At 41.8% G+C, this 71562-nt stretch overlaps 3 protein-coding genes and 5 non-coding genes across 15 annotated transcripts; 7 read left to right on the forward strand and 1 right to left on the reverse strand.

The window, feature by feature from the left end:
* Window positions 1-3745: 3745 nt before the first annotated feature.
* Window positions 3746-24224, forward strand: LOC111981615 (cytotoxic and regulatory T-cell molecule). Of its 6 annotated transcripts, none has more exons than XM_024012983.2 (10): window positions 3746-3833; window positions 15313-15450; window positions 15801-15953; window positions 16134-16253; window positions 19345-19506; window positions 20084-20278; window positions 22828-22902; window positions 23039-23191; window positions 23490-23591; window positions 23770-24224. In XM_024012983.2, the coding sequence occupies exons 2-10, from the start codon at window positions 15342-15344 to the stop codon at window positions 23931-23933; spliced, it is 1233 nt and encodes a 410-aa protein (XP_023868751.1). In that variant the 5' UTR covers window positions 3746-3833; window positions 15313-15341; the 3' UTR covers window positions 23934-24224. The 6 variants fall into 6 exon arrangements, with proteins under 6 accessions (XP_023868751.1, XP_070305450.1, XP_023868749.1 ...); XM_070449349.1 differs by lacking the exon at window positions 3746-3833 and adding an exon at window positions 11143-11345 and having other exon boundaries at window positions 15852-15953; XM_024012981.2 differs by lacking the exon at window positions 3746-3833 and adding an exon at window positions 11256-11345.
* A 3956-nt stretch (window positions 24225-28180) lies between these two features.
* Window positions 28181-33886, forward strand: hspa8 (heat shock protein 8). Its single transcript, XM_070449350.1, has 9 exons — window positions 28181-28288; window positions 30212-30421; window positions 30671-30876; window positions 30998-31150; window positions 31367-31922; window positions 32152-32354; window positions 32524-32722; window positions 32954-33186; window positions 33392-33886. The coding sequence occupies exons 2-9, from the start codon at window positions 30217-30219 to the stop codon at window positions 33590-33592; spliced, it is 1956 nt and encodes a 651-aa protein (XP_070305451.1). The 5' UTR covers window positions 28181-28288; window positions 30212-30216; the 3' UTR covers window positions 33593-33886.
* Window positions 30510-30603, forward strand: LOC111982175 (small nucleolar RNA SNORD14). The gene has a single exon (XR_002879686.1). It is a non-coding gene; the product is annotated as a small nucleolar RNA SNORD14 (small nucleolar RNA).
* On the forward strand, window positions 31197-31290 carry LOC111982180 (small nucleolar RNA SNORD14). Its single transcript, XR_002879691.1, has one exon. It is a non-coding gene; the product is annotated as a small nucleolar RNA SNORD14 (small nucleolar RNA).
* LOC111982177 (small nucleolar RNA SNORD14) lies at window positions 31994-32087 on the forward strand. Its single transcript, XR_002879688.1, has one exon. It is a non-coding gene; the product is annotated as a small nucleolar RNA SNORD14 (small nucleolar RNA).
* Window positions 32796-32889, forward strand: LOC111982178 (small nucleolar RNA SNORD14). The gene has a single exon (XR_002879689.1). It is a non-coding gene; the product is annotated as a small nucleolar RNA SNORD14 (small nucleolar RNA).
* On the forward strand, window positions 33228-33321 carry LOC111982179 (small nucleolar RNA SNORD14). The gene has a single exon (XR_002879690.1). It is a non-coding gene; the product is annotated as a small nucleolar RNA SNORD14 (small nucleolar RNA).
* On the reverse strand, window positions 33601-49046 carry LOC111980918 (sodium- and chloride-dependent GABA transporter 2). 3 transcript variants are annotated; one of them, XM_024011972.2, is made up of 14 exons: window positions 48768-49046; window positions 42060-42194; window positions 41694-41834; window positions 41489-41576; window positions 40142-40274; window positions 39836-39970; window positions 39594-39697; window positions 39320-39444; window positions 38770-38882; window positions 38403-38540; window positions 35906-35987; window positions 35204-35304; window positions 34780-34950; window positions 33601-34358 (listed from the first exon to the last, which is right to left on the reverse strand). In XM_024011972.2, exons 1-14 carry the CDS (start codon window positions 48901-48903, stop codon window positions 34266-34268), a joined length of 1695 nt encoding a protein of 564 aa, XP_023867740.1. In that variant the 5' UTR covers window positions 48904-49046; the 3' UTR covers window positions 33601-34265. The 3 variants fall into 3 exon arrangements, with proteins under 3 accessions (XP_023867740.1, XP_023867741.1, XP_023867739.1); XM_024011973.2 differs by having other exon boundaries at window positions 34780-34883; window positions 35906-36008; XM_024011971.2 differs by having other exon boundaries at window positions 35906-36008; window positions 48768-49045.
* Between the last annotated feature and the right edge of the window lie 22516 nt (window positions 49047-71562).

Here is a 71562-nt window from a genome sequence, read left to right on the forward strand (position 1 = left end):
CTGGTGCTCTCCCTTATCCTGGTGCTGCCTCTTAGTCCGGAGCTGCCCCTTAGTCCGGAGCTGCCCCTTAATTCAGTGGGGTTAATGTGGAGGGGGGTCATTTGGAGGAAGCTAAGGAGGCGGTTAGTGACTGTGGTGGGGTGGGGACCACGACCAGTGCCGGAGCCGCCACCGTGGAAGGAAGCCCACCCAGACCCTCCCCTAGACTGTGTGCTGGTGCGCCCGGAGTTCGCACCTTAAGGGGGGGGTTATGTCACGCCCTGGCCTTAGTATTCTTTGTTTTCTTTATTATTTTAGTTAGGTCAGGGTGTGACATGGGGAATGTTTGTGTTTTATCGGTTTTGGGTGGTTATATGGTAAAGGGGGTGTTGGGTGTAGTGTATGGGTTTGTGTTGAGTGTATGTGTCTAGCTGTGTCTATGTTGGGTGTTTCTGTTAAGGCTGTCAATGTCGTTCTCCTCCTCAGACGAGGAGGAGCATGGATCAGACCAAGATGCGGAGAGGTAAGTGTTCATGATTTAATGAAACAACAAGAAAACACTTAAACCTACAAAATAACAAACGTGACTAACCTTAAACAGTCCTGTGTGGTCCAAACACTGACACAGGAAACAAACACCCACAAAACACAGGTGAAACCCAGGCTGCCTAAGTATGACTCTCAATCAGGGACAACGATTGACAGCTGTCTCTGATTGAGAATCATACCAGGCCGAACACAAACTCCCAACATAGAAATACAAACATAGACAAACCCACCCAACTCACGCCCTGACCAACTAAAATGAATACAAAACAAAGGAAAACAGGTCAGGAACGTGACAGTTACAGAATCAAATAATTACTAATAGTTACGTTTGTCTAATTATTTATTCATTATATATGTTACATAATGTCATAATTACATTTCAGGGTGGAATTGTTTAGTCATTACCTTTAAACATATAAATTCCCTTATCAATCCACCCCATGACTAAATAATACACACTGATACATCAATTGCCATATGGAATCATAAATGTTATACAAAAGCAATACATGTATTTACATCAGATGCTCATCAATGACTGTTCTAGGCCTATATCCAATTATAACTCTTCTTATTACGATTTTTATTATAATCTTCATTAAAGGAACAGTCTGTCTAAACATTGAAGATAGTCTCATCCAACATTGGCACCTTGTGGTTGAAAGTAACGGAGCCATCTACTAGCCCTGGAGGCCTGTATTCGTCATCCCACTGGTCGAAGCTCGGAATCGGTCCATATCTCAAATCTGTTGCGTCATCGATCTCTCTAGAGTTCTGGTGATTAAACCTCTCACACATGGGATCAAACAGCATCCACACAACACCAACACAATCATACAGGTGAATGCAGCCCACAACACAGTACTTACAACATTTTTCCATTTCCCAAACATACTATCGAGCCACCCTGTCAGGGAGGTATCCACCCCAAAGTTCTCCGCTAACTCGTTAGCCAATGTGGTTAAACCAGCCAGGGCCTTGGTCACTGATCCATCTGGAGCTGTGTTATTAGAAATAAACGTACAACAATGAACCCCAATCATTCTACATACCCCACCCTTTTCTGCCAATAATATATCGAGAGCCAGCCTATTTTGCCAGGTCATGAGGGAGGTGGCGGATAATTGGTCAGAGAACCCCTTTACTGCATTCCCGGTTTCATTCATGAATCTCTGTTGATTATAATAGATGTAATTAATCCAATCCACATTTTTATTTATTGTCAACCACCAAAAGAAGGTAGTGGTGAAGCCTTCACCTAATTTGATTCATATCTTTGTATTCATCTGGACCTTCCCTGGGGATGCCAATAGCATCCATCTGGACAAAGCTACCCCCATCCTGGTCAAAACTCCTCCTGTGCCTACTTTAGCCTCCTATAACTGGCTTCTGATGACTAACTCGAACTGGTTGGACCAATAACACCGGGGCGCAAGTTCCTAACCACCCTTTTGGTAGTGTCTATCGTATGCGTCCTTTGCTGGTACAAGCCCACCATACATCAGTTATAGGTGCTGTGAGGTTAAGAATTTTCTCCTGTACTTCCAAACCTAAGTCAGTCACATTAACTATTGCCTTACAGCCATTAAAATCACCTAAGTTATCGGTGCCCTTCTTGTATCTATAACACTGGTACTCATCAGGAGTTAAAGTGAACCGAGGTGGGTTGGCCGAGTACTTCAATCTGGCCAACCCAATCCCTGTACAGTTGTCTGCTTCCCCAGGAAATTGTTTAATGTTTACCCTACATCTTGACTCCTATTCTGTAAGTCACTCATCCTTGATGGTCAGTGTATTTATATAGTTTATCTTTTACTTCTTATCAATGACAACAGTGTCGTATAATTAGTGTATCAGAAATATTACCAAGACTATGATGCAGCTCAGAGTCCGTAATCTTCCCAGCCTCGGGGGCCCCGATACCTGCAGATCTTTCAGACCATATCCTGCACCCACAGTATGTCTAGAGTTGTCTCCCTTCCTGGAAGGTCCAGTCTATCCTGCCCTCTGGTAGACTCTCAGATTCTGGCCGTACCCGGCCCTCAGGCTTAGACCCTAGTTACAGGTTCACATTGTTCCAACTTAGGTTCCCGGACTCCTACCACAGGGCTAGGCTGCCAGACCTGCGTCATTCTAGGTTTAAGTTTTCTATTCTGCCAGGCCCTAGGTATACTACCCAGGCCCCACAATCGCTTTGTTTGCAGGTATGCAGTCCCCTGCCCTGCTTGGATTGCAGCCCGCTGCTTTCGTGGGTATGCAATTGCCTAGCCTGACAGGTTAAGAGCCCCTTGCCCTGCTAAGCCCTAAGTTATCTGGCCTGTTTGCAGGTCTGCAGTCTCCTGCCCTGCTCGGATCGCAGCCCCCTGTCTTAATTGGTAGGTATGTTTCTTAACTCTCCAAGTTTAGAGCCTACTGCCATGCTAGGCCCCAAGTTAGCTTCCCCATGTGCAGGTCTGCTAGGTTCTCAGTCTTCAGCCCTCAGTCTCTAGCACTATGTCCTCATTCTCCAGTCGTATTAGGTCTGCTGTTTCCAGCACTAGTTGGCTCTCAGTCCCTAGCCCAGGTGGGTCATCAGGCTCCTGCCCAGCTAGGCTGAGAGTTACCAGTTTCTCCTGTAGGTTCAGCGCTCTACTGCTCTCCTAGCTCTCAGTTCCACTGTTAGGTCCGTCGCAGGTTCAGAGTCAGTTTCCCTGACAGGTTCAGAGTCACTTTCCATGTCAGGCCCAAAGTTATCAGCACTAGGTTCCCAGGCCTCAGCTGTTCTAGTTTTGCTGTCTTCGGCTCTAGTCGGCCCTCAGTTAGTCCGCAGCCTCATTCGGCAAGCAGTCAGCTCCCTCAGTGCTACATGCCAAACCTCCTGCCATAGTTCTAGGCCTTGGGTCCCACCATACCTGGCTTGCAGTCCTTAGTCATAAGCTGAAATCACACAGAGAGACGAACAGCGTCAATTTTCGCTCGAGAGTAGAGGGCCTCAATTCACATACACTGCGTAGCGTATGACAATTTAATTGGCATGATAATCAATAATAAACTGTTGTATTTGTTATGTTCGTTATGTAGCCCTAGTGAATTATTGTTCTGTGTTCCTTTTGACTCACCTTATATGTCCTATGGGAGCCACCGTACCTTCCTGCTAAACAGTTATGTTAGCTTACGAAAGTGAGTTGAGTTGTAGCTAGTACACCCGAGTAGTTTATAAAGAATTTAGCTTGTCTCGTCTACATAACAATATTCTCTCTTGAAATCCTTGAGCTCCCCAGCAGTAGCCTGCCTAGGCTATATGCCTATGATCTAAATCAACACAGGTAAGCTACAATTGTTTTAAAATATGTAGCCTTAACTTACAACCAAATACAAGTCTACTTAGCATAGGGAAGATCATAACAATTCCTCTAATTCATTTTCTACAAACGACCCATGCAATTGGCAGCATCTCCTTATTTTACCAGTATTGCTCCGCGTAGACGCAAGGAAAATAACTTGCATTCCAAATTGATGCGCCATGACGCCGTAGACTCCCTTGACGCTCGAGGCCCATCTGTTTTCTCGCCTTCACTCCTGTACAATCTAATTCAAGCATGTACAGTGCCTTCAGAACATATTTACATCCCTTGACTTTTCCCACATTTAGTTATTTCAGACTGAATTTAAAATGTATTAAATGTGAATGTTTTGTCACAACATTTGTCAATGTTTTGTCACTTTACACAATACCCCATAATGCCAAAGTGGAATTCTGTTTTTTGAAATTCTTACAAATGAATTAAAAATGAAAAGCTGAAATGTCTTGAGTCAATAAATATTCAACGCCTTTGCTATGGCAAGCCTAAATAAGTTAATGAGTGCAAATGTGCTAAACAAGTCACATAATAAGTTGCATAATAGTGTTTAACATGATTTTTGAATGACTACCTCATCTCTGTACCCCAACCATACAATGTCAACAACCAACTTGACAGAGCTTGAAGATTATTAAAAAGAATACAGGGCAAATATCAGAGATTCAGAGTGTTTAATAGTCACATTTGCAGGTGTGATTGCAGGGTAGAGTGAAAATAGTAGGCTTCAAGTTCCAACATGCAGGAATAAGTTAAATAAAATAATGGTAATAAAAAACAACAATAGAAATAGCATTATATACATAATAATTCACAATGGCAGTGATGAATAAATAAATGTCCATTGGTGTGGAGTGCAGAGTAAAGACTGTTGAGGTGGTGGGGTGGAATGACCATAGTGGAAGCAGCAGCAGGAAACATTGACAGAAATAAAAACAATACACTTTTTTTTTTTTTTTTAAGTAATAATATACATATTAACAACTACAACTGTGATGAATGTCGTTGGGGTGGGGGCAGAGTAAAAGTCTGTTGGGGGATGGGGGGTGGAAAGTCCATAGGGGGACGAGCATGGGGAGGGGGAAGCAGGTAGCTGACTAGTGGTGGCTATATCAGCAGCCTGATGATCTGAGGGTAGAAACTATTGGCCAGTCTTTCAGTTTTTGCCATGATGCTCCTGTACTGTCCGCGTCTGAGTGATTGAAGCAAGGAGAACAAGGCATGACTGGGGTCCCTGATGATTTTCTTGGCCTTCCTGCGACACCTGGTGTTGTAGTTGTCCTGTAGGGCAGGCAGTGTGCACCCAATGGTGCGTTCGGCTGCATGTATCACCCTCTGAAGAGCCTTGTGGTCGGCAGCGGTGGAGTTGCCGTACCAGGCTGTGATGCAGCCCAACAGTATGCTCTCGATACCCTGCTCCTTGTCGAACGCTGTGAGTGCCCTTGTGGACAGGCCAAATTTGACCATCTCCATGGCTCTCACATGCTGGTTTTCTATCTTGAAATATTGTGCGTCCATTGAACATAACATCTACATATGGAATCAGATGTGTCCATGTGTGTGTGTGTGTGGTGATGACAAAGTGTATAGTATTGGGCTTCAACATCAAGTTCTGACAGGACAACACTATAGCGGGCAGATCTTACTAGTGGGTAAGGCATATCCAGCCAATCGCTCAGACGAGCTCCAGGTAGCCGATTTTGCAGTCCGGATTAGCGTTACACTCCTCGAAAGCGGCAGCTCTAGCCTTTAGCTCAGTACAGATGTTGCCTGTAATCCATGGGATCCATGGGATATGTACGTAAGGTCACTGTGAAGACATCGTCGATGCACTTATTAATGAAGTCGGTGACTGATGTGGTAAACTCTTTGATAGCATCGGATGAAAAATGGAACATATTTCAGTCTGTGCTAGCGAAACAGTCCTGTAGCTTAGCAACTGCTTCAACATATCACTTTTGTGTTGAGCGCGTCAATGGCACTTCCTGTTTGAGTTTTTGCTTGTAAGCAAAACACCAGTCTCAACGTCAACAGTGAAGAGGCGACTCCATGATGCTGGCCTTCTAGGCAGAGTTGCAAAGAAAAAGCCATATCTCATACTGGCCAATAAAAATAAAAGATTAAGATGGGCAAAAGAACACAGACACTAGACAGAGGAACTCTGCCTAGAAAACCAGCATCCCGGAGTCGCCTCTTCACTGTTGACATTGAGACTGGTGTTTTGCGGTTATTATTAGGATGTATGAGGCGTCTGTTTCTCAAACTAGACTTGTCAAATGTACTTGTCCTCTTGCTCAGTTGTGCACCGGGGCCTCCCACTCCTCTTTCTATTCTGGTTAGAGCCAGTTTGCGCTGTTCTGTGAAGGGAGTAGTACACAGCGTTGTACGAGATCTTCAGTTTCTTGACAATTTCTCGCATGGAAAAGCCTTCATTTCTCAGAACAAGAATAGACTGACGAGTTTCATTTTGAGCCTGTAATCGAACCCACAATTGCTAACGCTCTAGATACTCAACTAGTCTAAAGAAGGCCAGTTTTATTGCTTCTTTAATAAGCACAACAGTTTTCAGCTGTGCTAACATAATTGCAAAAGGGTTTTCCAATGATCAATTAGCCTTTTAAAATGATAAACGTGGATTCGTGTAAGGGGTGCGTACTGGCGACAGAGAAGTCAGGCGCAGGAGAGCAAAAACTGTGTTACAACGGCGCAGTTTAATAATAAATATCACCGTAAACAGAACAATCAATACAATGGGTACAAAACCCGTCGCATACCAGAATAACGTGCACAAGCACTTACAATAAACAATTCCGGACAAGGACATGGGGGGAACAGAGGGTTAAATACACAACATGTAATGATGGTATTGAAACCAGGTGTGTGGAAGACAAAACAAATGGAAAGTGAAAAGTGGATCGATGATGGCTAGAAGACCGCCGAACGCCGCCCGAACAAGGAGAGGAACCAACTTCTGCGGAAGTCGTGACAATTAGCTAACACAATGTGCCATTGGAACACAGGAGTGATGGTTGCTGATAATGGGCCTTTGTACGCCTATGCAGATCTTCCATAAAAAATCTGCAGTTTCCAGCTACAATAGTCATTTACAACATTAACAATGTCTATACTGTATTTCTGATCAATTTGATGTTATTTTAATGGACAAAAAAGTAGCTTTTCTTTCAAAAACAAGGATATTTCTAAGTGGACCCCAATCTTTTGAACGGTAGTGTATATATAGTAGAATTGGTCAGGAGCCTGTAAAACAGCTTCTAATCGTTGCAGCGCCATTCTCAAAATGCAGCTACTTTGCTGTTATTCTGGCTGCACTGTTTGACGTGGCTGTGTTAGGCATAGTTGGCTAGCTAGCAAGCAAGGGATAAGAACATTGCCAGCCAGCATGGCAACGGAATATTTAGAACAAACTTCTAGGTCGTGTCCTTAGGTATAGAACAAAAAGACTTCACGACTGGGTCGCATCTCTGGCAACCTTACCAACAGAATGAATGACCAGCTGGCTTGGGTAGCAACCCTAGATTTGTGTTGGGACATTATCTTGTGGAAGGATGAAATAACATTTTAATTAAAATATGTCAATCATTATTTGAATACATTGGTAACCCATTGTACAAAAGTAACACTACCCCCCCCCCCCCCAATTTGAATTGATGAAATAGGTTGGTCAAAGGTTGACATGCAGAGCCACCAGTTTACATTAACTTGTCCAGTGATTTATTTTGTACGCGTATAGAAAGTTTGCATAGAAAATGCAGTGCGTTTCTATTGAAATGATAATGCCCTCAAATCCAGTGTTTGGAGGATATATTGGAACGGTTTTCTGGCCCTTGACTAACAGCTGTGCCAATATATCCTCCGAACACTGGGTTCTTGGGCCTTATCACTAAAATGAAAACACAGGATATTGTCGCATCTATTTTCTATGCAAACTTTCTATGCAAACTTTCAAAACGTCTACAAAATATATCACTGGAGAAGTTAATAGAAACATAGCTAGTGTCACATGGTACTGGTGGCTCTGCATGTCAACCTTTGAAAAAGCTATTTCATCAATTCAAATGGGGGGGGATTGTGTTACTTTTATATAACGGGTTACCAACATATTCAAATTGGGGGGGTGTTACCATATGGTTGTGATATAACCAATTAGATCCCAGCAACTACATTTCTGATTAGTCAGGAGACAATACAAAATAAAAAATTATTATTATAAAAAAAAWTTTTTTTATTTGAATCCAGCCTGACTGGGTGGGTCAATGTTCAATCAGATAAAATAAAATGTGTAGTTTTATTGGTCACATACACATATTTAGCAGATGTTATTGCTGGTGTAAAGAAATGCTTGTGGAGCCATAAGTAGAGCTGTCTGTCGGCGCCATCTTGATCAATCTAGCAGGCACTCTGCCCAGACGTGTCCTGCCGTGGCTTTGCCTCTAAGTTTGTGTCATAAACATTTACATTTTCTGCTAGTTTCTTTTTTATGAGAAATTTGACTTAAATGAAATGATAAATGATTCACAGATTAATTCCATTAGTATGATCTAGAGCTATTTTAGGCTGGCGCTAGCGCGGGGCTATTGTGAAACACATCATTTGGCAATTTCAGCTTGTAAAAACTGTCACTCTGGCATCTTCCACCTCTTGCACCAGGTTCAGCAATTTACCTGTCTAATACACAGTTCAGACGCCGAATTTATGGCGAGTTAAACTGAATAGAAATTGATAGCGGGCTGGCATGGTTAAGAGCTTGGCTTGACATACCGATCGATTTCATACAACTGCTCAACACTGCAACAGACTTCATCGTTGGGTTGAATTCAGGCGTGACAGCGACCTCTCACAGAAGTCCTCCACCTACGAAACCTAGCCCATGATTGTGCTTCTGTTGTGGGTGTGGTAGAGAAGCAACCTTTATTTGCATGCAATTAACATACTGTATATTAACATACAGTGCCTTCAAAAAGTATTCACACCCCTTGACTATTCCACATTTCGTTGTGTTACAGCCTGAATTTAAAATGGACACAATAACCCATAATGTCAAAGTGGAATGATGTTTTTTGACATTTTTGTAAATTAATTAAAAATGAAAAGCTGAAATGTCTTGAGTCAATATGTTTTCAACTCCTTTGCCTTTTGTTATGGCACGGCTAAATAAGTTCAGGAGTAAACATTTGCTTTACAAGTCACATAATACGTTGCATGGATTCACTTTGTGTGCAATAATAGTATTTAACATGATTTTTGAATGACTACCTCATCTCTGTACCCCACATATACAATTATCTGTAAGGTCCCTCAGTCCAGCAGTAAATTCCAAACACAGATTCAACCACAAAGACCAGGCATACTTTCCAATGCCTCGCAAAGAAGGTCAAATATTGCTATATGGGTATGAATTAAAAAAAAGCAGACAATGAATATCCCTTTGAGCATGGTGAAGTTATTAATTAGACAAACAAAGAGGTGTAATGGGTTCGCACCGACGTCCTCGATGCACTTATTGATAAAGCCAGTGACTGATGTGGTGTACTCCTCAATGCCATCGGAAGAATCCTGGAACATATTCCAGTATGTGCTAGCAAAACAGTCCTGTAGCTTGCTTCATCTGACCACTTTTTTATTGACCGAGTCACTTGTGCTTTCTGCTTTAGTTTTTGCTTGTAAGCAGGAATCAGGAAGTTATAATTATGGTCAGATTTGCCAAATGGAGGTGCGAGGGAGAGCTTTGTATGTGTCTCTGTGTGTGGAGTAAAGGTGGTCTATAGTTTTTTCCCTCTGGTTGCACATTTAACATGCTGGTAGAAAATAGGTAAGAACGGATTTAAGTTTCCCTGCATTAAAGTCCCCGGCCACTATGCGCGCCGCCTCTGGTTTAGAGTTTTCCTGTTTGCTTATGACCGTATACAGCTCATTTAGTGCGGTCTTAGTGCCAGCATCGGTTTTTGGTGGTAAATAGACAGCTACGAAGAATATAGTTGAAAACTCTCTTGGTAAATAGTGTGGTCTACAGCTTAGCATGAGATACTCTACCTCAGGCGAGCTAAACCTCGGGACTTCCTCAGATATCGTGCACCAGCTGTTGCTTACAAATATACATAGACTGCTACTCCATGTCTTACCAGAGGCTACTGTTCTATCCTGCCGATACAGTGTATAACCCGCCAGCTGTATGTTATTCATGTTGTCGTTCAGCCACGACTCATAAAACATAAAATATTACAGTTTTTAATGTCCCGTTGGTAGGATATACGTGCTTGTAGTTCGTCTATTTTATTATCCAATGATTGTACGTTGGCTAATAGGACTGATGGTAAAAGCAAATTCCCCACTTGCCACCGGATGCTTACAAGGCACCCTGACCTTCGTCCTCGATATCTCCGTCTCTTTCTCCTGTGAATGACGGAGATGAGGGACTTGTTGGGTGTCTGGAGTAAATCCCTCTCATCTGACTCGTTAAAGAAAAAATGGTCTTTCAATACGAGGTGAGTAATCACTGTCCTGATTTCTAGAAGTTCTTTTCGGTCATAAGAGACGGTGGCAGAAAAATTAAGAAAAAAATAAGTTACAAATAATGCGAAAAAACACACACAATAGCACAATTGGTTAGGAAACGGCAGTCATTCTCTCTGGCGCCATCTGTTCCATGTCTGAGGGCAACAGTGAGGGCTGTTACCTTCAAGTAGACTTTGGTTTTGCTGGGGTGTTGAGGATGGCGAATGGGCGTAATCATCTGCCTCTGGTTCCACAGAGCCAAAGGTTGCATGTTTGAATCCAGCAATAGAAAGTTGTTTTTGATATTTTAGTTTTAAGCCTATGCCAAACCTTAACCCTTACCTTAACCATTCAGACGTAATGCCTAACTTTAAGAATTCGGAGTTAATGCCTAAACTTAATATTAGAAAGATAGAGAAGTAACCAAATACTTTGACATTTTACGTTTATTGGAACAACTTTGAAATTTTACGTTTAAAAAACATGGATGAAGACCTAATTCTGACATGATACAGAGCTTGTTGCGCATACTCCCTTAAAATACCTTTGCTTACCAAAGAGAAAAAAGGAGGCAATATTACTGTTTGTCCCTCTTGAGACGCCGTAGCCAGTTCTTCCTCAAAAAAAGTACAAATGTGTACAAGATAACTTTGTCATACATTTTCACCAAGGAGGTCTTAGTTGCGCACTTTTACATCTAACTAAGATGTTTGGTGTAGTATTTCTCATGCGATTTTTTTTAAATGAAAACTAGTTTTGTTGACGACAACAAACACTTAATTGAGGAATCCCTGCTGTTGACCAATCACCGACGAAGGGGAGTAGACTTCGGCTACACGAATTTCGACAAGGCTCAACAAAAAAATGCAATGTGGTCGAACAGCCCCCCCCAAGAAATATGTCGAACACTACAACGAACAAAATGTCACAATATATAAGCAAACTGTTTTGACTGGGAAGCATACGGTAAGCTTTAGTGGGGACCCACCAAAATCAGCCCTTAATGCAAACGCAGAGATGGGGCATGGATTTTGTCAGCAGTGATCATGGCACAATGTCTATGTTAAGAAAAATATCTGCTCACTGTTCTGCTGCTCTCCAAACGTGATCTTTTAACAAATCTTTATCACTGAAGTTTTATTGAAATATCACGTTTATGAGCAGCAAAACAGTGAGCGGACATTCCCATTTTATCTATGTATATGGGACATTCTTTAAGAAAACTCAGGTCATTTTTTGGGATGTGTGTAAAATCCCATCCATGAACAACCTGGTATCAGAGCATTTCGTATTATTCTGTACTTAAATCCGGGACTCAACATTTAGTATATGTTACATTTTTATATGGTATATATTAATTTGTGGATGTCCTATCACCCATTTTATATATGTTACGGATTACAATTTGTATTATATAAATTTGCAAAACGTACAATATGTTACGAATTTCTAAAACTTAGCTAGCTGGCTAATGCTAACGTTAGCTAGCTGGCTAATGTTAGCTAGGCTAGGGGTTAAGTTTAGGAGTTAGGTTAAAGGGTTAGCTAAAAGGGAAAGGGTTAGCTAAAATGGTTAGGAAAAGAGTTAGCTAACATGCTAAGTAGTTGCAAAGTAATTAAAAAGTTGTAAGTAGTTGAAAAGTTGCTAATTGGGTAAAATGCTAAAGTAGTGTGATGAGATTTGAACTCACAACCTTTGGAATACTAGACATTCGTGTTATACACCTACCCATCCATCCTGACAAACCAGCCTAAAGTAACCGTCTGTCTTATGTAACCATACCAAACATAACATATCATACTAATTTGAGTGTCCAGGATTTACTTTTACTATGTTATGTCTACTCTGAGGCCAGGCTTACTATTGCTATTATCCATTACTTTATGCCATTTAATTTAGTAAATAAGAATTTGTTCTCAACTGCTTGCCTAGTTAAATAAAGGTTAAATAAAGGTTAAATAAAAGTAAATACAAAATAAAATAATACAACGTTTCAACAGGGTACAACATTGGTGCATGGTGATGTCTTTCAAGTGAGCTGTCATATTGAAAAGGAAATAGACATTCCTAAAATGTGTCAATTCATGATCCAATCAACATTGTATTATTTTTCTTCCCATGATATCAACAACCTATAGATATATGACCCGGGATGCCCTCAACTAAATGTATTCAGTGTTGCGTGGAAACCCCATGAATTGTGCTGTGATGTCACGGAAGGCCCCTTACTGTAGCCAGTGTAGTGTATGTAGCATATAAAGACACGAGAGGAAGTGGCTCTGAGAGTCCACATCTGAATCTGACAGAGTCAAGATGGCACTAAAGCTGCAGCTTTGTTTCCTAGTCTTGTTTGTAAGGGGTGAGTAGGCTACTTCTCTGAAAGTAATTGTTTCTGAGACAATGAAGTACAAAGTACCCAGGCAGGGTACATGTATACAATACAGCTTGACAGAGTTATATGCCTGATCTGTTTTGATCACAACTTTGAAATGACATTCAATGTTTTTGTTGTAAGATATCACAAATCAATGTTTGCTGTATTCGTATTTGTATATATGTTTTATATTTTATACGTTTCCTTACTAATTCTTTACATCTGTGTCAGATCAATTAGAATGGAACTGCTTTTTTCTTGACTGATGCTGTGATGCATTTACAAGGGGGCCCGAAATGATTGACACCCTTGCTATACTGAGCTATATTGTATGCTCAATGGGTTTCAAGTCCGGAGACTGAGATGGCCACTGTAAAATGTTGATTTTGTGGCCAATTAACCATTTCTTTGTGTTTTTTGATGAGTGCTTGGGGGTTATTGTGTTGCTGGAAGATCCACTTTTGGCCAAGTTTCATCTTCCTGGCAAAGGCAACCAGGTTTTTGGCTAAAATGTACTGGTACTTGGTAAAGTTAATAAGAACAGCACTTTGCCGTGGTATATTGGCTATATACCACACCCCTCCGGGCCTTATGACTAAAATAACCATCTTGTAACCAGACTGAAAGTTGTGACAACACAAAAATAATAGACATGATCAAATGCTCTGAGGATTGTATCACAATGAAAATGTGTACTTATTGCTTTGTTGTGGTCTTGTTTAAATATGTTTGGCGGCTGACATTGAAATGATTGTCTTTGAATGACTAGACAAATGCTATCAATTTGAAAACCATCCGATATGATTAAAAAGTCACCAAATTGTGACTTTTTAATCATATAGGATGGTTTTCAAATTGATAGCATTTGTCTAGTCATTCAGTTTATTCGGAATTGTCAAAAAGGAAGACTCAGCATACTGCAATACATGCTCTAAGAGTGTTTATTATCACAACGTTTCAACCATTAGGTGGTCATCAGCTCTCATTTGGATTCAAATACCTAATTAAATAATTCACCTTGAATTCAATCATTGCAGACAGGTCTAAAATTCATTATGGGTAATTATAAAATACACTAATTCCATGGACCCCCATAGACCACCCACATGGAATTTATTTTGTTCAGTCGGTGCTATATACAGCATGACCCTATCATAAGGGGATATTCTGCTAGCCCACACAATGTATGAAAACAGTTAACCTTTAAAACATTACAAGCCCACCAACAACATCGGTGTAAATTTGCCCCCACAGTTAATTTTTCCAAATAAAGTAGGCCTATCACTAGTCATCATACCAGTAGCATAGGAAAAAGGAACACATGACGCTCACACAGACAGTGTGAAGAAAACCACAAACCCCTTGCTTTCTCTTTTACACCCCTCATGTTTTCGGTGACTGTCCACACTATATTTGATTTCCTGTCAGTCGCAGTAGAGAAGGTTGGCTGCATAATCTGTAGGTGTACGTGCAGCGGAAATGCACCCCCCTCATGTTGTTTGTCACACCTCCCATAACCTCAAGCCTGACAATGGTAGCTCGACCTCCTTCAGTTTCCCCTGTAGCCCCCAGTGGTAGAGTCTGAGACCAGGGGAAGACCGAGAAGTAGGACAGTGTTGTGAGTCAGAGCTATGAGAAATGAAGGGTCTGACTCAGGTCTTATCCAGTTCATTTACACTGCCCACTTATTCATCTGTCTACGACCCCTAAATCTTCTCTTTATGATTGCTTTTCAATACAGTCCATCCATGATCATATTATGTTCATGGCATACTGTGCATGTGTAAGAAAGAGGAAAGGGCTGTTGAAAGGTAAGGTGAACTTGAAATCATGTGTGGTGGTTAATTTTAGTATTATCAAATGAGGAGAGACAAACTTATCACACAAGTCAGAGTTATACTTAAACTAAATCTTTATTCACATATTTATAAGGAAAGCATGTCACACTACACCCACAAGTGAATGATGTGAGTGCTCTACAATAACGATGGCTGGTCGTCGAATCACTCTTAGATGATTCATTGAGAGCCCCGACACAAAGAATACAACACCTTTTTATAGCAAAGATACACCCCCTTAGTCTACATGACAAACAAAAGATGTGTGGAATGGGTCACAAGGTTGGGATTCCTATGAAAGATACTAATAATTCACAGCAGACAGTATCTGCTGTTAAGACTGTTCTCATTGTGTAGAAACCAGGGCCTGGCTCCCAAAACAAGGTTCCTCTCATAATTATCCATACTGGAGTCATCTCTACCCTGGTACCTCCCAGCACACAAACACCAACTCATGCTATGGAATGCGGCCTTGTTAGGTTTATCACCTAACGTATTGTATATCTTCTGTCAGCGTTAAGCCCCCAGAGGCCCAATCTCAGTTCACACAGACACAATAGAGTTCTAAAAAAAAAACTATTCAGTTGCATAAAACAACCATTTGATGCAATAACAGTATTTATAACATAATCTTGTAATTTTGCTCTCACACATGTTGGAACCTTCCATCATGTCAATCAAAGTATGTCCTATACTAAATCATTGGTATTTGCCATTGCAGGATCCATTGCAGTGCAAAATTTGACCGTGATGGAGGGTGAGACACTAACCATGAAGTGTCACATTAGAAATGCCGAAGGGAGCCACGTGGAATGGAATAATCCTGATGGGCATGTTATGTTTTTTAATAACCAGAAGGGTGAGGATCTTATAATACCACCTATAGATATTTATTATGATGTATTTTATATACTAAAACAAAGCAGTATCTTAATTTGAAAGTACACTGGATGCCCAGTAAATGAGCCATACAGGATTTTATTTTATTAATGTCGACAGCTGATTCAAATCAAAATAAAATTGTATTTGTCACGTGTTGAATACAACGGGTGTAGACTTTACTGTGAAATGCTGTCTAGAATGATAATAGTTGTACATGATACAAGTAAAAATGTTTGTTCCTACTCATATTGTAACATCTTTGTTCGAATCTAAAGTAGTTGAGTTATATTGTGACATGCCTCCTCTCTCCCCCATCTTCACTAACAGCCCTGAAGGACAAGCGCTACAAGATAAACTTGTCTGACTCCGTTTTTTCAGTCAGTGTGTCTGATGTCACCTTCAAAGATGGAGGCCTCTACACATGTTTACATTACATTCACAAAGTGCATGTAGTGAAGTTGGTTAATGTGACAGTTTTGGGTAAGTGTAACATATTGTAATAGCACTGTTTTATAGGGATTAAGAAAGCACACAGCCTTCCCCTTAATTTAGTAGAATATTCATATTGGCACAGGAGGTAGAGTGCTTGGCTTATTCCCACTTCCAACTAATTATGTTGGAACCAAAAATCATAACATCACTCTTTTTGTCATTGTCAAGGTAAGCCAAAATTGGAGATAACAGAACACAATGGAAAGACTGCCATAAAATGTTCTGCAGTGGGAAATGGCCATCCTCCCAAAATCTCATGGCTGTTGGAGAGTGGGTTAGAAATGTATGGTAAGTGTCCTTCATTCTAGATTTATTTAATAGATTTTATGACGCCAAAATGACAAAGGATTATGTTACGAGACCACCTAGCTAGCATACTGATTTTGATACACTCGCTAATTCTGGGGCCCTAGGCCTAGCTAAAGGGTCTGTAGGTCTGTAACCTGATTTGATGTGTGCATTAATGTGAAAAGGTGTTGAATGCATGTGCTCCAGGACTTAAAACTTAAAGTTCAGGGCCAGCTCTGTCTTGACTCCTTGGTCGGCCAGCCCAAGTGATTTATGTAAACAAAAACGGTGCATGACCAACAAATAATAGTATACACAAAAAAGAAAAGAAAAACACAGTGTTGGATTAGAAAGTAAAAGTGCAATATGTGCCACGTAAAAAAGCTAATGTCTAAGTTCCTTGCTCAGAACATGAGAACATATGAAAGCTGGTGGTTCCTTTTAACATGAGTCTTCAATATTCCCAGTTAAGATGTTTTAGGTTGTAGTTATTATAGGAATTATAGGACTATTTCTCTATACCATTTGTATATCATATACCTTTGACTATTGGATTATTGCCAACCTAATCTCGGGAGTTGATAGGCTTGAAGTCATAAACAGTGCTGTGCTTCAAGCATTGCAAAGAGCTGCTGGCAGACGCAGGAAAGTGCTGTTTGAATGAATGCTTACGAGCCTGCTGCTGCCTACCACCGCTCAGTCAGACTGCTCTATCAAATATAAAATCATATAATTAAGTCTAATATAATAAACACACAGAAATACGAGCCTTAGGTCATTAATATAGTAAAATCCGGAAACCTATAATTTTGAAAACAAAACGTTTATTCTTTCAGTGAAATACGGAGTCGTTACGTATTTTATCGAACGGGTGGCAACCCTAAGTCTAAATATTGCTGTTACATTGCACAACCTTCAAGCGAACAGGTAGCCTAGTGGTTAGAGTGTTGGACTAGTAACTGAAAGGTTGCAAGATTGAATCCCCAAGCTGACAAGGTAAAAATCTGTCGTTCTGCCCCTGAACAAGGCAGTTAACCCACTGTTCCTAGGTCGTCATTGAAAATAATATTTTGTTCTTAACTGACTTTTGCCTAGTTGACTTGCCTTGCCTAGACTTGCCCATATTTTTTTTAATGTCATAATTATGTAAAATTCTGGCTAATTAATTACGGTCTTTGTTAGGAAGAAATGGTCTTCACACAGTTCGCAGCGAGCCAGGCGGCCCAAACTGCTGCATATACCCTGACACTGCTTGCACTGAACGCAAGAGAAGTGACACAATTTCCCTCGTTAATATTGCCTGCTAACAATAATTTCTTTTAACTAAATATGCAGGTTTAAAAATATATAGTTGTGTGATGATTTCAAGAAAGGCATTGATGTTTATGGTTAGGTACATTGGTGCAGCAATTGTGCTTTTTTCGTGAATGCGCTTTTGTTAAATCATCACCCATTTGGCGAAGTAGGCTGTGATTCGATGATAAATTAACAGGCACCACATTGATTATATGCAACACAGGACAAGCTAGTTAAACAAGTAATATCAACAATGTGTAGTTAACTAGTGATTATGTTAAGATTGATTGTTTTTTATCAGATAAGATTAATTCTAGCTAGCAATTTACCTTGGCTCCTTGCTGCACTCGCGTAACAGATGGTCAACCTGCCACGCAGTCTGAAGTCAAATCACGCACCCCCAAGTACTTCTCTGCATCTGCCACCACAACATCTATTTTCTGTGACTTACGTTCCATCTCTGCGGTATAGTTGATAACCATTGCTATGAACGCTAAGAAGCCAACCTTACTGAAACATAGATCACTCATTGGCCTATCCCTTGTCTTTATCATCACCATGTCCATCAATGCAAAGTTCGGGCTCCGAGCTCCTTACAACCCCTTCCATTTTTCCTCCAGAACTCGAAACTGGCATCCGGCTCACTCTGTTTGATCTTGACACAAATCTTCCTCGACATACCCTCTCCCTTGTTATTGCTAGCTTCAACAGATAGAAACCCATCCTCTGCCTCCCTCAGCTTTTTCAACCTCCTTTCTTTCCCTCCAATCCTCCTCCCTTAACCAATTACCGACTTCTTCTGAAAATATTCAACTTTTCCAATCCGAAACCTCTTTTTAGCTTACTCGAGAGACCTGCTAAGCCCTGTACTCCCTCCACTTTAAACTCGAACTATCGCCAGTTCATAAAAAATCTATGCAGCTATCAAATTGTTTAGAATCGATTGCCACACCTTTGCACAACCAACACTTAACAAGACTTCATGTCAGAGCACACCCCCTGACCCAGTTGCTACTGCTACCTGGGGATGGAGTGTGGAAGGGGTAGTGTAGTGTCTAATTGTGCTCCAAAGAACTAAACTACCTAACCTATTCCATAACAATTAGGAAAAGTGAAGAGTCAAACTGAATTGTGTAGTCCTATATTAGTATTGTGGCGATCCTAGCTATATGAGTCACGTTTCCCTACATTGGTGTCAGAAGTGCAATGACGGCTGTGAGGCTATCGGAACGCTCGGCCAGGAGTATGAAGGGTTAGCGGTAGGTTGAAGCACAGAAATGTGCCTTTCTGTTCGGAGGGGGCAGTGTCGCAATCTTTGCTATATGAGCCACATTACAATTTCCCACCAAGTGGATTAACCATGTTGGCACGATGTGTAGGGTGTTTGCCTTTCATGCCACTAACCTGGGTTCGCTTCCCTGCCCTGTCATTCACTACTGTATTTGACAAATAATAACAGCCATTGTCGTGGCTTGCGGGAATTATAAATATAAGACAAGTGAAAAATATAATAGGAAACGACTTGGAGTAGGAGACTGAGAATTGTGATGTGATATTTAAAATAAAATAAATAAAAAAGGAAATGCCTTAAAATGGTTTAGACTTCCCCTGCGAAACCAAATCCCACACACATTCCCCTTTATCTCTTCCAAAATAAAGGGAAGTGAAATTTCTGTATTTTCCCTGTAAAGTGCAGGTCAGCTATTATACGGATGATGGTTGTTGACGTTCTTTTACATATTCAGTTTTTACACTTTCAGTCAAAAGTTAATTGAACCTTTCTGCTGTTATTTAGCTCAGCCTCAGTCCCAGTATCTGTTGGACAAAAACACATATTCCTCCCTGGATATCTTGTATGTTCAGTCCTACAAGAGGAGAGTCACGTTGAAATGCATTGTTCGCCATCCAGCCTTACACAATTCATCCCTGATGAATTTTGTGAAAATTGGACAGAATCGTAAGTACTACGTTTATTGTTCACTCTTTTGACCTTTGATTTGATTAGTTGTCGAGATGGCATCCACACTATGGGAGGTTGAATTTATAAGGGTATGATCAATGACAATACATAAAGCGCAGATTACCTCCTTGAGAGTAAACTGGAAATATCCAACAAAGAATTAAAAAAGCAAGTCTACCTTATTTTTAAATGTAGTTCTGTTTGCAATGGTCTATTTGAGGAACATTGAAATGAAAGTGTTTACTTTTGTGGTTTCAGTGCACAGTTACACTGTTGGTACTTTCCTCACTTTAAAATATGCCATGAGAACGCCACACTAGGGTATCTTGATCACACAAACATCATAATGTGATTTACTCTCTCTGTAGGGAGGAATACACTGACATCCCAATTTCACATTTCTACAAAAAATATTCAGATAGATCATATTATTCACTACAAGTTTTTTGAACTGCACTATAACTATATATACAAGCACTTCATAATAGTGACCAAAAGTCTTAGCAAGATACAATTGTCATTTGTGAACATGGTTTGAATTGTACAGCAACTGAAATTCCCTTTTATCTTATAGCCACTGAGGAATCACACTCCACTACGAGAGCCTCTCATTTGCTCAGTACAGGTCTAACAGAGGTACCAACAACAACAGTCTCCCATTGGCATAGTACACAGGTGTCATCAGAAACACAAACAGCTACAGCCTTAGATTGGCCAAATACAGAGGGATCACCAGCGTCAACCCCTGACTTACAGCTCAGCACTCACAGTAAGTAACAAATATTAATATTCATTATTAAAAACAAACTATACGACTTCCTGATCGTTTTGACATGACAAGACTGATAATGCATATACGGAAGAACAGAACAGCCATGGTGCCTTGAGGTTGAATCTACACATCTTTTGTGAATTGGTTTTTATGTTATATCCCTATTCTAAAATTGATTAAACCGCTTTTTCCCCCCCATCAATGTCATAATGACAAAGCAAAAAAAGGTTATAAGAAATTGTTGCTAATTTATACAAAATCAACTGATATTATATTTACATGCAGTACCAGTCAAAAGTTTGGACGTACCTTCTTATTCCAGGGTTTTTCTTTATTTTTACTATTTACTACATTGTAGAATAATAGTGAAGAGATCAAAACTATGAAATAACACATATGGAATCATGTAGTAACCAAAAAAGTGTTTTTAACAAATCAAAATATATTTTATATCTTAGATTCTTCAAAGTAGCCACCCTTTGCCTTGATGACAGCTCTTGGCATTCTATCAACCAGCTTCATGAGGGGCAGCAGGTAGCCTAGTGGTTAGAGCTTTGGGCCATTTACCGAAAGGTTGCTAGATCAAATCCCCGAGCTGACAAGGTAAAAACCTGTAGTTCCGCCCCTGAACAAGGCCGTAAAACCACTTTTCCTAGGCCGTCATTGTAAATAAGAATTTGTTCTTAACTGACATGCCTAGTTAAATAAAGGTTAAAAAAAAAAGAGTCACCTGGAACGCATTTCATTTAACAGGTGTGCCTTGTTAAAAGTTAATTTGTGGAATTTCTTTCCATCTTAATGCGTTTGAGCCAATCAGTAGGGGTGGTATACAGAATATAGAATACCAAGTCCATATTATGGCAAGAACAGCTCAAATAAGCAAAGATAAACGACAGTCCATCATTACTTTAAAACATGAAGGTCAGTCAATCCGGAAAATGTCAAGAACTTTGAAAGTTTCTTCAAGTGCAGCCGCAAAAACCATCAAGCGCTATGATGAAACTGGCTCTCATGAGGACCGCCATTCGCCATTGGCAAGGAAAACCCAGAGTTACCTCTGCTGCAGAGGATACGTTCATTAGAGTTACCAGCATCAGATTGCAGGCCAAATAAATGCTTCACAAAGTTCAAGTAACGGACACATCTGAACATACACTGTTCAGAGGAGACTTCATGAATCAGGCTTTCATGGTCAAATTCCTGCAAAGAAACCACTACTAAAGGACACCAATATGAAGAAGAGACTTGCTTGGGCCAAGAAACACGAGCAATGGACATTGGTGGAAATCTGTCCTTTGGCCTGATGAAGGTTCTCCCATCTCCACAGAGGAATTCTAGAGCTCTGTCAAAGTGACCATCGGGTTCTTGGTCACCTCCCTGACCAAGGCCCTTCTCGCTCGATTGCTCAGTTTGGCTGGGCGGCCAGCTCTAGAAAGAGTCTTGGTGGTAACAAACTTCTTCCATTTAAGAATGGTGGATGGAGGCCACTGTGTTCTTGGGGACTTTGAATTCTGCAAAAAAGTTTGGTACACCTCCCCAGATCTGTGCCTCGACAAAATCCTGTCTCAGAGCTCTACGGACAATTCCTTCGACCTCATGGCTTGGTTTTTGCTCTGACGTGCACTGTCAACTGTGGGACCTTATATAGACAGGTGTGTGCCTTTACAAATAATGTCCAATCAATTGAATTTACCACAGGTGGACTCCAATCAAGTTGTAGAAACATCTCAAGGATGATCAATGGAAAAGGGATGCACCTGAGCTCAATTTCAAGTCTCATAACAAAGGGTCTTATGTATATTACCTTATACTTATGTAAATAAGGTAATTCTGTTTTGACAGATTTCATACATTTGAAAAAAATTATAAAAACCTGTTTTCACTTTGTCATTATGGGGTATTGTGTTTAGATAGATGAGGGGGAAAAAATATTTTAATCAATTTTAGAACAAGGCTTTAATGTAACAAAATGTGGAATAAGTCAAGGGGTCTGAATACTTTCCGAATGCACTGTATGTCCTCAATAGTAAATCTCAGTAAAAGTTTCAGGCAGAACTTCGGCTTGTGCTTTTATTTGTAGTTAATTTAAGGTACCGGTAATTTGTAAATTGTTGTTATACATATTGACTTGAATTATTACATTTTCATCTGTGGTACAATCAGTGAGTGAAAATGACATACACTGTAATGGGGCGGCATGTAAAATGTACAATAAATGATTTTTTTCATTCAGGTCAGCCAGTGTTCGAAGCTACAGGGTACACACTTGCTAATGACAGGACTAATCATAGCTAGCATTGTATGGGAAGAAATTTAAGTATCCTCGCCAGCTAGGCTTAATAGTTACTCAGTAGGCTGCTTCTCCACCTAGTGGTGACTCTCCATCACTACAGATGAGTCTCATACCAGCATCCAATAGTATTTTATTAGTTCCAATTCAATTGAATCACTATCATTTTATCCACAAATACACTCCATATCCTCCCGAATAATGTGACTGTACTGTCTAGATCAGCTGTCATTCATTCCCCTGCAATTCCCTGTAGATTGGTCGTCAGTGTCCCAGACAACAGAGAACACACCTCATAATGGCACAGGACACAACTCCAGCAATGCTAAAGGTAAGACAGTCTTAATATTTTTCTAAGTGCATACAGATCCGGTTAAGTGAGTCATGTTCAGGTGCTGTATAAGCCAGACATGGATGTAAGGCTACAGTACAAGAGGCTAAAGTTGCACTGATGGTCTCATTCACAGGAAGCTTTGTCAATGATACGGAGACGCAGAAAGGAACTGGAGGAAGTGCGCTGTTGCTTATCTTCCTTGTGACATGCCTCATCCTTGGTCTGCTTGTGGTTGTTTCGCTCTTCGTGATCAAGCTGAGGAGGGCTCACATACTCTGGAAGAAAGGTAACCAGAGACCAGGACACCTCTCACTGTTTAGGATCTTCTCATGACTTGACATGTTTGGTCATCTTTACCTATCATCTTTGGTTTATGGCAGGTGTGCACAACTCTAGTCCTCAACTGGAATTTTGCTCCTGTTGGTTGTCCTTTCTCCCTGGCACTTGGATCAGTTGATATTAACCAAACACATAGACCTGCTGCCCTCAAGGACTTGAGTTGTGCGCCCTGATTTATGGCTTATATGTATGCCTGCCACTAAATCTGAAACTTTTAACAAGTAATTATTCTGAAATTATCATAGTTTTGATCATTACAGAAAATGAAGACTCGGATCAATCTGTGGAAAGCAACAGATCAAAATCAAGCAATGAAGAGAAACAATCTCGAGGAAGAAGGGGCAACGGTAATAATTTACATCCTACAATGTGTGATTTCTTGGACATGCCATATAAAATAAAGACTGCAGCCAATGAAACAACACAATGACAAAAAAAGCCCAATTATAAGGCCTATGTCTAATACGTGCTCAAATGGTAGTACATTTTATATGTTCCACATGGTAAAAATGCCTGTTTTTCTAGGACTCTTTAACATCAGATTCACAAAGTATGTCATTGAGGAACCCATGGCAACAGAGACGATGACAACAACAAACACCAAAACAGAAGAGGATCCTGAAATTCAAGTCATCCCACAGACAAATGGAGCAATCCAAAGCCCTCAGATCAAGGAGAGGGAACTGTAACATTTTCCAGTGTTATCATATAGAGAATTTACATTGAATCATAAAAGTCATCATAAGCACAAAGATGTTACACCATATTTTGGGATGGAATATTGTTTTAAAACATGCACTTTGATATGGTGGATTATTCTGTGTGTACACAGGCTCATAAGCTGCTATTATGTATAATTTCATTATCAAAGTTTATTTTTATACTGAAAAACAATGAAGAATATACAACATAAGGATATGGATTTCTCTCTGTAAATATTGTATAAAAGTGTGTAAATACAATACAATCTTATCACAAACTGTCTTTGTTTTGGTGATTTCTCTATTGGGCCACATTGCTTTAAATAACAAATACCATCAACTGCCTCCTGCCAGTTGAATGCTTGGCTAGAACAAAACATGCACCCTCCTGGGGGTCTCCTAAAATGAGTTTAAGAGAAATACTGTTGTAAGCTACCGAGGGAAACCGTTTTGTACTTCACAAATAAATTGACTGGAAAATGGTGTGCTACACTGTGGTATGTGTAACAAATAGTCAACACAAGCTGTTTCAACTGTTTGCAACTGAACCATTTCATGCAAAATCAAAGATTGTTGTATTTATTGTATTGACCCCACAATAGTATATGCATTGGTTGAAGCTCAATGTTAAATTCAAATCTCCCTACTATCATAACTAAGTCAATTTGACACCAATGTCGATGACAATGTGCAAATCAACTTGATCAGAGGTACACAACACTCCCCTTTCTCTTGTATTATGTATTACATTATAGACATTACATGCAAATATGTATTACATTATAGCAACCGATAGACACAATCATATAACCAGGGCTAAACAATTAATAAGATTGTCATAATTTGTCTACCACAAATGATTGCCAAGAAAGAAAAAAAGTGTTGTAGGTCAAAAACATCCGCAAAGGCGAGAAAGTAAGATTTAGTCCAATATTGGACTAGCTAGCCTAGTGTTGGCTAGACAGCTAACTGTAGCGCTGGCTAGCTAGCATTATTGTTGGGCCTACCATCTAGGCTAGCTAGTTACTGTCTACAGAATATACTTTCCATGCAATCTGTTTTTTGGGGGAGATTAGCTAGCAAGTTTTTTTTAACCTTGACTAGCTAATGGTGGCAAATATGCTAGCTAACGTTAGCTGGGCTCGATGGTCTTATCTTCCCTGAACCTTGTTCTCGGTGTATCTGTTACCCAAGGGTATTACGTAAGACGCACCCAGCATGTTAAAGTGAGCTAGCTAGCTACTTGTGTCAACACACTGAAAAACCTAGTTCCTTTTCAATGTAGCTAAACTATTAATGCTAGCTGGATAACACAAGAACTAGCTAGGTAGCTAGCTAGGCCTAGCTACCACAGATTCCCACAAGGTCTCAGATTCCAGGGTGGGAAAATGCTTACAAGAAAGAAACATATGAACAAAGTCAGAGTTGTCAATTTCCCTTGTTACTTGTATTGTTAAAAGGGGAAGAAATAGACAATCCCATTTTTCTAAATTAGCTATGGAGAGCCCTGCGGTTGCCGTGCCAGGCGGTGATACAGCCCGAAAGGATACTCTCAGAGGTGCATCTGTAAAAGTTTGTGAGGGTCTTAAGGGCCAAGACAAATTTCTTCAGTCTCCTGAGGTTGAAGAGGAGCTGTTGCGCCTCACCACACTGTCTATGAGGGTGAACCATCAGATTGTCAGTGATGTGTATGGCGAAGAACTTGAAGCTTTTCACCTTCTCCACTGCGCTCACGTTGATGTCGATGGGAGCCGTGTTCCCTCTGCTGTCTCCTGAAGTCCACTATCAGTTCTTTTGTTTTGTTGAGGTTGAGGTTATTTTCCTGGCACAGCTGTATAATGTCTGGGTTTTTTCATGTATTTTTTGCTGTTCTATATTATTTTGTCTCTTGCCATTTAAGAGTCAATGCAATTCACACTGTGCCTTAATATGTTCTACTTGTTGACTAATACATTCAAACTAAAACCTTGTGAGAATGTTTGCCTATCATGCTGTACCAAAAGCAATTACCACCAACTCTGATTGTGTGGCAATAAAGAGTTTTGCTGCGACCAGTGTAACAGACCAATCTAATGTCACTACACACAGATTAAATGTGAGACCATGACCAGTCCGTCACATCATTCCTTCTTATCTTTCCCATGAGAAGTCTTTCTGAATTCATAAAGTAGAATCTGTGTCGGCCATCGGTCAACAACCAATGCGTGAGACTCCTCTCTACACAAACCTATAGAAAAGCAAATGAGCCGTCGTGGGGCAGTGTGCCCATAAAAGCCTGGGACTTGATTGGATGCGGCAGTACAGGGTCGTATTCAATAGGCACCAAACAGAATGAAAATGAATCTGCCTACCTGAATTTGTCCTATAAGAAACACTTTTTTTGTTTCCCATTGAAAAAGGGAATTCTGCTACGGTCCGCACCAATAAATATGACCTAGTACTTACATAGGTTACAACAGATCTACCTAACTCTCTTCCTGGAGATCTACCATCCTGTGGGTATTCAGGCCAACCCTAACCTAACATACCTGAATCATCTAGTTGAGGGTCATGTTCCAGGCCCTGACCAAATTGCAGATAATGCATTGCATCAACCAATAGTTTAATAGCACGTCATTTGCATGCCACGTCATCGACTGCGCAGTCGGGCATTAGATTGCTATAAGCTCCGCTATATCATATGGGTGGCATTCCTACCTGACTACATTGCAGATGCCTGCCAGATCTCGCAAAGCTTGGATAGGTGTTTAACATATCAGCTAACTAACATCATATGATATAGGAATGTAATTCACAACACTTGACGACGTGGCGCACAACCATTGGTTTATGCAAAGCAACGTCTTCAACATAATCAGGCAGGAACACCACCAGTATGTGGTTAGGTGATATGTTCAACACTAGCCTCGTGTGACCATCCTTCCAAATCTTGTTTTGGAAGTCTATAGAAATCCAGTAAAGAATTCTGGGTTTGAATAGGAGTGTAGGTTTTTGTTCAAACCCTTATCTAGCGCACCTAACTAACTGGTTGATAAGTTGAATCACGTTAGTTACTGTTGGGTTTGGAGCGAAAACCTACAGGATGGTCGCTCTCCAGGAACAGGAACAGAGTTGGTCAGCCCTGCAATAGTGATTTGGGATTAAGTAGAGGCCAATAAATCATCAAATAATCTGAACCAATTATGCTAATCTGTTATGTCAAATATCGGTTTTAATACACCCAGAAATTCGGAAGCAATGAAGATCACCTGGAACGCACCCATGTAGACCTGCGACGCGGCTGCGGGGTAGCAACGCAACCGCAGCTTAGCAATGAACTCACCCTTGTCGACCTGCAACCTGGAACGCGCCCGAGGGCTAGCAACGCGACCAAGGGCTAGCAATGTCAGTAAAGCTAGTCAGCTGGGCCACGAGTTGCCGAAGCTCTTTCAGAGTTTAAAACTATGTTTTAAATAATCTAGGAACTGCAAATGCAATGCTCACTTATAATTTAATAATTACAATTTTGATTCCTATGGCGGGCAAGGGAGGTCTGGTTGTCGGCCATGCTGAAAATGTGATCTCGCGTTATTGTGTCATTGTCAATACAGTACATCTAAACCACGATATGAAACGTTGATTTGAACCTTCTGACCCACTTGTGAATCAGGTGGGCCCCACTGTCTGATTTAAATCGCATGATTTCTGATGATAGTTGTCGAGTATATCGACTGAATGCACTACCTCATCCCCATACTGTATTTATCTTACTCCTTTGCACCCCAGTATCTCTACTTGCACATTCATATTCTGCACATCTACCATTACAGTGTTTAATTGCTATATTGTAATTACTTCGCCACCGTGGCCTATTTATTGCCTTAACTCCCGTATCTTACCTCATTTGCACTCACTGTATATAGACTTTTTGTTTTCCTTTTTTCTACTGTATTATTGACTATGTTTTGTTTATTCCATGTGTAACTCTGTGTTGTTGTATGTGTCGAACTGCTATGCTTTATCTTGGCCAGGTCGCAGTTGCAAATGAGAACTTGTTCTCAACTAGCCTAACTACCTGGTTAAATAAAGATTAAATGAAAAATAAATAAATATTGTATCCGGTGCGAACGCAACCCGATGTCTTCAGTGGGCAGTGGGCGGGAGCAACAGCCTGTGTTTTTATTGGTATTTTGGAATGTCTAGTTGAATCCTGAGCTATGATTGGTTGCCTTGCCGTTTATATAGTAATGGTAGACTTATCCTTCCTTCTTTCTCTCACAACACACAAGGCGAAGAAAGGGAGCCTTCGCCATTGTTCAACTCCGATCAACATCAGCATCACCTTCGGTCAAATAATTAATTCGGTATGTACAAAATAGTTTAATTTAATAGTTATGTAATAATCATAACGTTTTTTTAGTTCACAGCAGTAATTTATTTAGCTGGCCACAAGCAGATACATTTTATATCCGGAAGACAAGGCTGGCTAACGTACATTAACTAGTTGGCGTTGTAGCTTTAACTAATATCACCTAGTCGACAAATTAAGCCTTGTAAAAACTACCAAACTTATCTAGTTATAACTCAAATTACTGCAATATATTTACATTATCTGATTTGATATCATTTAGCTGTTAACGTTGTGTAACTGGTTAGCTTTTAGCTGACCTTTGCTTGCTAGCTAGTCGGTCAACCTTTAATGTCGTGGTTAATGCGTAACAGCTAATAATTAGTTGCTTGACATTCGATCGACAGTTTCAAATTGTTCATGTCACTGCGCTAGATAGCTGAACGTTTGTATGCGGTATACTAGGATATGGCGCGCGACCACCCTCGTGGTCGGCCTAGTTCTAGAACGTTCTAGAAACTCAGCACCCCGCGTGATGTGACGCACATATGGACGTCGATTGTTCTTCCTGAAGTGTAATACCGGTACATACCGGTATCTGTTGCGTAACTTGGTGTAGACATGAGCACATTATCTTGAATTAAAATGTTTATTTGTTAGTCGTTTAGTTTATGTAACCTATTCTCGTAGTCTGTTAGGGTGACAAATATTTAACTTTGGTTCTTGTGTTATAATTTATGATCTCTTTATAGCGATCACTATTTTCAGCGTAGGACTTAATTAAGGAAGTTCGCTGTTTCTCTAGTCAATGGTATCAAATCACATGAATGAACTTTTTGGGCGACCTGACCATAATTCACATGCGAGTTATAGAACTCTCATTGAAAGTCTTAGATCTGTAGATCTGATCTAGGTGTTCTATTTCTATGCCTCCAGGTCTGAAGTTTCCTTTCTGCTTCTACTTTCTGTTTTGTACACCAGCTGATTACACAGTATTTTGGGCTTTGGAAAATATTTCAGATGTTTCGATTGTAAGATCATTCTCTACCATAGTTGTTGCATAAACTAATTAGTGGGGCTATAAGTTTTAACAACAAGGAAGTGGCTGCTGTTTATGCTTAGTTGCTCTTTAAATTTAACACGTGTTGTCCACGTGTTGTCCATTATCTTAAATGGTGGGTGTTCATATTGTTAGTGTTTAAACGACCAATTGACTGACTTTGGTTCAATTATTTGAGTCAGTAATTTTTCACTGTTTCACCTGTGAGCTCGGTGCACTCATTTGCTCGAGTTAAATCAGATCCAGCCTGAACTGTGCCATGTTGTAGGTAGTTTGTCATTTCAAACATTTGAGAGCATAAGGTAATTAACTACAAAGACTATAATTGCTAATCTACTTGTATGCCTGCTCCTGAAGAGGCAAATGGAGCTAGGGAGTGCCTGAGGTGGCATAAGTACATTTGGCTCTATCCCTGACAACCCACATCAATGTAGCTACAAGGCTCAACTTTGTAAAATATTTTTTTGTCTCGCCAATGGCAGAAACGATGTTTCGCTTTATCAGTCAATATGTCCAATGACCATGAAACACAATCAGGACTCTACCATACTACTTGACAATATAACTTCGAATCAATCTTACTCTGATAGGTTGGGGAACATCAATCGCAAATATGAACACTAATTTAGCTGTTTTCAAAAATCTGTCCCACATTTGAACATTCCTAGGGTGGTACGTGGGGCTCATATTGTGTAAACATGATGTACAGTCTGGGTTTTTCTTAGAGGGGTAACTGATGTTTAATGTTAACAAATGACTGATGTATTTTGATGACCACCTTGGCTTCTAGTGAACACCGGTTTTATTTTTTTACTGGGTTTGTTGTATTCTCGCAAAGCGTCTTATTTGTTACCTAACACCCTGCTCTTCATTGTCTAGGTAACATGTCTAAGGGACCAGCAGTCGGCATCGATCTTGGGACCACCTACTCCTGCGTAGGTGTGTTCCAGCATGGCAAGGTGGAAATCATTGCCAACGACCAGGGCAACAGGACCACTCCAAGCTACGTTGCCTTCACTGACTCTGAGAGGCTCATCGGTGATGCTGCCAAGAATCAGGTTGCCATGAACCCCTGCAACACAGTATTCGGTACGTTTTTACTTTCTGGTAATGTCTCCTGAAATTAGTAGAAATGATTGGTGATATCTAATTTTTGGCTTTCTGTGCCAACGCTTGTTCACTGTGATGAAGTTTATTCCTGCCATTCGTAGTTTCCACCAGAGGTTGAAAGACCAAAGATGGCCCAATACCTTCCTTGGATGTCTGAGTGACAAACCATTTAATTCAACTCTGTATCGCTGTAGAAAATGTCAAATCTAACTGGTTGTCTTGTTGCAGATGCTAAGAGACTGATTGGCCGCAGGTTTGATGATGGAGTTGTTCAATCGGACATGAAGCATTGGCCCTTTGAAGTTATCAATGATTCTACTCGGCCTAAGCTTCAAGTTGAATACAAAGGAGAGACTAAGTCCTTCTACCCAGAAGAAATTTCATCCATGGTTCTGGTCAAGATGAAGGAGATTGCTGAGGCCTATCTTGGAAAAGTAAGTGTTTGAATTGACTATAATTGTGTTTGGTTATTTTGTTCTTTAACAGGAAGGTGTAGTTTACCATAACTGGTCTATTGGGTTATTCAAATGCATCATTGACATCGTCTCTCCCTAGACTGTCAACAATGCTGTTGTTACCGTACCTGCCTACTTCAACGACTCCCAGCGCCAGGCAACCAAAGATGCTGGTACCATCTCGGGGCTTAATGTGCTGCGTATCATCAATGAGCCAACTGCTGCTGCCATTGCCTACGGCTTGGACAAGAAGGTACACGCCTTTTTATTTTTTTGAAAAGGACTAAAGCGGTGCTTATTTGCTGTGATGAAGTTTACTCCTGCCATTCGTAGTTTCCACCAGAGGTTGAAAGACCGAAGATGGCCCAATACCTTCCTTGGATGTCTGAGCGACTATTTAGCCATGTCATAGATCAGGGCTTACGTCTACTCCCTCATTGCAAATACTGAATGTTCTCTTCTGTTTCAGGTCGGTGCTGAAAGGAATGTCCTTATCTTTGATCTGGGCGGTGGCACCTTTGACGTGTCCATCCTGACCATCGAGGATGGCATCTTTGAGGTCAAGTCCACTGCTGGAGACACCCATCTGGGTGGAGAAGACTTTGACAARCGCATGGTCAACCACTTCATCGCGGAGTTCAAGCGCAAGTACAAGAAAGACATCAGCGACAACAAGAGGGCTGTTCGCCGTCTCCGCACCGCATGCGAGAGGGCAAAGCGCACCCTGTCCTCCAGCACCCAGGCRAGCATCGAGATRGACTCTTTGTACGAGGGAATCGACTTCTACACCTCCATCACCAGGGCTCGCTTTGAGGAGCTCAATGCAGACCTTTTCCGTGGCACCCTTGACCCAGTGGAGAAATCCCTCCGCGACGCCAAGATGGACAAAGCCCAGGTGCACGACATCGTCCTGGTCGGAGGTTCRACTCGTATCCCCAAGATCCAGAAACTGCTCCAAGATTTCTTCAACGGCAAAGAGCTCAACAAGAGCATCAACCCCGACGAAGCTGTGGCCTATGGCGCAGGTGGGTCACTGATCATCTTGTGTTCGCTCTGTGGCCAATGTGCTTCTATAATGAGCCTCAACTCAATAGTTTCGCTGTGATGAAGTTTGATCCTGCCATTCGTAGTTTCCACCAGAGGTTGAAAGACCAAAGATGGCCCAATACCTTCCTTGGATGTCTGAGCGACAATGGCACGGTGAGTCTACAGTAATGTTTTCCCATGTGGCTAACCTCCCTTTCTCATTTTCAGCTGTCCAGGCAGCCATACTCTCAGGTGACAAGTCTGAGAATGTCCAGGACCTGCTTTTGCTGGACGTCACACCCCTGTCCCTGGGTATTGAGACCGCTGGAGGTGTCATGACCGTCCTGATCAAACGTAACACCACCATCCCAACCAAGCAGACCCAGACCTTCACCACCTACTCAGACAACCAGCCTGGTGTGCTCATTCAGGTGAGGGCTTACATGAAATGTACATTTCAGGGCAATGTTTCATCATTCCTTTGGCCACTATCTGTGACGTTTACTCCTGCCATTTGTAGTTTCCACCAGAGGTTGAAAGACAAAAGATGGCCCAATACTTTCCTTGGGTGTCTTGTTGCTAATATTGACTATCCTCCAGGTGTATGAGGGTGAGAGGGCCATGACTAAGGACAACAACCTGTTGGGCAAGTTTGAGCTGACTGGAATCCCCCCTGCACCTCGCGGTGTTCCTCAGATTGAGGTCACATTCGACATTGACGCAAACGGCATCATGAATGTGTCTGCTGCTGACAAGAGCACTGGCAAGGAGAACAAGATCACCATCACCAATGACAAGGGTAATGTTTCTGATGGCATTAAAATTTAACACTTGAATATGGGCTATGGTTACTAGCTGTAACCCCAATAGTTTTGCTGTGATGAAGTTTACTCCTGCCATTCGTAGTTTCCACCAGAGGTTGAAAGACCAAAGATGGCCCAATACCTTCCTTGGATGTCTGAGCGACAATTGTAGTACAGTTGGTTGTATTTTTGGTCAAACGTTGGTTAATTAAATTATTTTCCATTAGGTCGTCTGAGCAAGGAGGACATTGAGCGCATGGTCCAGGAGGCTGAGAAGTACAAGTGTGAGGATGATGTGCAGCGTGACAAGGTCTCTTCAAAGAATTCACTAGAGTCCTACGCGTTCAACATGAAGTCTACTGTGGAGGATGAGAAACTGCAGGGGAAAATTAGTGACGAGGACAAGACCAAGATTCTGGAGAAGTGCAACGAGGTCATCGGGTGGCTGGATAAGAACCAGGTAACAATTTATTTGGGTAGACTTGTACTGTCTTGGACCACTTGCTGTGATGAAGTTTACTCCTGCCATTCGTAGTTTCCACCAGAGGTTGAAAGACCAAAGATGGCCCAATACCTTCCTTGGATGTCTGAGCGACTTAAGTGAAATATATTGATCTCTTGAAGTCATGTATGTTTTGCTAATTTTATCTGTTTGCATTTCTCAGACTGCTGAGAAGGAAGAGTACGAGCACCACCAGAAAGAGCTGGAGAAGGTGTGCAATCCCATCATCACCAAGCTATACCAGGGTGCTGGTGGGATGCCCGGCGGTATGCCTGAGGGCATGGCTGGCGGATTCCCTGGAGCTGGTGGTGCTGCTCCTGGAGGTGGTGGATCATCTGGGCCAACCATTGAGGAAGTCGACTAAAAATTCCATTGTTTCTGCAACTACCTCCCCCTAAAGAGAAATGTTTGAAATGGTTTCTACCCTCTTGTGGCTTAGAGTCGCTAGTGACTCCTTGTCAAGGAGTGAAATTTAAATAAAGGTTGAGGGTTCATGTATTTTGCAACTTTTTTTGCTACACAACAGGGAACAGTAATTTTCTGTTTGCACAACTAAGCTGTCAAATTTCACATGTATATTTTCTCAGTTGTCATCTGCCTTTGTCACAATGCCTTTAGGACAAAATAAAATATACGGTGACCTTCCACCTTTACTTAACGGTTTGAGTCCTTTACATTATTTTGGATAAGGGAAGATGTTAGGAAGGACCATATTTTGGTTGAAGCTTCCAGCTGCTAGACCGGTGTAGGGTTGTCTTAAAATCCTACCCCCATTCGTACTTGAAAACAATTTCCCCAAGTCATTTAGAAAGCCTGCTACTACCACCACAGTAAATACCGGTATATGACTAAGTCTTAGTCCAGAATAATCAATGGCTAAAGTGTGATTATGCTAAATTATCCTCGTGTGCCTAACCAAAGCCCATCTGACCTGGCCTAAGGAAATACAAGGACTGACACTGCATGAGATGAAGTTTTAATAAACAAGCTTTCAAACAATGAACATCACTGCTAATGCCCAGCTCTTATGTTGCCAATTATATCTTAAACGTCTCCATTTCTGTGTTTTGACGTTTCCTCTGCCGGGTCAAAGGGAGCTCATCATCGGGGTGACAAAGGACAGCCAAGCGCTAGTAAAGAAAGATAATGAATGGTTAACTACTTTTACAAATTCAGCCTTGTTTCACACTTGCACCATACACCATTTTGTAAACGTGTAGTTTCAATCACACCTGTACTGTTGGGGCTAAGCCCCTGACGAATTTTCACGGGCCAACGCTAGCTAGCATTAGGGCAATGTTACCCAAAAGCACGCATAGACGAATGGCATCTGACTGGGTAAGAACAAGGGCTTAAATGCCAAAATCGGTGTCCCTTTAAACATTATTCTCAGCATCCCATATGTATTTTATAAATGGCAGGTAGCCGAAAAGTTGCTGGTTTGAACCCCAGAGCCGACCTTGTGGTATATCTGTTGTGCCCTTGAACAAGGCACTTAACCTTAATTGCTCCTGTAAATCACACGATAAGAGCATGTGACTAAGTATTTACCTGTCTGAGGCTGCCTGTGCCAACGCAGATCTTGCCAATCCCCCACAGTGGCACCAGGAGGATGGAGGAGAGTGCCATGGCCCAGCCCAGTGCATAGGCCCAGTCTGGGTATATGTACCAGCGGTTAAACTTGAGGGGTTTATAGTCCACCATGTGTATAATGAAGGAACTCTGGGATGATATGCAGTAAAAGCAAAGCGCCCAATGATTAAGACCTAGACTCAAGCCATAGCACGGATGATCAGTGCGATTTAAATTTTAAGGCAACGTTCCAGCGTGGGTGGAGGCTGTATACAGTAATGTTGGTACAATCAGAGATTACCTTTAAATGTCAAATTTCCACGCTACAGACAGTCTAGCCATACGTCTACTTTAATAAAATGTACAGCTTTAAATATTTACCACAAGCACCAATCTAACTCACCAGAGACACAAGTGGGGTGAAGTAACGCCAGCACAGTCTGAAGAGGACACACGGTCTCTGTGTAGTCATGTCCTTAATGGCATCCTCCATGTGATCTGCCCCTGGGGATTTTAAAACAGATTTACTCACGCATAGCCACGGGAAGTAGTTTAGGGGTGAGGGTGCTGCAGTCCTTTTTAGTAGCCGCTTGTATCCAGAGCAACTTACAGTAGTGAGTGCATACATTTTCATTCTGGTCCCCTGTGGGAACCGAACACGCAACCCTAGCATGGCAAGCACCGTGCTCGACCACCCGAGTTACATCATCACAAACCACTTGATGTTTTAATGTACTCAATTGCTGTATTGTGCATTGTTTTTCTTCATGGTGATGGACCATCTACCACAGGTACAAACCTGGATGACCAGCCTATACAGACATCTATATCAGTCCGCTAATACTAGTAAAGGCTCAGTGCTACAGGGACACATTTTTTATTCTGATTTTATTTCCCACGAATATAAACACAAGTCCAGGAGACAATGAGTGAAAGACAGTTTACAAACCAAATCATTACAAAAACTGAGTGGTTGTGTATAGTATAATGGGGCTTTTTCACCACTACAACTCTAGTGCTTGAGATGAAGGCTAAGACTCATGTTTTTCCACCATCGTGACCGGGGTGAAAAAAAAGCCTGCGACCACAGTGGATTTACACTTACCAAAGATCCATCCCACTGCCAGTGACTCAAACACAGCCACAAAGAGAACACACGCTCCGCTGCAGCCGTAGTAATCAATGAGCTGGAACACAAAGATCCCACCCTGTAGATTAGAAGAACCAAAAAAATTCCTTTAGAAATCGAAACTGGATGGTGTTCAGAGATAGACGGGAGGGGTTGAGGGAAGCTGAAGGATGGGACTAAAAACAAACATAAGATAACTATTGTAAAAATGTACTGTGTCCGTAAAATGTATATATATGTATAAGCTGGAAGTAGACGCCTAATTTAACATGTGTAAATATTTGTATGAACATAAGATTCAACAACTGAGACATAAACTGAACAAGTTCCACAGACATGTGACAAACATAAATGGAATAATGTGTCCCTGAACAAAGGGGGGGTCAAAATCAAAAGTAACAGTCAGTATCTGGTGTGGCCACCAGCTGCATTAAGTACTGCAGTGCATCTCCTCCTCATGAACTGCACCAGATTTGCCCGTTTTTGCTGTGAGATGTTACACCGCTCTTTCACCAAGGCACCTGCAAATTCCCAAACATTTCTGCGGGGAATGGCCCTAGCCCTCACCCTCCAATCCAACAGGTCCCAGACGTGCTCAACGGGATTGAGATCCGGGCTCTTTGCTGGCCATGGCAGAACACTGACATTCCTGTCTTGCAGGAAATCACGCACAGAACGAGCAGTATGGCTGGAGGGTCATGTCAGGATGAGCCTGCAGGAAGGGTGCCACATGAGGGAGGAGGATGTCTTCCCTGTAATGCACATCGTTGAGATTGCCTGCAATGACAACAAGCTCAGTCTGGTGATGCTGTAACACACAGCCCCAGACCATGACGGACTCTCCACCTCCAAATCAATCCCGCTCCAGAGTATAGGCCTCGGTATAACTTTGACGATAAATGTGAATCCGACCATCATCCCTGGTGAAAAAAAAACGAGACTCGTCAGTGAAGAACACTTTTTGCCAGTCCTGTCTGGTCCAGCGACAGTGGGTTTTGGAGCATAGGCAACATTGTTGCCGGTGATGTCTGGTGAGGACCTGCCTTACAACAGGCCTACAAGTTCTCAGTCCAGCCTCTCTCAGCCTATTGCGGACAGTCTGAGCCCTGATGGAGGGATTGTGTGTTCCTGGTGTAACTCGGGCAGTTGTTGTTGCCATTCTGTACCTGTCCCGCAGGTGTGCTGTTCGGATGTACCGATCCTGTGCAGGTGTTGTTACACATGGTCTGCCACTGCGATGACGATCAGCTGTCCGTCCTGTCTCCCTGTAGTGCTGTCTTTGGAGTCTCACAGTACGGACATTGCAATTTATTTCCCTGGCCACATCTGCAGTCCTCATGCCTCCTTGCAGCATGCCTAAGGCAAGTTCATGCAGATGAGCAGGGACCCTGGGCATCTTTTGTTGTTTTTCAGAGTCAGTAGAAAGGCCTCTTTAGTATCCTAAGTGTCTTGGAAATTTCTCTCATGGAATAGCCTTCATTTTTCAGAACAAGAATAGACGAGTTTTAAAAGAAAGTACTTTGATTCTGGCCATTTTGAGCCTGTAATCGAACCCACAAATGCTAACGCTCCAGATCCTCAACTAGTCTAAAGAAGGCCAGTTTTATTGCTTCTTTAATAAGAACAACAGTTTTCAGCTGTGCTAATGTAATTGCAAAAGGGTTTTCCAATGATCAATTAGCCTTTTAAAATTATAAACTTGGATTAGCTAACACAACGTGCCATTGGAACACAGGAGTGATGGTTGCTGATAATGGGCCTTTGTACACCTATGTAGATATTCCATACAAATTCCATATTCCATAAAAAATCTGCCATTTCCAGCTACAATAGTCATTTACAACATTAACAATGTCTACACTGTATTTCTGATCAATTTGATGTTATTTTAATGGACAAAAAATGTGCTTTTCTTTCAAAAACAAGGACATTTCTCAGTGACCCCAAACTTTTGAACGGTGGTGTATATATACCCCAAAAATATATGAGGGATTGGAAATGTTGCAGACAATTACATTGATGCAAGCCACAATCTGTCTGCAATATTAAAGCTGATCCTATTGATATTCAGATGTGAAGTGTGGAATCAGAGATCGAGCACATGGAAGCAGTCATACACAATATCACTGAAGATAGCTAAATTAATGAAGTCAGTAAATCAACACTGTGGTCATTGCAACACTTCCAGATTTGTAATTTTTTTATTTAACCTTTATTTAACTATGCAAGTCAGTTAAGAACAAATTCTTATTTACAATGACGACCTGCTGTTATGGAACATTCTTTACCTTGCAGTCTGGGCCTAGACACGCCAGTGTGTGGAGGGCAGGACCTTATTTTACCTCACCTGCACAGAAGTTCTATTTTGTCTTTGGCCTTTTCCTTACACTCTAATATGTACAGTTAAACTAAACTCATTATCATTCTGGACAGTGTCTAAAACAGTTGATTAGGAGCTAATTCAATGTCTCACCTCTGTGATCAGAGTCAGCTGTATAAGGAAGCAGGAGAGACAGAAGAGGAGCACAAAGCCCTCTCGATATCTCGGCCTTCGCAGTGTAACAGGGAATAAGTCTGTGAAAGATGTTATCACTCCCTCCATTATGACAAACTAAAATAGAAAAGGAAGATAAAAGTGACATCAAGATACAGTACATTGTGGGATCAACACAACCCATTTTTTATACACTTTTGCATGTAGACCACATCCAGCTAACAAAGTTTGGTTCCCAGGACGTTGTGGGAAAGTTATTTGTCAAATAACCAAAAGAGAACCTTAAAGGAATGTTACAAGCACATTCTGTGTTAGCTGGGCATGGTCTTTAGGTATGGTAAATAACCTGTGTGTCAATGCCCAGCAGAAGAAGCATGAAGAAGAAGCAGACCGTCCAGAGCTGTGGCAAGGGCATCATGGCTGCTGCCTGGGGGAAGGCGATGAATGCCAAACCAGGACCTAGGAGCAACAGTAAACAAGAATTGGAGGAAAATAACTTAATAACTATGCTCTTAGCATATGATACAGATGCAGTTTTTTTGTGTGCATGTCATGGCACAGTATGCTACAACATTATGGATCGTTATCAGTGCCAATTCTAAAATGAAATGATGAATTCGAATGTAAAAAGTAGAAATGCAGTGCTTGAATCCTCAATTGGAATGTGAAAATTATAAATGTAAATGTTTTAAATGCTCAATTGGAATGTGAAAATGGTAAATGCATTTATAATTTTCGCATTCATATTGAGCATTTAAGCATTGCATTTAAGACACTAATTATAACCCTAAATAATGCTGTGACATGCTGAACTGACTGCATCCGTAAAACATTTTGACACATTTTTAACAAGCACAGAGCTGTAACAGAAGGCCACTGTGACGGCCACACCATACCTGACTCTGCCACCATCGCGACAGAAACACCCTGTTTCTGTGCCATGAATCCCAGCACTGAGAAGACTGCAAATCCGGCCACAAAACTGGTACAACCATTCAGCAGACACAGCCAAAAGCTGTCCCTGAATGGACATAAAATAAAATATGCTAATTATAACTGCGGTCAAACGAATAAAATTGGAATAGGTTGTTCTGTATTAAATTCTACATATCCATTGAAGTATAGATGTTTTAAGAAAAAAAATGTATTGTCAAAACTGAACAATCTTACATGTAGCAGTTATTGTTGTATTTGTTGAAGCTTCCCAAAACAGTTTGACTTCCCCGTCCAATACAGTAGGAGAAGAACACCTGCGTTCCTGCTTCCATCCAGACCTGGTTGGTGAGAGATTCATTAGTGCATGTAGAAATTCAACAGCACGAAATTGAGAAGTGGAATGCAAAGACCTGATCATATTTAGCTTGGAACTTGTTCTTCAATGAATGTGCAAATGAAAAGGTGCAAATGTTTACTTGGGGGTCTGCAAGGCGGACTGGGTCTGGATACAGGTAAAACTTAACCCCCTCCCAAGCTCCAGGTAAAGTCAACCCTCTCACCAGCAACACCAAGAGCATCAGATAGGGAAATGTGGCAGTGAAATACACCACCTAATGAAATGGGGACAGTATGGACAAAAACAAAACTTACCACCATAGCACAATTACCACCTGTACCTAAACAATCAGATTTATGGTAGTTCCATGGATGTGTGAAGTAATTTAACATTTACTGGTGTAATCATGTATAGTAGTAAGATATACATAAACTCTTATACAGACCTTTCCTGAGTACCTGATTCCTTTCCAGATACAGAAGTAGCAGACAGCCCAACAGGCGAGGAGACAGAGCATCAGCTCCCATCTTACACTGCCCACCTCGCCAATGCCTCCAGAGATAGCCAACACACGACGCCTGGGGGAGGGCAACAGAAGCCCCGTTTATACCTGGTGACTAGTCAAGCCCGTGCTCTCACTTTTGTTAGTGTTACATGGAACAATGTTGCAAATGTTTGTTTCCTAGATACTTTTGTGGACACAATCTATCAGCCATTTTGGAAACAGTGAGTAGCCTAGCCACAGTTTATATTTTGAAGCCTTTGCCAGTGCCACACAGTTAGGTTGGAGATTCGTAACTGTGTCGAGAGGTCGCCTACACATGATAGTCAGCAATGCAATTCATAGAAGCCATGCAAGTAAGAGATGTTTTCTATTGGGGACTTTATGTTGAGTCAATATGGTAGACTGCTAGCATTGTGATGCCTGGTCTAATGTATGAATGAAGCCAGAGAGTTAATGTTTGTTTTATACAGCTATTCGCACCTGCTTATTTTGTGTTTTTGCATTACTGCAGCATATAAAATGTTATTACTTGTCCGAGTTCTCATATTATTATTTTTTCTTGGGAATTGGGATATCGGGATTCTGGTTACCGGCGAACATGCGTCCTTTGTTTTGACCTTATCCACATTTTGATTGTGCCCACATTTTTAGACATGCGTCTACACATGGTATAGTGTGCTGTCCACTGTGTCCAAATTGTGAACAGATTCCCTGGTCCCTCCCTGTATGCAAATTATTTGCCAGATATTACTTCAAATAATTTATTTTATTTTAGGATATAGGCCTATATTGATTCCATAAATGGTGCCACCTGTCAATGATTTTAGAGGTCGGGATAATGATGATTTAAATGGTTTCACTGTCCATATCCATCTACACTTGTAAGAAATCCAGACAATGCCTGACTACCTCCGGAGGTGGTCAGAAAGATCAATGCGCCTTTTAATCATCTAAATCTGTCTAAAAATGTGGGCACAATCAGCATATGGACAAGATGAGGACAAAGGACGCATGTTAGCAGCAGGTATAAACAGGGCTAGAGGGAGACTTTCAGTTCAAGCTACGTTTAAATTGCATCTGAAATGTTACCCTATTCCCTATATGGTGCAATACATTTGACATACTGGACAAAAGTTGTGCACTATTTTTTATTCTGAGGAATAGGTGCCATTTCAGATACTGGACATCATTTTAGTGTAAGATAATTATTAAAGGGAGGTCTTGCAGAGTTTTCATATAAAGTATTTATCTTATGCTGCTTTGTGTTGTTTGGGGCAGGCTACTTACTCCCAGAACTCAGTGGCAGCAGAAGTAGTGGGGATTTTGGAGGTCCAGTTGGCAGTATGGTTTAGTGAAGTGAAATCCACACATTGATCTAATAAAAAAGTAACTAAAGTCAAATGGAATTCTCTCCCAAAAACATATATACAGTAACTTTGTGTATCATATGTAACCTGTTTTACCCCCATGCAGAGAATGTAGGCCTACCTACCTGTGTTCCAGGTGTTATCACAGCTGGCCCAGGGTAGCTGAGAACTGAAAGAGAACACCAGGTAGAAGAGAGTCCAGGCCAGGATCACGAGGTAAATGATAGAGTCATAGATCAGGATGAGAAGCTCTGCCCTGCCAACACCTGTGGAGAATTAACAGGTAATATTAGGTGGGACATTAAAGGGATAGTTCACTCAAATTACAAAATGAAATATTGGTCTATTTTCTCTGCATAAGTCTTTGGACCAGGAAAAAGTATGGATTGCTTACAGGGTATTGATAACAATGTGTAATTTGGTAATTTGGGTGAATTATCCCTTTAACCTTTTTGCCTGTAGTAGAATGAAGGAGTATGGCAACATCTCACCTTCAGCAAGCGGACATAAGCTCCTCCAGCATGTGACAATGCCCTGTTGGGTGTACTGACCGATTGATGTCTCGAGAAGGAACAGAGGAAGACCACATAGCCCAACGTACAGCAGGTAGGGCACAAGGAAGGCACCTAAGAACAGACATATATATGTATGTTGTGAACTTGCAATATAGGCAGGCTACTAGTGATTTTGTGCCCTACAGACCCTAACCAAGCTCCCTTTTTAACTTATATTCATACTGGTAACTGGTATCTTTACTTAACCCACTTTTTAAAGCAGTGTAGATCTTTCTATTAATAAAGGGGCCAATGTGTGATATGTGATAAACATTTAAAAATGGTTTAATCAAATATAAAAACACTTGTAATGTAGTTTCAAGTCTGTGCTTACAGGAATAAAATGAAAAATATGGCAAATTGGTCAATAACTTCTAACAACAACATAGGCCTAGGACTATACAGTGCCGTCAAACAATATTCACACCCCTTGACCTTTTCCACATTTTGTTGTGATGCAGCCTGAATTAGAAATGTATTAAATTTAGATTTTGTGTCACTGGCCTACACACACTACGCCATAATGTCAAAGTGGAATCATGTTTCTATACATTTTTACTAAATAATTAAAAAGGAAAAGCTAAAATGTCTTGAGTCAATAAGTATTCAACCTCTTCGTTATGGCAAGCCTAAATAAGTTCAGGAGTAGACATTTGCTTAACAAGTCACATCAGTTGCATGGCCTGATAATAGTGTTTAACATGCTTTGTGAATGACTGCCTCATCTCTGTGCGCCACACATACAAATATCTGTCAGGTCCCTTAGTCGAGTAGTGAATTTCAAACACAGATTCAACCACAAAGACCAGGGAGGTTTTCCAATGCCTCGCAAGGAAGGAAACCTATTGGTAGTTGGGTAAAACAATTATCTGGGGTTTCACCATGAGGCCAATGATGATTTTAAAACAGTTACAGTGTTCAATGGTTGTGACAGGAGAAAACTGAGGATGAATCAACAACATTGTAGTTACTCCACAATACTAACCTAAATGACAGAGTGAAAAGAAGGAAGCCTGTACAGAATAAAAATATTCCAAAACATGCATCCTGTTTGCAATAAGGCACTAAAGTAAAACTGAAAAAAATAATCTTTATGATATTTATGTCCAGAATACAAAGCCTTATGTTTGGGGCAAATCCAGCAAAACACATCACTGAGTACCACTATTCATATTTTCAAGCATGGTGGTGGCTGAATCATGTAATGGGTATGCTTGTGATAAGCAAGGACTATGGAGTTTTTTTGGGGATAAAAAGAAACAGAATTGTGCTAAGTACAGGCAAATTCCTAGAGGAAAACCTGGTTCAGTCTGCTTTCCAACAGACACTGGCAGACAAATTCACCTTTCAGCAGGCCAATAACCTAAAACACATGGCGAAATATACACTGGAGTTGCTTACCAAGACAGCATCGAATGTTCCTGAGTGGCCTAGTTACAGTTTTGACTTAAATCGGCTTGAAAATCTATGGCAAGACTTGAACATGACTGTCTAGCAATGATCAACAACCAACATGACAGAGCTTGAATAATTTTTTCAAGAATAATGTGCAAAGACTGTACAATCCAAACAAAATGTGGAATAAGTAAAGTTGTATGAATACTTTCTGAAGGCATTGTGTCCTTTAACATTCCAGGTGTAACATGGACACAAATGTATTTGTCCTGTCATTTCATTGCCTGATCACAAGATAATTTTGTGAATACTAGGCTACTGTGTCATGGGGTTGTCATTCGAAATATCCTGAATAATGGAAGCAAAAAATGTTGGGTATGCTGCACACAGGTTAGCGTTTCTCATCATGAATCTTGATCTTGAGGAATCTTGGTAACTAGCTGGCACAGCCACAGTCATAAAATCTGATTTTAAACCTAACCGTTACCTTAACCTTAAACACACTGCTAACTCCAATTAAGACCAATAAGCTCATTTTGGTTTTCATACATTTTTACGATATAGACAATTTTGACTTTGGGACAAATGATAGTCCCACTAAGCGCAAAGCAGATGAGATGGTGTATCACTGCAGAATGCTGTGGTAGCCATGCTGGTTAAGTGTGCCTTGAATTCTAAATAAATCAGGGACAGTGTCTGAATACTTTCCGAATGCATTGTACACAGGGTGGAGGCCAGGTCATCTGATGCAGCACTCCATCACTCTCCTTCTTGGTCAAACAGCCCTTACACAGTCTGGAGGTGTGTTGAGTCGGTTTTTGAAGACGTGTGTTTTTGGTCATGGTTTCTATGGCCAAATTTCTAACTTTAAATATTTTCAGACCCCTCGACTTTTTCCACATTTTGTTATGTTACAGCCTTATTCTAAAATTGATTAAATAGATTTCCCCCCTCATCAATCTACACACAATACCCCAAATGACAAAGCAAAAACATGTTTTTAGAAATTTTTGCAAATCTATAAAAAAACAACAACTGATATATCATATTTACATAAGTATTCAGACCCTTTACTCAGTACTTTGTTGAAGCACCTTTGGCAGCGATTACAGCCTCAAGTCTTTTTGGGTATGACACTAAAGCTTAGCACACCTGTATTTGGGGTTGTTTCTCCCATTCCTCTTTGTAGATCCTCTCAAGCTCTGTCAGGTTGGATGGGGAGCGACACTGCACAGCTATTTCCAGTACTACAGAGATGTTCGATCGGGTTCAAGTCTGGGCTCTGGCTGGTCCACTCAAGGACATTCAGAGACTTGTCCCGAAGCCACTCTTGCGTTGTCTTGGCTATGTGTTTAGGGTCATTGTGAAACTTCACCCAAGTGTGAGGTCCTGAACTCTCTGGAGCAGGTTTTGATCAAGGATATCTTTGTACTTTGCTCCGTTCATGTTTCCCTCGATCCTGACTAGTCTCTCAGCCCCTGCCACTGAAAATCATCCCCACAGCATGATGTTGCCACCACCATGCTTCACCATAGGGGTGGTGCCAGGTTTCTTCCAGACGTGATGCTTGGCATTCAGGCCAAAGAGTTCAATCTTGGTTTTATCAGACCAGAGAATCTTTTCTCATGGTCTGAGAGTCTTCAGGTGCCTTTTGGCAAACTCCAAGTGGGCTGTCATGTGCCTTATACTGAGGAGTGGCTTCCGTCTGGCCACTCTACCATGAAGGCCTGATTGGTGGAGTGATGCAGAGATGGTTGTCCTTCTGGAAGGACCTCCCATCTCCACAGAGGAACTCTGAAGATCTGTCAGAGTGACCATCGAGTTCTTGGTCACCTCCCTGACCAAGCAAGGCCCTTCTCCCCCGATTGCTCAGTTTGGCCGGACTGCCTGCTCTAGGAAGAGTCTTGGTGGTTCCAAACCTCCTCCATATAAGAATGATGGAGGCCACTCTGTTCTTGGGGACCTTCAATGCTGCAGAAATGTTTTGATGTCCTTCCCCAGATCTGTGTCTCGACACAATCCAGTCTCAGATCTCTACGGACAATTCCTTCAACCTCATGACTTGGTTTTTGCTCTGACATGCACTGTCAACCGTGGGACCTTATATAGACAGGTATGTGTCTTCCCAAATCATGTCCAATCTATTGAATTTACCACAGGTGGACTACCTGTTACCGTTGCGTCATTTTGTATCACATTCCAATCATAAAACATGTCCCCCCCATCCCCAGTGAAAGTGTGCCCATGGCCTATGTAATGGAGCATAGCCAGATAACATAGGTCATAGGCCTACAGTAGGCCAACTCATATTCTGTTCTTCTGAAATACATTTTTCGTCATGTCATAATGTTTCTTTAGACCTGATTAAAATAAATTATGGATGTATTGTGACGGTGTATATTAAATTGATTTATTAGACTTTTTAAAATGTAGATGTTCCAAAGGTGCGCATCAGGGGCTTGTATGCATTGAGGCCTGGAGATGCTAAACATGTTTATGTTAATTAACGGTCAAATGCCATGAGACCAGCAGTTTTTTGCATGACAATAACTGGCTGACAAAATGTCCTAGACTGGACCAAATCTGAACCAATGTTTCACACGTTTGGACAGCACAGTACAGTACAGCACATTTGAGTAGAGTACAGTACAGTAGAGTATAGTTCAGTACAGTACAGCACAGTAGTGCACAGTACATTATAGACGTCTACGTTTGGGCCAAATCAAGGCCGGACCGGACCAAATCTGAACCAATCATAGACGTCTATTTTTGGGCCGGACCGGACCTAAAATCAACATATGTGAAAGTTTAAATCAAAAATCTACTTTTGAACGTCCATGGATGTCCTGTGACGGTCGGAGCTAACTGGGTTATTTGGATTTGTGTGCCCATGAAAACCGTTTTCGCGGTGTAACATAAGTAGTTACAGTGCATTTCCGAGATCTCCATATAATATGCACAACTCTGCCAGGACCTAGGATCAAGGGAGCCACTCAAGTTATTTAGTACTATATCTCTTGACACATTGATGAAAATAATCATGGCCTCTAAACCTTCTAGCTGCATACTGGACCCTATTCCAACTAAACTACTGAAAGAGCTGCATCCTGTGCTTGGCCCTCCTATGATGAACATAATAAACGACTCTCTATCCATCTATCTATGTGTACCAAACTCACTAAAAGTGGCAGTAATAAAGCCTCTCTTGAAATAGCCAAACCTTGACCCAGAAAATATAAAAAACTATCAGCCTATATCGAATCTTCCATTCCTCTAAAAAAATTGAAAAAGCTGTTGCGCAGTAGGTCCTATGCAGTAGGTCCTATGATTGAGTGTAGTCTGGCCCAGGAGTGTGGTGAACGGAAAGGCACTGGAGCAACGAACCGCCCTTGCTGTTTCTGCCTGGCCGGTTCCCCTCTCTCCACTGGGATTCTCTGCCTCTAACCATATTACAGGGGCTGAGTCACTGGCTTACTGGTGCTCTTCCATGCCGTCCCTAGGAAGGGTGCGTCACTTGAGTGGGTTGAGTCACTGATGTGATCTTCCTGTCCGGGTTGGCGCCCCCCCCCCCTTGGGTTGTGCCGTGGTGAAGATCTTTGTGGGCTATACTCGGCCTTGTCTCAGGATAGTAAGTTGGTGGTTGAAGATATCCCTCTAGTGGTGTGGGGGCTGTGCTTTGGCTAAGTGGGTGGGGTTATATCCTGCCTGTTTGGCCCTGTCCGGGGGTATCGTCGGATGGGGCCACAGTGTCTCCCGTCCCCTCCTGTCTCAGCCTCCAGTATTTATGCTGCAGTAGTTTATGTGTCGGGGGGCTAGGATCAGTCTGTTATATCTGGAGTATTTCTCCTGTCTTATCCGGTGTCCTGTGTGAATTTAAGTATGCTCTCTCTAATTTTCTCTCTTTCTCTCTCTTGGAGGACCTGAGCCCTAGGACCATGCTTCAGGACTACCTGGCCTAATGACTCCTTGCTGTCCCCAGTCCACCTGGCTGTGCTGCTGCTCCAGTTTCAACTGTTCTGCCTGCGGCTATGGAACCCTGACCTGTTCACCGGATGTGCTACCTGTCCCAGACCTGCTGTTTTCAACTCTCAGCAGGAGCGGTAGAGATACTCTCAATGAAAAGCCAACTGACATTTACTCCTGAGGTGCTGACCTGTTGCACCCTCGACAACCACTGTGATTATTATTATTTGACCCTGCTGGTCATCTATGAACATTTGAACATCTTGGCCATGTTCTGTTATAATCTCTACCCGACACAGCCAGAAGAGGACTGGCCACCCTCATAGCCTGGTTCCTCTCTAGGTTTCTTCCTAGGTTCTGGCCTTTCTAGGGAGTTTTTCCTAGCCACCGTGCTTCTACACCTGCATTGCTTGCTGTTTGGGGTTTTAGGCTGGGTTTCTGTACAGCACTTTGTGACATCAGCTGATGTAAGAAGGGCTTTATAAATACATTTGAATTTGAATTTGATTTTAAAAATCTGTCAGACAGCAAGGTCCATGATTCATTCAGGTTTGAAGTTAAATGTCTAAGTCAATTGTTAAATGCTCAACATTTCCCTAGTATCTGTGCGTTAGAGATTTGTCAACAATGAGTGTGACGTGTCTCCTTTCTAATGCCCACAAAGCTCCAATTCAAACTCCCATTAGACAGCTCTGCAAGCGTTATAATGTCAAAATACGTTTGTTCCTCACCAAATATTACTGTTACTCACTATCTTCATTTACTCCAGTTATGGCTGGTATGTACCTCCAAAAAAGGTGTTAATAAAAAGCCTGAAAATATTCCTAATTGCTCAGTGAAGCTCCATATTTGGTGAGTAAGGAACGTATTTTGACATTATAATGCTTGCAGAGCTGTCTAATGGGAGTTTGAATCTGAGCTTCCTAGCCGTCAGAGAGGAGACACGCCATAGTCATTGTCGACATCTCTAACAGAGATGCTGGGGCAACTTAATGTATAAAAACGACAAATAACACTGTCAAAAATGTAAGGAAAGAAAGGTAGTGTTTTATGTCACAGGATTTTTGCCAAATCTGTGAAAACTCCAACCTTGAGAAAGGGTGTAAACATAGGTTTTGATTCAACTATGTTCCCTCTTTAAATCTTAATGTTGTAACATTAAACAAGTTACAGATTTTTATCAATGACTTTGTAACAGCCCTAAATAGATGTCCACTACAATAAATCCTCACTGCCACCCTAATTTATAGAACGACCCATATGGGGGATTCCCCAAATATAACTCACCTCCACCGTTCTTATAGCAGAGATAGGGGAACCTCCATACATTTCCCAGGCCGACCACGTTACCACAAACTGTGAGGAGGAACTCTGTTTTAGAGCTCCACTGTTCCCTCTTCCCTTCCTGAGTCTCCACGTTCATTCTCTTCTTTTGTCCTGTAGTATCCACTGATCTCTAACTTGGTGTTTGCTATTCAGAATATACTGGAACTCTCGTTGTGTCAGCACCCTACCACTGGATCTGTAGTAAGTGAGGAGGAAATGCTACTCCTGGGTTCTCTTCCAGTGGACTCGGTTCAACATCTCACTATGGGACATACCCTCGTGCAGGTCATTCGCTGAAGCCTTATTCAATCACACCTAACAGGCCAATTAGGGCTTTGTGGGTTAAGCCCCACCAGCCTATATAACACCATGCAATGCCCTGGTTCCCCTCATTTTTCGCCTCTGTTGAATCTGAGCCTGTTTAAGAGCTTTTTTAAGAAAACCTAGTTCTCAGCTTAACTGTTCCATTTGGTGTGGGTTACCACTTCACCTAAACAGAGTGAAGTTACCTAAGGTAGCTTGTTAGCAGTATTGTTTGTTGTCAGCTAGCTACAGTACCTCTGTAGCCTAGCCTTCACGCAATTAGTGCTGTTAGCTTGCTAGCTCCACTACTTTAGTATACCGCTAATAGCAGTTTTCCACTAGTTTTAGCAACTTCTACTAGTGGGCTCTAGCTCTCTGTCGGTTCCCACCTTTCAGAGTTGGCTAGTTGAACTGGCAAGTGTCCTAGTTAGCTAACGTAACCACACATGGTTATAGATAGCAACCTTTGGTCTAACCCCCCCATTCGGTTTGTTTGGCTAACACGAGAGGTGCTGTTTCTTTAACACTAGAAGTGCAGATAGAATATATTAATTTAAAATTGATCTTTGCCATTTTAAGAGTCATGTCCCTGACTCTTCCCAAAGTCTATTTAACACCCTGATGTTAACATTTTTGTTTGATAAACAGTTTTAGCAGGACATGTCATCCCCCCTGCCCTTCCTTCACCTGACAGCTGGCTGCCCATCTGATAATGGCCAATTGAAACTACACATAACTACACTGAGTGTACAAAACATTAGGAACACCTGCTCTTTCCATGACATAGACTGACCAGGTGAAAGATATGATCCCTTATTGATGTCACCTGTTAAATCCACTACAATCAGTGTAGATGAACGGGAGGAGATAGGTTAAAGAAAGAGTGTTAAGCCTTGAGACATTTGAGACATGGATTGTGTGCATTCAGAGGGTGAATTGGCAAGAAAAGATTTGAACGGGGTATGGTAGTAGGTACCAGGGGCACCGGTTTGAGTGTGTCAAGAACTGCAACGCTGCTGGGTTTTTCACGCTCAACAGTTTCCTGTGTGTATCAAGAATGGTGCACCACCCAAACTATGGAAAGCATTGGAGTCAACATTGGCCAAGCATCCCTGTGAAACCCTTTTAACACCTTGTAGAGTCTATACCCCGATGAATTGAGGCTGTTCTGAGGACAAAAGGGGGTGCAACTCAATATCAGGAAGGTGTTACTAATGTTTGGTACACTCAGTGTATATCGAAACAAATTTCACACATATAATAATAGATGTAGCCTAAAAACAAGATTAAATTGACAATAGTCTGATGGGTGGCAATATTTAAAATTGTTAAACTGTGAATGAAGAGACATCTATTGAATAAACACATTCATTTGTCTTTCCAAATTAAAACCTGCTGCTGGTCGAGCTCATGAGCTGGGCCTATCTGAGCTGGATCTGTCTGAGCTGACGTGTGTGCGTGCGTGCGTGCGTGTGTGTGTGTATGTGCGTGTGTGTGTAAATTATGTATATGGTGTAGGCCTGTGTAGGCATCTGAGCTGAGCCCCACCGCCTACACTTTGATCTGAAGTCACCATTACCGACTAATTAATTTGCCGTTTTTGCAGATTAAAAGTGTTAGAGATAGTAATGTATTATTAGTTATCTTGAAAAATGTGCCATGACATAGCCAATGAAAATATAGCACAACTTTGTATTTCACCCCATCTCATAACCAACCGTTTGGAAGTTTTGACAGCCTTGGAGTGAGCTTCTCTTCTTCTCCTGCTTCAACCATGCAGTGCAGGTAGCAAAAGTGATTTCTGTCCTCGTTATGTAATTATGAACTTTAACCTGTATACAGGGTTGGGGAGTAACGAATAACATGTAATCCGTTACATGTAAGGTATTACAAAACAACTGTAACTGTAATCCGTTAAATTACCAGCAAAAATATTGTAATTAGATTACAGATACTTTTGAAAATGTAGATGATTACTTCAAGGATTATTTTGAAATTCAGAAAGAATGTTTGCGGTAGAAAATATTTTGACACTTGTTTTCTCAGTGACATTCAAAGCAGCATTGAAAAAAGGCGCAAATTTAAGTTTGGTTCACCCGAGTGAGTCTGACCACAAGTCAGAGACAACTTTGATGACACAGCAAATGGATTTGATGGATCGCGGGAAAAGAGCAGGAATAAACTTTTGTAGGCTACAATCCAAGGTATGTCTTCCAATGGTACGACTGCTGTCGGCATTCCAAAGATTATCCAATTTGAATAAACGCTTGGAGGTAAGGATGACAGCAGTGGTGTAGTCTGCGGCGATACGGCTATCACTTATTATTGATATCTACATTGCGCATTGATGTGAATCCCACTGCTGCTCTCTCATTTAGATATTTGCGCCTTACGGATTGTGGTTGTTGTGGATGGCTGTTCACAAATCTACATCTGTATTTGAACCCAATAATATGGTTAAATTCAATAAGTTTAAACCGCCTATCAATCATTGTTTTTGAAACCAGTGTACAGCTATTGAAAAATGTGCTCTTGCAACAGCTGCATTGTGCGAATCCCAGCCTATGGAATAAAAGTGGGGCTTTTATTGCTCAATCTAATTCATGCAAATCCATAGACCTAATGGACACATGCTCAAACTCGCACACTTTTGATAGACTTAAAGGTGCAATCTGTAGTTGCTACATACATTTTTTGACTTGTAAATTATATATTATAACTATATAATATAATTTATAAGTACAAACATGTATGTGTATATATATATTTCTACAATGTAGAAAATAGTTCAAATAAAGAAAAACCCTTGAATGAGTAGGTGTTCTAAAACTTTTGGCCGGTATTGTGTGTGTATATATATATCCGGCCAAAAGTTTTAGAACACCTACTCATTCAAAGGGTTTTTCTTTATTTGAACTATTTTCTACATTGTAGAATAATAGTGAAGACGTCAAACTATGAAATAACACATATGGAATCATGTAGTACCCCAAAAAGTGTTAAACAAATCAAAATATATGTCATATTTGAGATTCTTCAAATTGACACCCTTTGCCTTGATGACAGCTTTGCACACTCTTGGCATTCTCTCAACCAGCTTCATGAGGTACTCACCTCGAATGCATTTCAATTAACAGGTGTGCCTTCTTAAAATGACATTTTTGGAATATGAGTAGGTGTTCCAAAACTTTTGACCGGTAGTGTACATATATATATATATATTATAATATATACTATATAATATAACTAATTTCTCCAATGTTTGAAAACATTGTAAAGGTAACAAACACTGTATAGCCTCATACCATGGTTAAAACAATCATTTTATATCATGGATGGTCAGTCCTTGCATCCATATCTCTGTCTATTAATCTGAGAATGGTTACATTTCTCCAAGCCCATCCTCAGGTTTTACCAAAACAGGGGCAATGATTTTGATATTGTTCATCTGTGGATTGGCCCTTTAAACAGCTGCATATGATCAAGATATCAAAGTGTCACTAACAAAACGTAACAATAGCCTATTGCAAATGCAGCATATGGCATTCATTTTTCACATCTAAATAGCACTTTTCAGTAGCGCTCAAGCATGCATTCCATGTGCAGCATTCTTTTTCATCTCGAATCAATGAGCCCAATCAGTCCTCCATGACAACATAAACAACATAGTAAGGCTGGCTAATAAGTCCTTAGTTACAATTTGGCTAATCTATACTTCCATATTTCAAATCCTATTCTGAAAATCAAGGGCTATAACGTTTATTGGAATGACTGAAATTCTGAGAAACTTTGGTTTTTAATGCAAAGATATCATTTAATCGATTTATTATGTAGTAGAAAGTGATGGGTTAGAAGAAGCCTACATAACCAACCCATAAAGTAAAATGTAACATCTATATATGGCCACCTATGTATATGGCCAATATACACGGCTAAGAGCTGTTCTTATGCAAGACGCATCGCAGAGTGCCTGGACACAGCCCTTAGCCGTGGTAATTGGTCCAACACAGTCTCACATTCAATTCGCGCATATATGTACAAAATGTATTTCAGCAGATTTCGTGCGTTTTTGTGCATTTTTGGGGTGTTTTGGGGTGGTTCAATTCGTTTGAAAATAACACGAATTTCTGTGCTACTTAATTCGTGCGAAAAGACACAAATTTAACCAGTAGGTGACACACAAGCCGTTGCAACAACCATGTAGACGCGATAATTTGTATTTCATTTTGTTCTTCTTAATGGCTAATTCAACGTCATAATATACAGAAATGTTGTCTTTGTTTAACCATGTTTTAAAATGTGTCGTTGTATGCCTATATTGTACTGTTTTAGACTTGCTGAACAGAATTTTTGAGAAAAGACGCACATTTCCTGCGACAATTCGTTGGAAATATTGTTTTATTAATGCCAATGCTGTTTTCTGTGCTTGATTTCGCTTAATACTTTGGATACGGGTGCACTTGTAATCAGAACGCCTTTTTGTCATGTAGGCAACCATACACGATTTTCTTCATAACCATTTCATATTTCGTGGAGCTAAATTACACCATTTTCTTCATAATGCATGTATATAGTTAATGTAAAATAATGAATTATGTTGGCTTACACTTATGGCCTTTCCAAGGCTTTCCATACCTTAAGGAACATTAGCACTCGCCATAATGGTTAGTGAGAAACGCGCCACATTGCAAGTAAGGTCCCTTCTAGACGTCCGCAACGTTTCTAAAATTCGCGACGCGTCGGGCCGTGCGCGGGGGAGAGATCTTTCAGGAAGTCATCAAACTAAATCTCTCGGACGTTCGGTTTCCGTTTTCTAAAAAGAACACATTTTGGTCATTTTTCCGCAGTTAGGAAATTCCACCAGAGGGAAAATAATAATATGCAAATGCACAAGCACATTTCAAATGCAGTGGCCTTTTCTCCTAAACGGAAAATATTTCGAAGACGTAATGGACAGTTGGCCCCGAACAAGGGCGTCGAGGCCTCAACGCTTTTTGAGTTATGGCCATTTTTCTGGGATAAAGGTCAAAAACGTAAAGTAGGGTGCTAATTTGAACCGCTTCACGTCAAAGTAACATAAGCATACGGTGTCAGGAAAAAAAGAACCAGCCATTTATCTATCGTAATTTAAGAGAAATCGTACATTGACAAATTGGTCATGTTCACAAAAAGGAGTAAAAAAAAAAGAAATTACAGATCCAGTTGCAGACGAACATTTTAAGTGGGTCTCGATGCCTCTGCACTGCATCGCAGTGCTAGCTGCGCCACCAGAGTCTCTGGGTTCGCGCCCAGGCTCTGCCGCAGCCGGCCGCGACCCGGAGGTCCGTTGGCCTAGCGTCGTCCGGGTTAGGGAGGGTTTGGCCGGTAGGGATATCCTTTCTCATCGCGCTCCAGCGACTCCTGTGGCGGGCCGGGGCAGTGCGCGCTAGCCAAGGGGCCATGTGCACGGTGTTTTCCTCCGACACATTGGTGCGGCTGGCTTCCGGGTTGGAGGCGCGCTGTGTTAAGAAGCAGTGCGGCTTGGTTGGGTTGTGCTTCGGAGGACGCGTGGCTTTCGACCTTCGTCTCTCCTGAGCCCATACTGGAGTTATAGCGATGAGACAAGTAGTAATTACTAGCGATTGGATACCACGAAGAAAAGGGGATAAAAGGATGGAGTGAAAAAGTACGGTGCTTAAAGACACACAAAGCCTGCAATGGCATTGCCATTATCTCCGCCGTGCCGAGTTCAACGAGATGCCCTTTGACCGTAGCTAGCTCAGTCTGAGTGCAGCGACAGGGACAAGAAGAAGGACCCAAATGACCCTTTGACCTCAATTTCATATTTTTTTGCTTTTGGGAGACAGAGAGAGAACCGTTAAGGTTAGAAGCACAATTTGACCTCAGGAACGTTCCTAAGGTCCTCCCGATCTGTGCAAGCCTAACATTGACCGTGTGGCATTAACCCTTAATAGTTAAAAGAAGGTGTTTACATCAAACAGTTTACAATGACATGTCTCCCCAAGGAATACATGCCCTGCTCCCAAATTCAACCTGAAGCCAATGTGGGTTAATAATGCTTATGAACCTGTCTTCGATGACAATCCATCAGGCCACTATGAGGTCTACCTGTGTCGATTCTAAGCTTCCTGGACAACCGGAAGTGGTTAATCACCTTAAAAGTGTTTGCCATACCACACACCTGCAGTTTATGGAAAGAATAGTGCATTCAACCCTATGTAAATCAGTGAGTTCTTAACGTATAACTTAAAAACTCAGGACTTCTGTAAAACCCACTCCAATGAGGATATGTGTTTACTTTCAGCTTCCTGGCCAACCGGAAGTGCCAAATTGTGTCAAAAGGCTGTTTCGAAGAGGGTTAAAAAAGTCATTAATATCCAAAATGTAAATAATACTCGTGAAAGCATACAATCAGTACTATATCAGTCACGTCTAACCATCAGATTTTCACAGGAAAATTTACACACACACAGAAAGGATGGAAGTGACCTACTGAGGCTTAGAGGCAACGTGCCTCGAATAGTTACTTTGTTTGAACTTTTAAAGAAACCGCAGACTAGAGTTCTGAAACTTCCAAACCTGTTACAGTCGCTCAGAGTCGATTAAGCACGGCGAGTTATGTGGCTCTAGAAGGTCTCGGACGCAGAAAAAGCCTCGGTGCATTTGCATTGACTTACTTCATTTTGAGCATTACAAAATGGTGACATTTAGAAAAGTCCCAGAGTTGTCAAGACTAGGTGCTAGAGAAACTGGCTCGGCCATAGAGACGAGGACCCCGACATTTCTGTCCGATAGCTCATTCAAGGACCCGTAGCAAGCGCATGGAAAAAAGTGGAATTTCAGCCCAATTAAGTTTTGCTCGGCCCCGAATGACCTATCGAGCCGAAACTTGGGATTCGAGGTCGACTCACATAGGCTAAACATATGAAAACTGGACCCGCAGCTAGAACATAACTACCTATTATGTTTTTATAGTGGTTTAATGGAAGGCGCTGTGAATTTGGGGCTGCTCTGAAAATATGTGATAGTTGGCTTCTAAACGAGTTGGAAAAGTGAGTTTGGAGTCAGATGGTATCAGTTTGGTGCCCTGAAAATATCAATTGGCCTGAGGTGACACGACTTGCTAGTTGACTTTTGTGTTTGCAATATGTTTCAACACAGTGAAAACCACAAAAAGCATTCTGAATACACCTAAAACAAGACATCACCATAGTCGCTGCCGAGTTCCAACGAAGACCCCGCTTGACCGTAGCTTGCCGGTCGAGCGCAGAGAGACAAGAACAAGAAATGACCCTTGACTCTACATTTCAAGTATTTTGCTTTGGGAGACAGAGAGAGAACGTTAAGGTTTAGAAGCACAATTTGACCTCAGGAACGTTCCTAAGGTCTCTGTGCAAGCCTAACATTGACCGTGTGGCATTAACCCTTACAGTTAAAAGAAGGTGTTTACATCAAACAGTTTACAATGACATCTCACCCCATAGGAACACATTGCCTGCACCCCTAAACAACCTGAAGCCTATGTGGGTTATGAATGTCTTATGAACCTGCTCTTCAATGATAATCCATCAGCCACTGATGTCTACCTGTGTTGATTCTAAGCTTCCTGGAGCAACCGGAAGTGATAAAATCACCCTAAAAGTGTTTTGCCATACCCAACCAGCAGTTTGTGATATATAGTGCATTCAACCCTGTGTAAATCAGTCAGTTCTTAACGTATAGACTTAAAACTCAGGATTCTGTAAAAGCATACCCCGATCAGGAATGTATTACTTATAGCTTCCTGTGCCAACCGGAAGTGCCTTAAAATGGGGTCATAGGTGCTGTTCGAAGGTTTAAAAAAAGTCAGATCTTTCCAAAACTTTAAATGTGTGAATCGTCAACCCTCATGAACTGTAAATCAGTAATTTCGCTAAACAGATGTCAAAGAAAAGCTCTCTCACACACACACACACACACACACACACACACAACACACACACACCACACACACACACACACACACACACAACACACACACACACACACACACACACACACACACACACACACACAACACACACACACACACAGCAAGGATGGATGTGAAAAAGTATGGTCGTTAAAGACACACAGAGCCTTAAATGCTTTTAGGGGGGATCCAGACTTCCATACCCGCATACCCAGCGCTATACTACCGCCCCAAATCAATGGGTGCTGGCCTGAGTGATTTATGGAGGTTTTCAAAAAATATTCAGTTTTTTCTTCTGGAAAATATTTTATGTTTTTTCTTCTTTTCAAGTCCAAACTTTTCATGCACCTGGTATTTTTTTGGGGTTACCAGGTGTCATTTTTCAAAACGTTGAAATTGCTTTTAGGGGGCATCCAGAGTGTCACATGACCGGATGAGGTAACTATTCTTGTTCTTCTTGTAACTTTCCGGTAGGCTAGAAGCTTTCCGGTGTTTTGCTGCTCGACACAGGTCGACGCAGGTATTGCACTTGATTTATCTTTATCGTAACCGTAGGTGCAGCCAAGTGGAAATACGAAAGCTTTCTAGCTATTTCGCACTGACGGTAATTGAACACAAGAACGTTCTAGTGAAAGTGTGCTTACACTCAGAGCCATGTATTTACACTCAGCCACCCTAGCCTTATTACGGGTTAACGTTTTGGTAATTTTGGTTGGCCAACAAAAGTAAAGACTACAATGACTGCATACGTTTCCCCAAATGTTATACGAAAAAAAAATGTTTTGTTATTGATGGACAATGGCAAGGCTGCCATTGTATTTTCAGTTACATTCTGTTCAATAAAAATGGTTTACACGTTTATTTTTTAAGAAATACATGGAACTACAACCGAATAAAACACCATTAACCATCATGCATTGCTTACATTCATTCTATCCTGAAAAGTCTGTTCAGAAAAATCGAAAACAGTACATATAGGCATAAAACCACAATGTTTTAATAGGGATTAAATAAAGACAATATATATATAACCTCTTATGTTTAAATGGTTAAAAAAAGACAAAATATCTATATATTCATAACGTAAAATAAATAAATACAGGCGATCGCGTCTATGGTTGTTGCAACGGCTTGTGTGTCGCCTACTGGTTAAATGTGTCTTTTCGCACGAATTAAGTAGCACAGAAATTCGTGTATTTTCAAACGAATTGAACCACCCCAAAAATGCACAAAAACGCACGAAATCTGCTGAAATACATTTTGTACATATATGCGCGAATTGAATGTGAGGCTGGGCTGATTGGTCATATACCACAAACCCCCGTGGTGCCTTATTGCTATTATAAACTGATTATCAATGTAATTAGAGCAGTAAAAATAAATATTTTGACATATCCGTGGTATACGGTCTGATTTATCATGGCTGTCAGCCAATCAGCATTTAGGGCTCTAACCACCCAGTTTATAATTAAAAATGACAAACTGATTGTTTCAATCAAAACTACTAAAACTATTGCTGATGGTGAACCTAAACAACCAACATCGAATGTAAATCCCAATCAGCATGTCGGCTATAGCCAGATGAGAGTTGTTTCTCCTGGAGGTAGCTTAGGCAACTTTTATTCCAGCAAAACACAATTTTCAACAGCACATTTGATTAAAAAGAACCTAGGAAATGAAGTTGGTTGTCACTCAACTAATAAAGCCTAATATTGCGCAAGCCATTTTACAAACATTTGAATGCGTAAGGTGACGCGCAAATGTGCCAGATCAGGAACAGGCCGACCTCGCTTTGGTCAGTGCGCCAAGCTGTGCACAGCGTGCAGTTTGTCCAGGCTGTTCGGAATGTAGATCGATGACTGTCAACAGGTTACATGATTAGCTAGATAATGTAAGAAAGTACGCAAGTAATTTAAGCAAAACATTTTAGTGAATTGGCGATTCGTTACGTTAGAATCGATTTCCTGACCAATGCATACTACACTTGGATCAGTTAGAGGTCCCACAGACTGATGCACTCATATTTTAAACATCTGAACGGGGACTGATGTGTATTGGTGAATCTCTATCATAATGTTTCTTAAGAACTGCAAAGACAAAACAATCATGGATTTCTTTGTGATGGATTTAACATTTGAAGGGTGGTGTTTTTAGTGGGTTTTGTTTTTAACATATAGACTGAGTAACATAAACTAATGAAAATGCTATTGTATTCTTTGAAATATGTGCTTTTAATGTTATCTAAGAATTTCATAAACACAACCAAAGTATTATTTTTGCGACAGCATATATAAAAATTAATTTATTGAACTTCTAAAATGTAATTGGTTCAGAACGGGATGGCTCGAGGCCTGGCTTTTCTAGTGTTAAAGTGGGTTGCCCAACCATTGAAGTACCATCCTTTTTACATTCCCGTGTAAAAGATAAGCGTAGCTGTGAGTTTTTACCTCAAGTTACTTGATTTACACACCAAGTCAGCACTTGGTACTACAAAGGCTAGATTGGCTAGCTAGCTATCGTCACTCAAAAAATCTCTTTATACCAGCCAGCCAAATACAATGGTCAGCAACAAGTGTAGCCTATGTATCAGACCACAATAATCTGCTGTTGATGTCAACAGCAATGAACAACGTGTGAATTTGCACTGTGTTCGTACTGTGGAAGGAACTTTGCCCAATAAGTGAGTGATTTGCAGTTCATGTTTCAAACCAAAATATTCAAGTGTGACAGTGTTACCAATTTGGGTTGACACTGAGGGTTGGCATGCCAATTGAAACTGCACATCATGTATCTTTTGCTTACTCAAGACCATAACAAGACCATGGCGGGTAGGAGCATTGGGCCAGTAACCGCAAGGTTCCTGGATCAAATCCCCGAGCTGACAAGGTAAAAATCAGTTCTGCCCTTGAGCAAGGCAGTTAACCCACTGTTCCCCAGGCGCCGATTACTATTATGGCACCCCTCCGCACCTCTCTGATTCAGAGGGGTTGGGTTAAATCCCGAAGACACATTTCAGTTTCCTAGTGTAGATTCCTCTGACTTATCCTGTGTCCCCAAGATGACTGAAATTACACAATAAATTACATGCATTTGTACTGTCCTCCTTAAGGTGTATGCAATCATAATTTGACAGCCAGCCAAACTCCAATCAAGAACTGAACCAGAGTCAGGGATAGGCTTTTCATAAACCTCCAGTTTTATAGTTGAAACGGTGTAAAACTAACAATACAGAAAATGTTTATTATTGGAGCGGCTCAGACTAAATGCACAACAGAGTCTAACCAATGTTTCATAGTGACAATATAATACTTGACAAACACTGTACAGTCGTGGCCAAAAGTTTTGAGAATGACACAAATATACATTTTCACAGTCTGCTGCCTCAGTTTGAATGATGGCAATTTGCATATACTCCAGAATGTTATGAAGAGTGATCAGATGAATTGCAATTAATTGCAAAGTCCCTCTTTGCCATGCAAATGAACTGAATCCCCCCAAAACTTTTCCACTGCATTTCAGCCCTGCCACAAAAGGACCAGCTGACATCATGTCAGTGATTCTCTCGTTAACACAGGTATGAGTGTTGACGAGGACAAGGCTGGAGATCACTCTGTCATGCTGATTGAGTTCGAATAACAGACTGGAAGCTTCAAAAGGAGGGTGGTGCTTGGAATCATTGGAGTTTGGCTGGCTACCATGGTTATCTGCAAGGAAACACGTGCCGTCATCATTGCTTTGCACAAAAAGGGCTTCACAGGCAAGGATATTGCTGCCAATAAGATTGCACCTAAATCAACCACTTATTGGATCATCAAGAACTTCAAGGAGAGCGGTTCAATTGTTGCGAAGAAGGCTTCAGGGTGCCCAAGAAAGTCCAGCAAGTGCCAGGACCATCTCCTAAAGTTGATTTAGCTGCGGGATCGGGGCACTACCAGTACAGAGCTTGCTCAGGAATGGCAGCAGGCAGGTGTGAGTGCATCTGCATGCACAGTGAGGTGAAGACTTTTGGAGGATGGCCTGGTGTCAAGAAGGGCAGCAAAGAAGCCACTTCTCTCCAGGAAAAACATGGACAAAGTAGCACAACGTAGTACACGCTAGCGACTACACAAAACAGCCACTGGATGGCGCCAAATCAAAAGGCGCTTGGCCAAAAGAATAGAAGGCAGAATAAACAGCCAAATACCATGGTCAGCAACAAGTGTAGCCTATGTATCAGACCACAATAATCTGCTGTTGATGCCAACAGCAATGAACAATGTGTGAATTTGCACTGCGTTTGTACTGTGGAAGGAACTTTTCCCAATAAGTGATTTGCAATTCATCTGAAAGAGGCCACTATTAATTAATGTTACACACATACCTCAAAGACTAGCAAACCCTCAGTTTTCTTTGGCTAAAAGGAGTATGACCCCTGAGATGGGTCTCAGGAACTTCTTATAGTGGTCCCCCGTATAGTAATCTTGAGTTCCACTTTGCGCACTTTACTGTCACTTCTAGTGAAGGTGGAAGAGACCAGTGCCATGGGCCACACGTTGCGGGTGACTTGATTGTCTATTAAGAGCACAAGATCTCCCTCTTGTAGGTTGCAGTGAGCTTAAGTCCACTTTTGTCGGCCCTGCAAGGTGGGGAGGTACTCACGGCCCCAGCAAGACCAGAACTTTCTGGCGAGGCTCTGCACCCTTCTCCACTGGCTCTTGAAGAGGTCTTTGTCAGTGAAATCTCTGGGAGGAGGAGGTGCGCCAACCTTTTGGGTAAGCAGCATAGCGGGAATCAGGATGAATGGTGAGTCTGGATTGGTGGATAGAGGAGCTAGAGGTCTGGCATTGATAATGGCTGTGACCTCAGCCATAAGGGTGCACAGAACTTCATGTGATAGTTGAGGAGACTTATTCTGTAGCAGCATGGAGTCAAGGATTCTGCGTGCCATTGCAATCATGCGCTCCCAGGCACCTCCTATGTGAGAAGAGTTGATATCCCATGTACAACCTTGCTCACTTAGGTAGCTCTGGACTCTAGGCCTGTGACGCTGCTCCTTTCCGAGTTCCAACTCCATACAGTCTCCTATGTTCCACGATCTGATCTTAGCTGTTTTGCTGGTCCAGAGATGGCGAAGAACCTCCTGGGGGCGTTGATGCAGCTGGAGGTGATGCAGCTGACACTATGACTTCGATGTGCACTGCCCGAGTGCTCATGCAGGTGATAAGCACTGCCCAGTGTTTGCTTTGAGCTTGACCTCCTCTGGTACGGCGAGCAGTGACTGTCCAAGGGCCAAAGACATCCAAGCCCACATACGTGAAGAGAGGGGATGTGCTGAGGCGTGCGGGTGGCAAATCTGCCATTTTCTGTTATTTCTGATTGCCATGGAGCTTCTGGCATGTGATGCACTTGTGTAGGGCAGAGCTGATGAGCGTCTTACCCCCGACAATCCACAGGCCTGCTGCTCTGACGGTTCCTTCTGTGAAGAGACAGCCTTGGTGTTTCACCTGCTCGTGGTAGTGCCGTATTAGCAGTTTGGAGATGTAGCTGTGTCTTGGTAGGATAAGTGGATTCTTCTTGACACTGTCCAGCCATGCATGTTTTAGACGGCCTCCTATTTTGATGAGACCTCCATCCGACATGCGATTCTGCTTTGAAAGTGTACTGCTCTTAGAAATGTTTATTTTCTCTTTGTGTGCAGTGAACACTTCAGCGTAGGCTTCTCTTTGAACTGACCTGAGGATTACATTATTGGCTTGAGACAGCTCTGCTGGGGTGCGGAGTTTGTTGCACTGATGCCAACCTCTGCATTTGTTCGGCTGGCGAGCAACATGGATGAGGAATGCAACAGCTCTCAGTATGGATTTCCAGGTGGAGAAGCGCGTGAAGCGCTCTGAGGTAACTGGTTTGTCTTTGACTTGAGTGATGTAGCCTTTCACCTGGGGGCGGATTTCCACATCCAAGTCTGGACTGACCAGCTCAAAGGGAACTTGCATCTCTGGGTGAGCTTGGTTAGGTTTGTACAGGAACGCTGGTCCTGTGGACCATGATGTACTGGTGAGCTTGGATGGAGGAACCGACCTTGAGGTGTGGTCGACGGGATTGTATTCTGTGGGCACGTAGTGCGCAGCAGTATGGTTTCTCCCTCAACAACATGCTGCTCACAGGCCCAGACCTAAACAACAGTCTTCTGGGAGTTCTCATCCGCGTCAGGAAAGAACATGTAGCAATAACGGCAGATATCCAACAAATGTTTTTTTGTGAGAGAAGATGCGTTGGAGGTTTGGTCAAAACGTTTACACAGATCAGACACGGACAGAGTAGGATTAACTCAGTTTCAAAGGTGTTTATTAAAATAATAGTCCAAAAGAAAAGAATAGGTCTCCCCCAAGAGACCGTCTTCTGGGCTCCGGGTCTTGCTGTATCCTGTGGGGATCAAAAACTGAACTCACTCCTGTTACCTCTGCAACCGTCCCCAACTATACAGGAGTCCTTTCTTTCCCTAGTCTCTCCCCTGTGTGCTGCCCTTCTGGCAGCTTTATGGGGCTTGTACAGCTGGTGAGCAATCAGCCCTTGATTACTTACCAACTCCCAATCAACCCCAATTAGTCCTGGCCGGAGAGACCATCGAGACCTGGCACGTCCAGCAGATGGAGCCATCGCCTCGTGATGTATACTCCGTCTGTCACCAGCCCTCGACGAGTCTCCCCCTGGTGGCTGACCTGCTGTACGCCACAATCCCAAGACTACTTTACTGTCGCAATAGAAGTTAACAATGTCTGGTTTGAGGTCTATTTAGTCTAGGATGAGCTCTGCCATTCCTACTGCCAACACTGTTCCACATAGTTTGAGGCGGGATATGCTCGGCTCAGATTGAGGGGTTAACTTGGCTTTTCCCAATAACAAAGCCCACTTCACTTTGTCCATCTTTGTCAGTGGCTCTGTGGTACGCCACTGCATCGATGGCTTTGTTGGAAGCATCTGAAACCACACATAGCTCTGTGCGTTTTGCCTTTGAGAGGGAATTCTTAGTGTACAGTGGTTCCTCCTTTAAAAGTTGCGTCATACTGCAGCACACCTTGCAGGCTTCAGCAGAATTCTATGGCACATTATTTAATTGTCAGACATTTTTACCATTAATGCTAGTTAGTGCTAGTTTGACCACCAGAGGGCATCTTTGAGAAGCACTTGATAGTCTTCAATATTGGCATTAGTAGAGGATTTAAAACCTTTTTTGTAAGAACATAGTATATTGGATTGATTTTAAGAAATGTAGCTTAATGAATTTGATTAATATTATGGTGTTTCTATTCCAATAAAAATGGTGGGGAAAAACCCTCAGGGTTTCCGTTAAGATGGAAAGGAAAATATGGCGCTGTACAACTTGACGGTCCGGAGTAGGCTACAGTACTAAGAGCATAAGAGGATTGGAGGATTTTAAATAAATATCTAAGGGGCATTTTTCTTTAGGGCAAATCTGATCTGTGATATTTTTTATATTTTTTATATATAATTATTAATTAATTAATTCATAATAATAATCGCTTTCATTTAAAAAATAGATATATATTTTGGAGATGATTTCATTTTCATTAAACCTAGAGTGAGTGAGAAAAAGGCCATTCTTGAACATGGGGTGAGACATTCTCCCTATTTTTAAATAAAGCCAGTTTGTTATTTAGATTTCTTCTGTTTTTAGAGGGAGAGAAACTAAAAGCTGCCTCATGGGTCCCCCATGACCGGCACAGGTATCGAACCAGCATGTGTAGCAATGCAGTTTGCCCTGCGATGCAGTGTCTTTTTATTTTATTTAACTATGCAAGTCAGTTAAGAACAAATTCTTATTTACAATGACAGCCTACCCCGGCCAAGCCCGGATGACGCTGGGCCATTTGTGCGCCGCCCTATGGGACTCCCAATCATGACCGGATGTGACGCAGCCTGGAAACGATGCTGTGAGCCTAGAGTGAGAGAGAAAAATGCCTTTTTTTAACATGGGGTGAGACAGGTATCAAACCAACATCTGTAGCAATGGAGTTTTCACTGCAATGCAGTGTCTTAGACCACTGCGCCACTCGGGAGGCCCCATCCAGAAAGTTTTTAATGCTGATCAATTGCCTTGCACAAAGCTGCATTACTTAATGCCACCAGCTGCATTAAGTACTGCAGTGCATCTCCTCCTCATGGACTGCACCAGATTTGCCCATTTTTGCTGTGAGATGTTACCCCGCTCTTTCACCAAGGCACCTGCAAGTTCCCAGACATTTCTGCGGGGAATGGCCCTAGCCTTCACCCTCCAATCCAACAGGTCACAGACGTGCTCAACGGGATTGAGTTCCGGGCTCTTTGCTGGCCATGGCAGAACACTGACATTCCTGTCTTGCAGGAAATCACACACAGAACGAACAGTATGGCTGGTGGCATTGTCATGCTGGAGGGTCTGGTCAGGATGAGCCTGCAGGAAGGGTACCACATGAGGGAGGAGGGTGTCTTCCCTGTAACGTACAGCGTTGAGATTGCCTGCAATGACAACAAGCTCAGTCCGATGATGTTGTGACACACTGCCCCAGACCATGACGGATCCTACACCTCCAAATTGATCCCGCTCCAGAGTACGGGCCTCGGTGTAACGCTCATTCCTTCAACGATAAATGCAAATCCGACCATCACCCCTGGTGAGACAAAACCGCGACTCGTCAGTGAAGAGCACTTTTTGCTAGTCCTGTCTGGTCCAGCGACGGTGAGTTTGTGCCCATAGGCGACGTTGTTGCCGGTGATGTCTGGTGAGGACCTGCCTTACAACAGGCCTACAAGCCCCCAGTCCAGCCTCTCTCAGCCTATTGCGGACAGTCTGAGCACTGATGGAGGGATTGTGCATTCCTGGTGTAACTTGGGCAGTTGTTGTTGCCATCCTGTACCTGTCCCGCAGATGTGATGTTCGGATGTATCGATCCTGTGCAGGTATTGTTATATGTGGTCTGCCACTGCGAGGACGATCAGCTGTCCGTCCTGTCTCCCTGTAGCGCTCTCTTAGGCGTCTCACAGTATGGACATTGCAATTTATTGCCCTGGCCACATCTGCAGTTCTCATGCCTTCTTGCAGCATGCCTATGGCACGTTCACGCAGATGAAGGGACCCTGGGCATCTTTCTTTTGGTGTTTTTCAGAGTCATTAGAAAGGCCTCTTTAGTGTCCTAAGTTTTCATAACTGTGACCTTAATTTCCTACCTAATTTGCCTAAGCTGTTAGTGTCTACAGGTGCATGTTCATTAATTGTTTATGGTTCATTGAACAAGCATGGGAAACTGTGTTTAAACCCTTTACAATAAAGATCTTTTATTTGGATTTTTACAAATTATCTTTGAAAGACAGGGTCCTGAAAAAGAGACGTTTCTTTTTTTGCCGAGTTTATATCTTAAGAATATCATGGAATATAATTGAAAATGTTCATTTCTCTATGCTTTTCTCAGAGCAACACAAAACGGTGCTTAAATAGTTGACAAGCAGATATTTTGGAGAAAAAAAAGTGAGTGATTGTAATCTGAATAAAGGTCAAAATAATATTTATCAAGGCCAAAATATTTATTTATGTTTTTTAGAGAGAGAGAAACCAAGGACATCCCGGCCAGTCAAACCTGGATGATGCTGGGCCAATTGTGCACCGCCCTATGGGACTCCCAATCATGGCCAGATGTGATACAGCCTGGATTCAAACCAGGGACTGTAGTGATGCCTCTTGTACTGAGATGCAGTGCCTTAGACCACTGTGCCACTCAGGAGCCAGGACCAATATGACCAATATATATTGTCCTGCTAATAGCCTATCCTAGAAACGTTTGCAGAATTCACAGCCTGCTACACATGTAAAAAAAACATGGTTAATAATAATAATATAACTTTTTCCCCCTTCCACATGTTAAAGGTTCCAATTGATAATGTTTTTTTAATCAATTAGTATATTTAAGTTTACCCACAATATTTGTTATATTATTTGTTCTGGTGGATAAAACTTGCAACAAATCACGGCCGGTTGTGATACAGCCAACCTAACTAAGAAATGCATTTGATGATAGTATTCTCCCCCTACCCTCCTTCTAGGGAAGTCTATTGCCCTGCTAATAGCCCTGCTAATAGCCATAATGGCGCTGTACAACGTGACCGTGTGTGTTTGAAAGAGTATTTTCCAGTAAGCAACAATTTGTTTACCTTCATTAGTGTCACGTTCCTGACCTGTTTTCTGTTATTTTGTATGTGTTAGTCGGTCAGGGCGTGAGTTTGGGTGGGCAGTCTATGTTATGTGTTTCTATGTTGGTTAATGGGTGACCTGATATGGTTCTCAATTAGAGGCAGGTGGTTTACGTTTCCTCTGATTGAGAGCCATATTAAGGTAGGTGGTTTCACATTGTTTGTTGTGGGTGGTTGTCTCCTGTGTCTGTGTTTGTCGCGCCACACGGGACTGTTTCGGTTTGTTTGTCCGTTTGTTCGTTTGTGTAGTCATTTCTTCCTGTTCGTGAGTTCTTCGTTGTATGTAAGTTCTTATGTCCAGGTCTGTCTACATCGTTTTGTTATTTTGTTTGATTATCAAGTATAGTTCGTTTTTCGTCTTGTTTAAATAAATAATATGTCATTTCACAACGCTGCGTTTTGGTCGAATCCCTGCTCCTCCTCTTCGGATGAAGAGAACAATTAGCCTTCTTTTTTCCCAATATTTCTGTCATTCAGTGATATTATTCCCATAGTAATTCATTATGGATCCATAACTAAATAAACATCTGCATTTTGAAATAATATTTTTATCATCATTTTATTAACGAAAGCATAAAGATGCTGATGAAGAAATGCAGTACTGTATAGTTTATGCTTTATCCGACATTTTGTGGTTGCATGAGGCCGCCCACACGCACTTTTAAACATTTTGGTAATAAATTATTTAAAGCATTTTGAAGATAGAAGCCGCCTGCATTTGTTTATTAGGCTACTGTGCAGTCTGACAAGTAAACATAGCCTACACTACATACTGTAGTAAACATGGTCAAGTGCCTAATTCCTTACATAAGGGAGAGCAGGCCATGTCCAGACTTTCTCGGTGACCTCAAGTACTCATTAACTCTGTCTTTAATGTTTTTTCGGGTTGCATCAGTCATGGACAGTACTTCAGTACACTTGTGAAAAACAGATGTTTGAAAACCTGTTTTCAAAATGCCTCCCGCTGTCCATCGCCACAGCATCTTGTTTACATCCTGTTTACATTCTTTATTGTAACCACAATGTCACAAATAATTTGTATATACCGCTCCAATTATGTTTAGAGTTTGGGATTTACAAATGTGCGCTTTTCATGTCATTTTTCATTAAATCCAGTTTGGATTTAAGTATAACCTTTGACTGACGCCTTTAGTGTTTTAGTTTGAACGTGCAGACAGGCACTAAGAACAGCGGGAATGTTTCCCTAGTCAGCGCCATTATTAATGCAATGCCCCTTAAAGTGTTGCTCTGTGCTACCCAGTGGGGCGGGGTGGGGGTCCACCCCCTTTCTCCCTTCCCCATGGTCTAAGTCCGTCTTCTGTGCGCTGCTCTGCGGCCTGTCCTGTGCTTCCTGCCCTCGTGCCTTGAACCTTGTGCGCTTACCGCTATCTCAGTGGATAAAGCTGGAGAACTGCAAGGCAATCCCATTGTGCGCCACTCGGGAGCCATGATCAATATGACCCACATATATTGTCCTGCTAGAAACGTTGTTTACAGAATTCACAACCTGCTACTCTTGTGAAAAACAGGGTTAATAATATATCTGTGAGAATATCTAAGGGGCTTTTATATAATTCTAAATGAATTAATAATAATAATAATAATAATAGCTTTGTTTTAAAAAATAACTCTATTTTGGAGATTATTTTGTTTTCAAATAACGTAAAGTGAGCGAGACAAAGGCCATTCTTGAACATGGGATGAGACATTGTTACTCATTTGTACATGAAGCCAGTTTGTTATTTAGAATGATTTATTTCTGTTTTTTGAGGGAAAGAAATCAAAAGCTTACCATCACCTCATGGGTCTCCCGGTCGTGGCCGGCACAGGCAGGAACCAGCATCTGTAGCACTGCAGTTTGCACTGCGATGCAGTGTCTTAGACCACTACACCACTCAGGTGCTGTACAATGTGACTGGTCGGGAGCAGGCTACAGTACTACAGTCAGAGCAAAATAATCCTAACATTTCCACACCGTAATTGTAGTCTAAGTTTCTCTTAGAATAAAAACCTTAGTGTAACAACAGTTTTAGTAAGTAATACTGATGAGTAGTAACAAAAAAAGAAGTGTATTTTTAGAGACACAGTAGCGCCTTGAGACCCAAAAGCATAATCAGTGCTCTAACTCATTCATACTCTCTGTTTATCATATATGCATAGTCACTTTAACTATACATTCATGTACATACTACCTAAATTGGCCCACCAACCAGTGCTCCCGCACATTGGCTAACCGGGCTATCTGCATTGTGTCCCACCACCCGCCAACCCCTCTTTTTACGCTTCTGCTACTCTCTGTTCATCATATATGCATAGTCACTTTAACGATACCTACATGTACATACTACCTCAATAAGCCTGACTAACAGGTGTCTGTATATAGCCTTGCTACTCTTTTTTCAAATGTCTTTTTACTGTTGTTTTATTTCTTTACTTACACACACACACACACACACACACACACACACACACACACACACACACACACACACACACACACACACCTTTTTTTCCCTTCTTTTTTTCGCACCATTGGTTAGAGCCTGTAAGTAAGCATTTCACTCTAAGGTTGTATTCGGCGCACGTGACAAAACTTTTATTTGATTTTATTTGAACTCCCCCTTGCTCTGGTCTGGAGCAATGAAGTAGTGACGCAGGGTACCTTACTAAACCAAAAATTACCTCTAAGTCACGCAGCATATTCACAAAACTTTTAGTTGAGCAACCACTGTAGGTGTGTGGGATATGCAGCTGCTTCAGATCCTGTAGTGAGGCCTTCCATGCTTCCCATTCTTTCAGATTTTCTTCAGTTCCCGCAGTATGCCTCTGTACTGTATGTTTACTGGAGTTACCAGGCTGAGAGAGTCGAAGAGGCTGTTTGCCGTTGACAGGACTCCACGTCGTGTGAATGGTTTGCTGCTGACTGATACTCTGAAGGTGAAGGTGTCTGTTGCTATTTCCCAGCATAAACCAAGACTGCGTTGCATGGGTGTGGTTTCTCCCCTAGAGGCCTAAATATTTTATGCCCTTGGTATGGTCTTCTGGGGGAAATGCCTTCATTACAATCGCAATGTTTGATGCAATCTTGGACTCTGCGAGTGATGCTTGTGTTCTTCATAGCAGGTCGATGGCCTCTGTGTCTGTGGGCAGAGACTTGAGCCCATCATCCACATAGAAATGTCTCTTCATGAACTGTCGAGGGTCTGCTCTGTGGTCTTGCTCACCTTCTTGAGTGGCTCGCCTGAGCCCGTAGACGGCAGGAGATGGGCTCTTGCCGAAGACGTGGACCATCATCCTAAATTCGATGATGCCTTTTGTGATGTCATTGTCTCTGTACCATAAGAATCTCAGGTAGATTCTGTGATCTCCTCTCACAACGAAACATTTGTTGGATATCTGCTGTTATTGCTACAGGTTCTTTCCTGAAGCGGATGAGAACTCCCAGAAGACTGTTGTTTAGGTCTGGACCTGTGAGCAGCATGTTGTTGAGGGAGAGACCATACTGCTGCGCACTGGAGTCGAAAACCACCCTGATCTGTGGAACCACCCGGCTTTTGTGGATGGTAGACCCAGAAGGCCGGGAGGTACCAACACTCTTCCCCGTCCTTCAGTGGCGGTGCTGGCTCTGCATGGTTGTTTACGAATATCTTCTCCATGAAGGTAACAAACTGCTCTTTCATCTCAGGCTTCTTGTCCAGGCTACGGCGTAGAGAGTTGAGACGGGTGAGTGCCTGCGTGCGGTTGTTCGGGAGAGTTGGCCTGGGTACTCTGAAGGGGAGAGGAGCTACACAGCTGTTTCTCTTGTCCTGTTGCTCCCCGCCGTAGATCACCTTTTCTTTCAGATGAATGTAGCTCTGACACGGAGTGAGGAAGGAGGGCCGTCCGTTCTCCAACACATTCGTTTTGAAGCTGTTCACGATTGGCTTGTGTGCGTTTCCCAGGCATACTTTTCCTACTAGGACCCAGCCTAAGTCGAGTCTCTGAGCAAAGGGACATCGTGTGGTTCCTTGGTTTGTTGTCTCACTTTATGCACTCTGACGATGTCTCTCCCAAGCAACAGAAGGATCTGGGCATTTTGACTGAGCTCTGGAATGTGGGTGGCCGCAGACTTGAGGTAGGCGTGGTAAAGTGTTACCTCTGGGGTTGGTATTTCTCATCTGTTATTGAGGATCTCATTGCACTCGATGAGTGAAGGAAGGGCTTACCCCTCTATTCACTGCCTCGATCTGGAAGCTGTCCTCATTTCTTCCTGCCATTTCCATGATTCCAGCTCAGGTCCTC

This window comes from Salvelinus sp. IW2-2015, linkage group LG20 (genome assembly GCF_002910315.2).
Source record: "Salvelinus sp. IW2-2015 linkage group LG20, ASM291031v2, whole genome shotgun sequence".
NCBI lineage: Eukaryota > Metazoa > Chordata > Actinopteri > Salmoniformes > Salmonidae > Salvelinus > Salvelinus sp. IW2-2015.

What these genes read in the sequence shown, in the direction of transcription:
- LOC111981615 (XM_024012979.2), top strand. Translation starts at nt 12,693, where the DNA reads ATGGCACTAAAGCTGCAGCTTTGTTTCCTAGTCTTGTTTGTAAGGG. An exon ending in CCTAGTCTTGTTTGTAAGGG is followed by an intron (nt 12,739 to 15,312) that starts GTGAGTAGGCTA and finishes TTGCCATTGCAG; the next exon opens with GATCCATTGCAGTGCAAAAT. An exon ending in TGTGAAAATTGGACAGAATC is followed by an intron (nt 19,507 to 20,083) that starts GTAAGTACTACG and finishes TTTATCTTATAG; the next exon opens with CCACTGAGGAATCACACTCC.
- LOC111980918 (XM_024011971.2), bottom strand. Translation starts at nt 48,903, where the DNA reads ATGAACGTGGAGACTCAGGAAGGGAAGAGGGAACAGTGGAGCTCTAAA. An exon ending in TACAACAATAACTGCTACAT is followed by an intron (nt 39,445 to 39,593) that starts GTAAGATTGTTC and finishes ATGTCCATTCAG; the next exon opens with GGACAGCTTTTGGCTGTGTC. An exon ending in GGCAGTGGGATGGATCTTTG is followed by an intron (nt 35,305 to 35,905) that starts GTAAGTGTAAAT and finishes TAAAATCCCCAG; the next exon opens with GGGCAGATCACATGGAGGAT.